At 38.2% G+C, this 72,089-nt stretch overlaps 2 protein-coding genes across 2 annotated transcripts; one reads left to right on the top strand and one right to left on the bottom strand.

Annotated features, from left to right (window-relative positions):
- Positions 1 to 17,212: 17,212 nt before the first annotated feature.
- Positions 17,213 to 50,850, bottom strand: LOC124167532 (general transcription and DNA repair factor IIH helicase subunit XPD). The gene is made up of 15 exons (XM_046545478.1): positions 50,753 to 50,850; positions 50,558 to 50,657; positions 50,220 to 50,483; positions 49,790 to 50,023; positions 49,498 to 49,695; positions 48,292 to 48,448; positions 41,988 to 42,156; positions 38,332 to 38,520; positions 37,350 to 37,521; positions 36,798 to 36,973; positions 33,481 to 33,583; positions 28,587 to 28,763; positions 28,000 to 28,110; positions 22,006 to 22,104; positions 17,213 to 17,696 (listed from the first exon to the last, which is right to left on the bottom strand). The coding sequence occupies exons 1-15, from the start codon at positions 50,755 to 50,757 to the stop codon at positions 17,547 to 17,549; spliced, it is 2,304 nt and encodes a 767-aa protein (XP_046401434.1). The 5' UTR covers positions 50,758 to 50,850; the 3' UTR covers positions 17,213 to 17,546.
- An 89-nt stretch (positions 50,851 to 50,939) lies between these two features.
- LOC124167533 (phosphatidylglycerophosphatase and protein-tyrosine phosphatase 1) lies at positions 50,940 to 61,381 on the top strand. The gene is made up of 4 exons (XM_046545479.1): positions 50,940 to 51,475; positions 51,567 to 51,647; positions 51,748 to 51,939; positions 57,974 to 61,381. The coding sequence occupies exons 1-4, from the start codon at positions 51,338 to 51,340 to the stop codon at positions 58,097 to 58,099; spliced, it is 537 nt and encodes a 178-aa protein (XP_046401435.1). The 5' UTR covers positions 50,940 to 51,337; the 3' UTR covers positions 58,100 to 61,381.
- The last annotated feature ends 10,708 nt before the right edge of the window (positions 61,382 to 72,089 follow it).

Raw genomic sequence — 72,089 nt, 5'->3', positions numbered from 1 at the left:
GACTAACAATTTTCATCGCTTCTGCGATACTGCAATAATCGCCATTTTCAGAAGATTGCACCGCATTGGCCATCTTAACACTCTTATTTACTTCACTTTACACAATGAGGGAATTGGGGGGGGAATTAGAGGACCAAGTGTGGCTTACTCACAATTTTTTTTCTCTTCTGGTGAGTCCGGCTCTTTCTGAAGGTCCCCTCGGCGACACAGGCAACGCTCCCTCCTGGCTGATAGCGGGCGACTCCTGTTGATCCTTCCGTATTCTCCAAAGACGACAGCTCTCAGGGAGTGATGGAGTCCTCGACTGCGACGCCAATTAAGACTGCCAATCAATCCGCGTACCCGAACACCTGACACCAGTTTTATTATGTCGTATCCCGCTCGTCTTCGAACGAGATATTAGCGACAATACGAACGTCTCTCGAATGGAAGGATCTGGTGCCGGAAATAAAAGGAGTCACTCTGAATAAAAAGCAGTGACTTTATTCCCCTTTTCTTATGAACAAATATGTCCCCAGCCTCCTGGCCGGTCCAGCTCAGCCAGTCGCCACGCCACAACTCAGCCCCGAGCCTAGCTAGGCATACCCTTTTAATCTTCCCCACGGGAAGGTCCAAAAAACCCTCTTATCTACCCCTGGACCGACATCCGCCGATCACGAGCGGGTCCTCTCGTAGACTTGCACTTTGGACTTATAGCATGCCTACGTGCCGACTCACGCGTAGCAATGGCTGCTGGATAGTACAATATGGAGTAAGAAATCAGTGTTACTTACAGAGAAATGATTCAGATTTAATCTGCTGGAACTGTGACATATTGTAAATTAAAACTTATTAACAATTTAACCCAAATTATATACATCAGACTCCCGATTATCCGGCTGCGGTTTATCCGGGTTGCGGATTCTCCATGCATGATTTTCACTCTCGCTCAATGTTTTCCGCAATTTTAAATTTTTTTTGCAAAAACAAAAGAAGTTTGCACCGCCGGAGAGAAGAGATAAATGGAATATTAAATAAAACAGTGGAAGAAGAAATAGTAAAATTACTGAGTTTGCAAGACACACATAAATTAAAGGATAAAAAATGCTTGATCCTGTGATATCGTCTTCCCGGAATTGTATCGAGTAAGTCTTCTTTTTTGGCGGAAAAATCATACATGTATTTATTCCACTAATAAATTATTTTATCCATGATCCAGAGATGTATTTCCTGCAGGGAACACTCAGGAGACTTCCAGAAATTTATGAATACTTGATATGATGGATACTCGGGTCACTCCTTATAATATAACAGTAATATATATAATATGACGGCTCAAAGTTTTACCTGCTTATACTACTCCGCAGATAAATTGGATTAAACCGCTGACAAAAAGGATACAAACATTCGTTTAAAAAAGACATTGCAATGTTTCCACTGAATTTATTTTCACTTGACGCGTTTCGTTGTTACAACAACATTTACAAGTTTTACTTCCATCATATCGTGCCACATATCATACAAGATATAGGATACCAATAGTTTGGGAAAATAAAATACTCTTCACCTTTGGCCCATGGCTGACTAATAGCATGCCTGACATTGCTGGCCAATTGGCTAATGGCCCATGGCTGGCCCATTAGCTTGCAAATGTAGAAGGAAACAATTTATAACAGGTGCGGATTGATAAGCAAATCGGAAACATCGTGCTAACAAAACGGGCTTCAGACGGGATTAATATTAATGTATCCCACAGGTTGATGTTTGCAATGGTGAACGGTGAGGTTTTTTCGGTAGTCATTGGAATTCCGTTCTAAAGATGATGCATGTGAGGAGCAACTACCGTTGAGATAGAATAGCTTGGGCGGGAGCGGAGTCGCGAGATGCTTGTCATAAGAAAGATATACCGCTAAGACCTATCGTTAGCGCCATAGACGCCCCACCGTACAAGCTGGCCAAATATTTAGCAAAAATTCTACAACCTAAAGTAGAGGAAGCCAAATCGTACGTAAAGAACTCACAGCATTTCCTGCAAATCATAAAGGACATACGAAGTGAACCTGGAGGACATTCTCGTCAGTTTTGACGTCACGTAACTTTTCACGAATATACCTGGAGAAGAGGCGGTCCAACTAATAGAAGAAATGTTCTACAAAAACATCGCTTCTCTAACAGCTATTTGCCTGCACAGCACTTTCTTCCGATGGCGAAACAATTTCTACGAACAAGTTTCAGGGGCGGCGATGGGATCTCCCATCTCTCCAGCAGTGGCGGATATTTATATGGAACACTTGGAAACAGTGGCAATCGAAAATGCAACGCATAAACCCAAAATTTGGTTACGGTATATAGAGGTATATAGAGGTCCACTTTCATCATTTGAACGCATGGGCGACAGAAGTTAGAAGAATTTTTTGAATATTTAAATACCCTTAACAGCAATATTAAATTCGCTATGGAGATAGAAGAATCTGCCATTTCTCGACGTCTTGGTAAAGAAGAATGACAACGGAAGCCTAGGCCACGCCGTGTATAGAAAACCGACATCAACAAATCGGTATCTCCATGCCAGTTCTCATCACCACCGTGCTCAATTTAACGCTGTGATGACCTCTCTAATTGAACGTTCGATCCGGCTGAGTGACCCGAAGAATCTATCTTCAGAAATTATCAGGTTGAAATCCATCCTACGTCTTAATGGTTACGACAACGGAGCTATATCCCGCAATTCTAAGAAGATTATCAACAAGGACAACAGGAACAATTCCCAAGACGCAGAAGACATCATTAACCAAAAGAAAACCTTCCTCCCCTACGTGAAAGGAATAGAAAGGATAAGATCGGTGACGTCCTCCGGAAATTTGACATTTAAGCTATTTTTAAACCACATGACCAAGTACGACACCTCCTAGGAAATGCCAAGGACAGGACGCCACTTCAAATTGAAGGAGTATACGAAATCCCCTGCCGATCGTATGAGAAGAAATACATCGGGGAAACCGGACGAACAGTCAAAACTCGGGTAGAAGAACGCAAGCGGGCCGTTCGACTGGGTTACCCTTCAAAGTCAGCCGTAGCGGAGCACGAAGCCACCGGACATGCGATCGACTTCGAAAAATCAAGGGTCATCGCGAGGATAAAACATTTTAAAACCAGACTCATCCGCGAGGCCATAGAAATAAAGAAAAACAAGAACAACTACAGTAGAGATACCGGATTAAGAATCAGCAATACTTGGAACCCAGTCATCCGCAATATTTCTTTATCTTCCCCCTCAGTCCTAACTCCCCACACCCTCCGCCCATCCCTCCCCCCTGAAATATAAAAAGGCAGCAAAAACCCAATCCTAACATTATTCCCTTGAAAAAGTGACCAGCAGTCGGTCGCGACACGTCGGGGCTATCTCCTTTACGACACGCGGCATACACCCGTATGTGAGTTATTTTAATCAAAAAATATTATAAATAAAGCAAATCATTAATTGAATTATGTGACAATTAGGACATGGAAAAAGCGTAGACATATGTAAAAACTTTAGCGTGAAATAAATAAAAAGGAATAATAATATCCACACGAATAAAAAATGCTCTTTAAAAATACCTTCCTAAAATTATATAACGACATATATTACTTATTAAAGTTACGATTTGCGGTCATTCACGATAACTACCCCCCTCAACCCTCCCCATAGTTACGCCACTGACCAGGACCATACTTAAAGGCAAAATAAAACTGGAAAAAAACACTACTTATCCTGATGCTCAGCTTAATATATTTAGAGCAGTGATCTCATAAATTTCCATAGGTGTTTCTATATTTTCAGGATTAGGGATGTTGAGATCCTAAGCATAGAAATCACCAGGGCCGCACACTGAGTGGTAGAAGGGGCAGATGGGGCAGACCAAGGCAGACTGCCCCGGACCAGGGGCCTTAGATTAGTAAAATTTCAAACGCTATTTCTCTTCGGGGGAGGTGGCCTCACAGCCAAACTCTACCCCCGGCCACAGGAAGTCTGGGGGCGGCCCTAGAAAACACAAATGTATATAAATATTTGAGTTAATTTTGCAGTGCTAATGTTAATAATGATTAGACTACGCGATTTGGTGGGGCAAACATCGAATTGGTGGCAAGTAGCGAGACTGGTAGGCAGGCAGTTCAATAAATGCGCAAAGCATGCATAGGAATTGACCACGATCTGAAAACCTGAGTGCAAGAACCAGACGATGACCAATTTTTGCAAAAATGAGATTTCCAAAAACACATGAAGCTCCTCCCCCTTGACTAGAGGACATATTTTTGCAACTGTATGCTCCAAATAAGTTCAGCAGAAATTGTCGAAACCTACCTTCTACCGATTCTACCCTCCGAGTGACCATTATTATTTTCTATTTTTCTCAAAAATTCACCTTTAATTATTATCCGGTCCTTGAACTGTCTTTAATTACCTATATATTTAATGCTCTAAATTCAAATATAATGATAATAGAACTTGTAGCACAGCGGAACTTCCCCAGGTCGCACCTCCAGTTTATGCTTCCAAATTTATTTTCTAGCTTTCTCTGTATTCAAAAAGTGAATGGGATAACTTTCGGATAGTGGGTAGGCCCTATATTGAGCAGTGTCCCAAGCCTACAATGATGTCGCTGGGTCAGTGGGGGAAATCCAATATCTATGCGGAAGCAGTTCTACTTGTTCCAATATGAAATAATCAGGTTGGGGAAGGACGTATGGACTACTGCACTTCAATGTCGTAGTAGGTATTACAACTTTTTGTTTTGCGAGGTAAATGCAATTTCCACCTCGCTATATTTAAAAATATAATATGTGAGTAATCAAACCACTTTTTATGGATAATTTCCTCCGCTGATATTGTGATAACTTTATAAAAAGATGATGATAGGATAAAATTAGTTTTACTGAAGTAGAATATGGGAATATGGAGTACAGAATTTAGATACTGAGAAAATTCATTAAAAAAATCATACAACTTATATCATTAATATATTTTTTGCTTAATTTTTTTATTATTATATTTTCCATCACATTATGAAAAATATGCTCAGTATACTACAATTAAAGGACAATTACTGTAAAAACCATTTAGTAAAACGTTTAAAATAAAAGCTTAAAAATGAAAAAAAATAGTACTAAAAAAGAATAGAATTTCAAAGGACTATATCTTAAAGAGCTATTAATCGCTAGGTATTTGTATTTTTATTAAAACGTAAACTTTCCCTAATACTGAATTTTAAGACAATTAATGCATTGAAAATTATTAATGTAAATGTTTTTTAAAACGGCATTTAATTATAATTCATAAAACGGGGAAAGCACTCATACTCGAAATAATTATTCCACAATTTACGCCGAGCAAGTACAGATGAACTTACATCGTTAAGTCCCTAAGGAAGCTTTATTTTAATTTTAATATTCAAGCTCATTCTTGAAAACTTTCTGCACCGAAATTCACTATTTTAACTTTAACTGCAAGAGTGACCCACAAATAAATCAGAAATTGATATTGTTAGGGGTGCGTTCGGGGAGCTCGCAAATAGCGCTGATAGCGCGCTATCGCCGTTCGGGGAGCTCGCAAATAGCGCTGTGAGCGAGGTCATGACGCCATCATTTGGTAGCGCCGACGTCATTACTACGCGCTCTGAATGCTATCGCCCAGGGCTGGCCCTAGCAGGTGCGGGGCCCTCTTACTCGTTCTCTCACTCGTTGTTATCACTCACACGACACAGTACTGTACTGACAAACGCTATTGCACAATAAAAATTACTGCATTATTATTCCTTTTTCATAATATTATTTTTTGTCTAGCACGGACTTAACAATACAGTAATAGTTGAAATTGCGTTTTCAAAACTATCGTATATTTTAATTTTTTTTCACGAACGCGGGGCCCCGCAAAGCGCGGTGCCCGGGGCGGTCGCCCCGCCCTAAGGCCGGCCCTGCATAAGAAGATGTTTCAGAAACCCATCTACCCTCCGTAAATTGAAGTACTAGAGATTTCATTTGTCAAAAAAAGATTATGCCCCTTTCATACAACATTTATCGCTACGTGTTGTCGGTATTCGTGTGAACGCATATCCTCGCAGCGTAACTCGTAGTTCCCGCAGTACAAGCCACATACCAAATACACCCACCGTTCTCCAACCCTACCCATGGCTCGCCGTGTGGCCAACATCTCCCCTCCGCTCCCTTCCTTCCCCACCCACTTTTAACGCGGCGTGACGTCACGGTTGGGAAGCGCATCGTTGTAGTGCATGGCTACGAATGGGGAGTCACTGCATCTCAGCGGTATTTGGACCATTTTATTCGCGATTTTTCAATTAAAAGTACTAATATTTATTGCGTTATGTACGAGAAGTATTCTTTCAACCATGATTGGATTGGTGAACTTGCAATTAATGAAAAGTGGCATTTTTCGGCATTGGCAGCGACGAAAACATATTGTGGCAGTAAAATGAAGACAAAGCCCTTTCTAAACTTCCGCAGATTTTTTTCTTATCTCGTTAGCGATCTAGCATCATTCGGAACATCGTTATAAAAGCATGAAATCTTAAAGAAAATTAGAAACGGGGGGAATTTTAGAGAGGAAAAGGGTCATGGTGTAAAGAATTTGCCGATCGTCCACGAAGTAACGCGGCAACGCCTTTTCATATAGTAATTTTTTAACGGTCACTTACGCAATGCAAATTGAGCTGTGCGGTAGTGCTATTAAAAAAGGGATGTCAACAAATCAGCATTCGGATGATTTAGGTAAGTAATTTAGTTATTTCATAAATGCATATTTTTTTATTTATCAGACAGCTCTCCTGTTATTTATATTTTGTGATGGTGGAAAAAGGTCTAGCGCCGTCCTTGCAAGTGACACCTACGATTTACGTACGCTACGGAAAATTCTGGGAATAAATAATACCTACAGTGAGTCCTCGTTCTACGTCACCCCGTTTAACGTCATTTCGCGATAACGTCACGAAAATTTTGAGACCGTCATTCGTTTATCGCACTTACGCTTCGCGATAACATCACGTATTTTAAAATTTGGCGTGAAAAAAAGGCGAAGCGGCGGGCGTTGCAGGTTGTTCGTTTTGTGGGCGGTAATACAGTCAGTCTAAACAAAGTGTAAAACGGTGTGTTTATTGTCAATTTCGATTAGGTTTATAGCAAATTTTCTGCAAAATGAATAATTAGGTGGGTGCGCAAATGTTAAGTGCGTAAACGTCAAGTTAAGTTTTAGCAAATTTTACTTGATATAACGGTTTTCTGGAACTTGAAAAGTGATTTCTAGGAATTTTTCCGTGTAGAACTTGGTGTATTTGTCGTCACTTTTTCGCCGTGTTCTCAATAATCTTGGTTCCTGTAACTGCGACGATGTTTCAGCGATGATGATGCCCAGGCGACGCTCGACCGGGTGACCACCATAGCGAAGCCGAAAAAACAAATGCGGGAAGATACAAAAATGGAGAAGGATGTACGTCGCTGCTGGTATTGCCGTCAATGAAGACAGGGACTCGTGTTTATGCCATAGTTTGGCATTCCCATCGTAAGAAATGGCCAAAATATGATACGCTAAAATTTTTTCGCATAGGAATTGTGAGGTCTAGGAGCCGATATTCACTTTTTACATTGTTTCTTATGGGATACTGTGCTTCGATTAACGTCATTTCGTTTATCGTCACATTTTTCAGGAACGGTAAGTGACGTTAAACGAGGACTCACTGTATTTACATATTTATAATTAGAAAGAAAGAGATGATTGAATTAAAATAAATTTGCTTTATAACAATCAATTATATTTAATTCATTGAGTAACTTAATAAATATTTTCATGTAATTTTGTACGCATATACTCACAGAGTACATGACATTCTGAATAAATGTATTTAATACGATCGCTTTTCTCTTTATCATGATTTATTTAGCTTTTTGTGCACAGTCAAGGCTACAAGATGCCTTAGTTCATCTGAAAAATATATTTTTTAAGTCTATAATCACTTTGCGTGCCCAATATCTTCACTTTTCAGAGACTTTGCAGCGTATGAGCGTTAAAATATCTCAAGCGCGGATGCGGAATATCGTCTGCATTCCCAACCTTGACGTCACGCTCCCTCATTCCCCTCCGTTCGATGTTGGCACAGAGTTCTTTGTGATGTTGGCCAAAGCGTTCCGCCCGAACGGCAGGTCTACTTACTTATATGGTCTAAAGGTCTGCGCTATGCGCTTACCTCACCTCTGCTCTTGAGGCTATTCCTTGTATTTCCCTCTTCAATTTACAATAAGACCTACTCCCTTTCATTTTACCTAAAAATCGTATTCTATTCCTTACGCTCCCTCGTTTACCCAATAGTCTACCCCCTACATATGGTTTTCAAGTGAGTACTCCTTCTGTCTCCTCCATTTGTCTAGAAAACTGCCTCTTCTCACCATCTGTGTAGTTAAGCATTCGTCATTCCTCCACTTCACTTTCTCTATTCTTATCCACACCCAAATCTCAAATACATGTATTCGAGATTTGGGTGTGCATCCTGTCATCTCTCATCCTCCTTCCTAAGCATACACGTTTTTCCATCTTAAAGTGCTATAGCCCAGATCAGAATCTTCACTAAACTTTTCTTTAAACTCTTACATAACGATCCTCTAATAATCCTTACACAGTTCTCTTCCTGATGTCCTTACATACAAGGGCAGATCCAGGATATTTTACTGGGGGGGAGGGGTCTGACTGGAAAACATCTTCCCATATTTGGCATTAAAAACTACATGCAACAATAACTCCACAAAATATAATCTTAACTTCAATATAAAATTTATTGATACATAAATATATACATTTACATAATTCTTATATTAAAATATAAAATTCATTAATATTTGTATAAAAAATCTTGTCTATTTTTTAAATGCATAGGGGGAGGCACATGCCCCCTTGCCCCCCCCCCCAACCCCCCCTGCATCTGCCTATGCTTACATGCTCAATCACCCAACTGCCACCATCGATCTACATCCAACGTAACATGATTCATGAGCACTGAGAGACTTGTGTCTTGAACGCGATGATTTACGAAACCGCATAATCTTGGTCTTCTTGTGATTAATCCTCATCCCATACTCCTCGCAAAGCTCATCTAACACATCCACTAGAGCCTGAAGCCCCCTTGCTGACTAGCTAATCGATGCCTGATCATCTGTGGCTCACTGATTTGAACATCATTCCTCCTACTTTCACTGTAGCTACCAACTCATTCCACACATCTCTTACCATCTCTCTCAGCGTATACAGTAAAAAGCAGAAGCGATAGAGGGTAGCCTTGCCTCACACCTCGGCCGATGCTTGCCCACCCAGATTCTCCCTCCGCTACCCTCACTTGCACAGTCTGGGCCATATACAGATTACAAATTAGTCACCCGTCCCTCCAATCTACACCTATTCTCTTGAAAATATCCATTAACTTTACCCAGTTCACCCTATAAGATGCTTTTTCAAAATCCACGAAACAGGCATACACGTCCTGCTCATATTCTAGGTTCCTCTCCACGAGGGACCTCATTATTGCTATTGCATCACGAGTTGACTTCCCTCTTCTGAAACCAAACTGATCTTCGCCCAAATAATCGTTTGCCCTCCCCTCCATTCGTCTGTTGAATATCCTCTGTACCACTTTCGCCACATGCGATATAAGAGTGATAGTCCTGTAATCTCCGCATTCCACAGCTTTCTTCTTTTTTGGTAGTGGAATTAAAACTGTCTTCACGAAATCCACCGGCCAACATTACCATAGATCCTGTGTAAGAGTTCAAAAAACCTTCTTAGTCTAAGGTCCCCAAGATTATTTTCCTTCACTACACTTTCCTCCTCTAAATTCAATCTTTCCGGCCTATTCCTGCTGTCATAGAGATCCTCCACATATGGATACCTCCACTGCATAAACGCCCAACGAATCAAATCCGCTCATCTATAGATAGCCCTTGTACTTATGTACTAGATGAGCGGGTTTAATTCGGTGGGCGATTGTTGAGCGTTTATGCAGTGGCGGTATCAACATTCCTTCCATCTATTCTAATCCTTGTCTTGCTCGATAAGCATCCTTTTACATCTTTAGCTTTAATTTTTGACATGGCTTATCCTCTTTTTCCACCTGATAGAGACTTAAATTCTGCAACCAATACACCTTGCTCTCCTTCCTTCTGAAGCTTTTCCATTTCCTTGCACTGCTGTTTCCACCACGCCTCCATTTCACGCCTTAATCGATTATTAATTTGCCCACACATGCATCCTTTTTCCCTGATCTGTGCCCATGTCCTTCTACTTCCTTCTCTCCTCCATTTTCTCTAACATTTCTTCCATTATTCATGGCTTTTTTATCCTTCTACTGTCAACGTAGCCAATCAACTTCTCAGCTTTCACTACTCCTGTTATAATATTATCCCACCCTTCCTCTATATGCTGTGAATTTTCAATCTTCTGGATACTATTTTTCACTAGGTCCTGTTATTCTCTCCTCATACTCCCCTTCAGAGCTGCTACATTCCATTTCCTTGCCTCCCTAACTTTCAGTCTTTTGAATCTTACCTTGAATGTCATAAGCACTAGGTTGTGATTGGAATCCGCATTCGCCGCAAGGAAGCTGCATGACTTTTTAAGACTATTCCTAAATCTGTCTTGCCATGATGTAGTGCATCTGATACTTCCCCATTCCCTCATGACTTTTCCATGTGTACCTTCACCCTTTATGATGATTGAACCAAGTGTTTGTGATATATTACCATATTTATCTGAATATTACTATATTTTTTCCAAAAATGCTAGTTGTAATTATTAAGACTATATTCAAAGACATTTTTTAAATTTTTACCTGAAATGGAAGTCTCAAAATTAGAGGGGGGACTATATTGAGAGAAATATGGTACTTGTTTCTCTTGCAAAATTCTGCTGCTTTCTCTCCCCTGTCATCCCGCATTCCTAGTCCAAAATCTCCTATTTCGTGTCCATCCCTCCCTTCCCTGACTGAGGCGTTCCAGTCCCCCATCACTACTAGATTTTTCTTATCCGAGGTTTCTCTAATTAGGTATATCTTTGAGATGCTCATACACCTCATCTACTTCTTCCTCCCTACGACTGCTAGTGGCATTGGCGGAGCGAGGGAGGTGGTTGGGGGTCCTGACCCCCCCACCAAAACATTAAAACACAATTTCTTTTCTTTATAAAGAAAACAAAATATTGAATTCACAAAAATTTCTCAGACAAATGAAGTTTTTTCGATTACAAGAAATATTAAAATTAGTTTTTAACACTCTACTTTGTACCGTTTTCAAAAATTTTCCACCCTGGTTACGAGCCCCACAAAACAAAATTCCTGGCTACCCCACTGGCTAGTGGGCACGTACCCTTGAACCACAAGGTTGGTGGGTCGCACCTCAATTTCTACCAAAAGAATTCTGACATTTACCAGATCTATCCCTATCACATGCTTACCCATCTTCCCACTTATACTAAAGCTACCCCTCATTGAGTTTCTTCCCCCCCACCAAACACATACCTAATCACTCCAGTGGTCCCCACCATCCTTCCACCTCACTTCACATTATCCTAAGATACCTTCCCTTATCAATTTCCCTATTGATATTTTCTAATTTCCCTGCTATCATTATTGTCCTCACATTTCACGTCCCTACGTTTATTGCTGCCTTCTTCTCCATCTTCTTGGACCTCTTTCTCTCCTTGATTGCAGCCGTTGATGATGATCTCTATAAGGATTTCGCATGCTGACAACCCGAGGGCCTTGCCGACCTTGCCGCTGTGAACGACACCCACCCTTTGCAGACTGGTCCCGTTCAATGAGTTTCCGAGACTCATTTGGTTTTACTCCATTTTCTCAGGGAAGAGATATTTTGTAAGGTTTCCCAATACCATTCCAACAGTGTTGTTTAGGTGATATCCATACCATTCATCTGGCTCCTACCCTTCGACCTATCTGGCATGGGTGGCCCTGCCATGAGTAAAGAATTAATCCCACGAGTGCAACTCAAGGGGTCATTGAAGTGAAGCCTTTCCACTGTGACAAGGTTGTAGCCCAAGGGAAAGGACCCAGTGGCAGGGCAAGGACATAAATATGTACTGGCTTATGAGAAGTATTTATACACATCGGTGGTGAACTGTTGGAAGGGTGATTTAAGTATGTAGTATATCATTATTATCATATGGTAACATACTATGCATTTACACACATCTGTTAGTTCACAAATTATTTTTACCCCATCACTGGGCTACAATGAGTTCATTCACCAACTTCTTATTATTTTTGACTGAGGAAAGTTTGAAAAAAGAAATAGACCTAATTGTGCCATATTTCAATCTGACTCTTAGGTACTTCTCGAGCTACATGCAGCAAAAAATCAATAGGACCCTTCACACATGTGCAGATATGTTAACGATGCCAGGGACTATGTTTAAGAAGCTCACTACTTCTTTGCTGCTCCTTGGCCTTGAGCATCGGTCATCAGGGGTGCCGACTGACAAAAAATATTGGGGGGGCTCAAACCGGGGATCTTGCCCCGGCAAATATTATAAGTAGTGAGTTTTAAGTTTTTTAAGCATTTTAGAAGAACCATATGATCAACATTAGAACCCTGATAACTCGAATCTCGACATCTGGACACTCCAGGGAAAATCAGCAAGTCTGACACATTTTTTCCTCACACCAAATTTTTGAGGGGGCTCGGGCCCCCTCAAGCCCCATGGAGTCGGCGCCACTGACTGTCCTACATAGTTTGTTGTTACGCATTAATACTGTAGAGAGGAATTCTTTGCTTCAAAAAGCATTTTCTCTGTGTACGTTAGGTAATGAACCAAAACTCCAATGACGCCATCAATTCCTGAAAAGTGGGTGACAGCTTTAGCATTTTTCCATTTCAAACTTATTTCATAACTTATCCCTGCATACCATTCACCGAATTCTTTTACTTATGTAATAGGAATTTCTGCTCCATGTGAACGACCCCATACTCACTTGAATTTCTTTCACATCACTGAAACACCAAATAATGGAACTAAGGGAAGGAACAAAAGGGCAATCAGCTACAGTAGACCCCCACTCTGAAATCGGTTTAACACGTTCCGTGCTTATGACGTCACGTCTACGTCATGGCAGCCGCTACCGAGTGGCTGATGACGTAAGGGTTACGTCATGATTTCCTTTTGCCTTATATTCCGCCCTGAGCACCAGCCACCAATGTTAGGGTATGGGAGAGGGTCAGTCACCACTTTTCGCCTGTCTGCCGTGCGGAAAGCTCCGAAAAAATTTTTTCCGATTTTTTCTGTGTTTTTCTATTTCACCCGGTTTTGCTCTGCAAGGACTTTTTTGGGGATTGGTATTTACAATCTATTTCATAATTACTTTCATTTTATAATTCAGAAAATAGTAATATATTCTCACAATTGTTCTCATACCTTTAAAAAAAACTTTTACAAATATTCAAAGCAAAATAAAAAAGATCCTTTTGCAGTTGACGAGGATAGGTAAGATACTTTATTACAAGGTATTTTATCTTTCTTCATGACTTTTCACGCAATGATTAACATGTGTTTATTTAATTGGTTTTACGATAAGGAATGGAAATATTTTTCCCTTGTTGTCATTTTTATTTTTAGTGTCAATAAATGCTATCGTGGTAAATTCCTTGGCTGGTTGCCTAATTTCGTGCATACTCCAGGTATGTGTAATTCAATCCTTATGATAAATAATAAATGCTTCCTTTCTTATACCTTTAAAGTCTCCGAGTGAATTTCATTTGCTATGATTTCATCATGGCAATATTTGTTTTATCACTATGTTTATTTGCTGCTACGCTTGAAATAATAACCATATTTGCATAAATTTTACAATAACTTCAGTGAACCCCTGGTTCCACATTGCATTTACCATTTACATTTCATGCACAATAGCTAGACTTCCCCATCCTTACGTTCACTAACATTTGAATTAGAGACTCATTACTTGATTTTATCCATAATATTCGAAATCCTTACGAGCATTTTATTTGGCATCCTCCCCAACAAAAAAATGCCTAAGAGAACAACTTCCCCTAACCTAGTCTCATGCTACCGAACTCAGAGAAACTGATCCGGCCAGAGGATATATACATCCGAGGATATAAAATGGGCCATGCGTGTCCTGGAGGAAAATTACTAGATGGAAATATTTAACCATAGAAGAATTTCCCCACTTTTTGGCCTTATTTTTCATACAAGAATGATCAAAATTTCCCGTATCTCCGATTATTGAAAAGCTCATCATTTACATGGCTTCAGCAGAGAGAAGTGAAGCAGAGTGATCAATTCATGTCAATTCTCCAAGCCCTTCAAATCAACGAGAACCTATCTACATTTCACCTATCTGCATTCTCCGACTCTAACACTCCTCTGCCCGACTGATTATTCAAAATTAGCCCAGTTATAGAGACATTCAAGGAAACAATGGACAAAGTAGTGACCCCCTCACGTGACCTAAGTTTGGAAGTCTATGGTTCCATGGAGAGCTGCATTGGGATGTATTGAATATATTAGGGGAAAGCACTACAGGTACGCAGTAAATTTGTATATGTTGACGGAAGCCAAGGGTTTGGCGCTGCAGGTCCTCCAACTCAGAAGTGTCTGGAAAAGGGCATTCGGAGAAGATGATAAACAAATGATGGAGGATCATTTTGACTGCGGCCAATCCTTCTATATGGATAACTTTTATAACAGTGTAGCCAAGTCCAGATTCCAACCAAATGGGAAACCTAATTTGACAGGGACACTGAGGAGAGGCAAGAAAGATGCTTGTGGTGCTCTGCCAGGAATTAAAGAAGGGTGGAGGCCTTTTCTGAGGATAAAATCTGTATCCTCAGGTGGAAGGATAAGAGGGAAGTGCAGATGATCAGCACTGAATTCAGTGCAAAAATATGATTGAATCCACAAAAAGACGAGAGTGCACACCAAGAAAGCCTCAGGTGGTGGTTGAATACAGCAATTACAATTGTGGCCTCGATCATTGGGATCAAATGATGTCTTACTTTCCCACTGAAAGGAAATCCATCAAATGGTACTAAAAATTGGGAATCCACCTACTGAAATTACTGTTGCTGAACCGTTATTTCTTATTCAAAGAAAATTTTTGGAAAATTCCTCTCATCGACTTACAAATTAAAATTATATAATCCCTAATGACAATATCTGTGCCTTCGACCCCTTTGAGGAGATAGTAATTCTAGCCCGCCTCATCCAAAACCAAGTACTTGTCCGGACATTTCCCTGATTATATGAAAAACACAAAAGACAGAAAAGATGAAAACAGAAGAGATGTAGGTAGTGCTTCAAGAAGAATGTCCACCAGGACACATCATATTATAGCCCCACCTGCCTGGCTGAGCCTCGATTATGTCTTGACTGTTTCCAGAAGTATCACAAGAATTTGTGATGCCAAAAATTATTTACCCAGTGGGAAAAAATTATTTTTTTAATGCATGCCTTTTATATTTTCTATTTAAATGTTTCTTATTTTAAATGATATTATTTGATGCATAGTAATTGGTAAATGAAAAATTATTCTAATTATGCTAGTCAATTTATGATTTGTAAAACAATGTTTCATTGCAATAATTCTTCGTTTACACAAATTTTCCTTTTCATTTATAAACCAATGTATATCATTATAAAATCTTTTCCAGAGGATATCTTATTGCTCAGTCGCATTTTACATCATAGAGAGCGACACTTTTGCTGGAAATATTGGTAATACTCGCAATATTTACTTCAGTGCAATAAAACATTTAAAATCGTATTTAAATGTATCATTTCCAGATTAAAAAATTAATATTAGCTGCATCACTATTTTCGTTAGTTTTTTCCAGAAAGTGATGAAGTCTAAACAGGTTTTCGCAGCAGTACTCACAAAGAGCAAAGAAATATCGGAAACATGTAGGTGTGTTGCGGGAAGGTATCACAAGTTTGACAGGATACTTAGAAAATTTTAATTTCAAATTTTTAACAAATGCAGGGTTACTTTTGGAAAAAAAGTGTGAAAGCATGTACCAGGCTTCACAAATCATATGATCACGTTGTTAAAATAATAATAAAGAAATACAAATTTTTGCCAAAAAGTCAGCCATGTTCTCCAAAAAGCGGTCAGCACGGAATGTGTTAACTTACTATGCATACAGCACACAATCTGACTGTGAGCTGAACTTGAGGGCAGTTTTCTTATTTTTAAATACATATCCCCAATTGTTTTCCCCTAACAAGGTGTCAAAAAGTGCCATGCCATATCTATGTCATAATTTGTTAATGAAAAACATTACATCTATATGCACTGACACTCTTTCAACTGCTTCCTCATTTGGTAATAGATAATGCCAATTTTACATACGTACAATGTAATTATCTTTACAATCAGTACTCTGGAATGTATGAATATGATATAGGTAGCAATTGGATCAACTGAATTATGATGACAACTCATATAACAAACAGAAATCAACTGATTGTTCCTCACAAATTTCATATTTCCCCAGATTGATTCATGTAATCTGTACAAAAAATTATTCTTCATGGATGATAAAAATATTACTAAGCATGATTCACATTAATTTGACTCGGGACAATAAACACCTCTACCACAAATCAAACCATGCACCTTTGGCTTTCCACGCCACTGCACAAACCACTATGCTATCCAGATTCCTAGAGTCCCATTTCAATAGACCGAGCTTCAAGGAGTAAGGATAGGCCAATTCAATCCATCAGAGAATGCAATGTAAGGGAATATGAGCTTCAAAAAAGCCACTACCAGTTGTGGACCCCATAACCTGCTAAAGCTACTCTCGACAATAAATGTGATGTATGTACGTACATATTTCAGTCCTGCTGTGAGTGCAGTGCCTAGCAATCAGGTTGCATGGGAGTTACCTCTTGGGTTTGGAGGGGCGATGTTATTGAAATAACTCTGATCCAACATTACTTCGTTCAAACCTTTGCTCCTTTTCAAACCATAATGCTAGGTAATTTTTGCAGCTCGATTCATACCCCTAAAGTGCTTCACAATTAAAACGAAAGAGGCTATTTTTTCCAGTTTGACACCAATCAGACTCCTTGTTATTCAAACATACAAGAGCAGTTGCCATGGATAGGTAAATAGAATACAAAAACGATGAAAGAGATCAAATGGCATCATTTCTAAGAAACATGATATGGTATATAAAAATAAATATTTATTGCCAGTTCAAGAGGCACAAGAAGAGTTTTTTTTTACAATATTCTTCATTGAATGATCCTAAAAAAATTCAAATCATTCCAAGTTGTACATTATAAAAAAATCTTAAACACAGCTTTCATCACACGAGTGACCTTACTGTGCATTCCCTATTCTTTCAATGCAATTCTGCATGTTCATTGCTCTTACAAACCATCCAACGAGAGCACTGAACACCACTGCATACTCACAGAGTGAAGCATTTGTAGTTCTACAGGAGGAGCCTTGACAATGCGTAATGGTTACAGTAAAATGTACATAAAAGTGTATCCACTAATTCACCATAACCATTGACTTCTCTTCCATGTCAGCCATTTCTTTGGCAGCCTTCTGCATCAGCTGTTCTGGAGTGAGAAGAGATACTCCTAGTTGGTCATCCCGGGTAAATGGCTGAGCCATTTGCCGTAACCATCGCTTGGCAATCTATAAGATGATAAAAATTCACTAAAATTATGTTTGAAATCGTTGTTGGGTAACTTGCCCATAAGATGAGGGGGATGTTGGAACTTCAAAGGTTGGTGCCTCATTGCATCTTGGGAAACATGATGTCTGTGCTTGCAATTGATACACCAGGGAAATCTACAAGGCTCCATTTTGAAACAAGTAATATACACATGGAGCAAACCCTTAACTGATACATACTCGGATACCTCAAGCCAAAAAACAGCAGATATAAGAAGATATAATTGAATTAATGATTGGTGAGATATCTTCATGAAAGTTAGTAATCATAACTAAATGAAAAACTTGATCACCATAGTATGAACAAGAAATTAATTAGTTTAGGCCCTTTTTTTATCATTTCACTTATATGGACAGCAAAAGCTGGAACTGCTTGATTTATTTTTTAATAAAGGTTTTCTTAATGGTAAAACCTACTACACACATACACTTTTCATTCTATTCAGATAACATAGCATTACATATAAATTTTGCAGAGTGCTAAGGAAAAACACGAAAAGGCCCAATTAACCAGATTTCAAGAGAGACATTTAACAGCACAAATTTATTTAAAACCTGTATGTTCTTAGGGTTTTCCCCGGCATATCAGGTGCAGAACAGTTTCTCAGGTTTTCCACCGGCTAATATTCTCCATGTCTCCCAACATTTTGAGCATATCAGGAGCAGAACAGTTTCTCAGGTTTTCCACCGGCTAATATTCTCCATGTCTCCCAACATTTCGAGCATCAACTTAACTTTTCCCATTTTGGCAGATTGTTCAAGAGCAATTCAAGGCTGTGAAATTTTGTTTCCTGTTGAGGAAATTGGCCTTGGAACCTACTGTAATGCTTAAGACTGCTTATGGGAATGCTGCCTTAGGTAAAACCAGAGTCTATGAGTGGTTATCACTTTTTAAAAATGGAGAAATGGAATATTTGAAGACCAACCCCATTCAGGATGCCCCTTAAAATGCCAACATTGATGAAAATGTCAAAAAAAGCAATGCCCTTGTTAGTGAATACAGTCGCCAAAACATTGACCAACAGTGTGAGATTTCTCTGAATATGTATTTGTAAATGAGAATGGTTGCAGCCAAATTCCTCTCTTGCTTTATCACAGACACGGAAAGGGACCGTCAACTTCAGGCATGTTTTGAGCTTCAAAATCAGTGGAAAGAGAGGCATGATTTGTTTTCCAAGTCGATTATGTACTCGTGAGGAATTGTAATGCAATGCAGACAAACAAAACAAAGCAGCAATCAAGCCAGTGACAGCTGGCTCTCCTCTGAGGTGTGGACTTTGTTTCCTCAGGTCAAACCGTCAACCAGAATGAAAGAACACAAATGGTAATTTCCACACTTTTTATTCCAAAATCCAACAACCGACCACATCAGGTTTCAGCACATTGTGTCTTTTTCAAGGTTCAACACAAGTGTGTTGAAACCAGGGTCAGTTGTTGAGTTTTTGAATTAAAAAGAGTGGAAATTACCATTTGTGTTCTTTCATCATGGATATATCGAACTTCCACCAAATTAAGCCAGAGACAATTTCATACGTCAACCTAGAGTTCTACGTAGAGGTTTTGAGAGGATGGGGAGAAAGAGTAAGCAGACGAAAAGGGCAGATCTTGGGCGTGCACAGGGCGACCGCTCCTTCAAAACATCGCGCCAGCCCGCACTGCCCTGTGCATGAAGCAGTTTTTGACTAAAATGGGCAAAATACTGATCGTCCACCTCCCCAATCACCAGATACTTTCCCCTTGCTCTGCACACTCAAAAGGAACATGAAAGGAAAGCACTTTACCACTGAGGAGGAGGAAAATGAAAATGGCTGGAAGGCATACAGGACATCCTGAGAAGTGAATTTAAACCAGTTTTGAACAATGGAAGAAGCATTTAAAGAAGTGAGTTGTGGTCACTGGAAAGTACTTTGAAGGTGATCAAAAAATGGTGCAAAAATATTTAGAAATAGTTCAGAAGTTATGACTAAAATCCTCTTCCTTTAGGTCCTCCTTCCTAAGTGACTAGGTATTAACAAATTTCATGTCATACTTGAGAATGACTTAAGAAATCTGAGTTTTTACAATGGTGACTTGTAATACGGACTTTTATGAGAAAAATCTCACCAACAACAGAAAAATATTTGTATCTTGAATATTCCGGCTGTTGATCAATACCTCTCAAGAAAACATTTTGATTCCAATTACTTTAATTTCTAACACCACGCCTGATAAATATTAATTTCAAAATTGAAGAAAAATAGCATTAAATATGAGTATGTACCAGTAAAGCACATTGTAGACATAGGTAATTATGTAATTAACTTTGACAATGTAAAATCTGGATACATACTATGGGGGAAAAGAGTATCCTAACAGAGTTTGTGCCGCAACCATCGCTTTGCAGGAGAATGAATTCCCTTTCTAACGGTAAATAATTGGCCATGCCGGCCTCAGTGACATTGGGGTAAAGTCCTAGCCTGCCAAACCGTAGGTCGTGGGTTCGAATCCCATCTGGGTAGGTGGTTCCTATAAAGGGCATGGATGCTTGTGTCATCCTTAGTTAATCCTCCGCAGTAAAGGCCTCTATGTGCTGTTAACGGGGAAGTTGGAAAATAAATAAATAATCCTTGGAACGAGATGAGGGAAACTGAAACACAGTCTTTTTTCAGCCACCACGGTCTAGACGGTGAACTTGCCCACCTTGCACCAAGGCTGGAACGAATTTTATACTGCTCGCCAGAATGTTGGCACATTCGATATCCTCAGCAGGGGTGCCTTCCTTTTTCCGGCTATCTCCCTCTCACCCCCATTTCCTTCTTCGCCCCTACTCTGGCACTTGTTCTAAAATTCACTTAAAGCCCACTTCCACTACCTCATTTTCTCGTCTCTGAAAATTTGTGGCATAAATATTCACCGCACGTAATCTGCAAGACAGCAATGGCAAGGAGTGCTTATGAGCATCAGAAATAACTCTAAATACCTAAATAATTATCACTGTAAAAGGCTTTAGTATGAAAATTGCGATTGAAAATATTTCCTCAACACATAAATGCATGGTTGCTACAAATTTAAATAACGACACACAATTTTTTGAGGTAAATTCCATGATTCGTAAAAAAATTAACATTTTATTTTTTCCAAGCCAGCGGCCAATACCCAAAAAAATTTATTTTCTGCAGTTTTGATGTATCACTTTATTTTCAAGTACTTAGAAAACCAATTTTGTAAAATTAAAACAATTCATGATATTTATTGCTGTCAAATTATTTTTGACAATATTTAAGGGTCAAATTAAACATCTACATTACCTAATGTGGACAAAAAAATCAAGGCACGAAAAACATACTCCAATGAATTCACACTTCACTATGGACAGTATCTCTTCTTTTATTAAATTCGAAAGCTCAACTGCACTTTAATGTATTATATATGTATCAGCATTAACCTCTCCTGATAACTTCAGGCTTGACTTTGTGAAACCTCTCCATATCGGAAATAAAGGAAAAAAACTTTGTAAAGTTATTCCTTTATTTCCAATCATCTTCTCCGATTCTTCAATGCCTCATTACCATCCCTGTTGCATTTCTCTGAGTAGTACACGGTACTTCTATTTTTATTCATCCTCTGCTAAGTTTCCGCTACTGTGAAGCCAGCCCCCAACAAGCCGACTACTTTCCCTCTTGCCTGCAGACAAAGGCATCTCAAATCAAGGATAGGAGCATATCCTTCTCGATCCAAAGAAAAACGTGTTCTGGCCATGTGCTCCTCAGTCCTTCCAGAAAAGCTTTAACTTCTTCAAAGTCAACTGCATTCAAATATGTTGCCCATTGAATCTACTCTACTCGTTGACTCTCTTGTTTACCTCAAGAGAAAGCTTGCTATGGCCCGTAGTGATTTTTGTCGTTTTGTTGAGATATGTGAAGGAAAATTTAGAGGAGCGTTCCCAATGTGCGCACATGATGCCGTCAAATGCGTCTCTATTCTACGAAATTCATCACGAGTCATGCTCTGGGCTGCCAGAGACTCAGTGGTTGGATGCGTATTTGGACGATGAAGAAAGGAAATGATTCGCCTTGTTTGAATTTCCCTCACTGACCAAAGAATAACAACCCAATGGAAAGGAAACCCACTAACCCACGGAGCGATAGTGGCGGCACAAACTTTGTTCGGATACTTTTTCTCCCTATAGTACATAGATTAGGTAAGCAATTATGTATGTGCCATTCACAACTGTATCAATTTGGGTCCTACAATAAGGGGAATCTTATCCATAGATATAAAGCAGACTCACCTGAACACACTCCTCAGTGGATAGGTTACAAAGAGAATCTTTTAAATGCTCTTGTATCCACTTAGGTAATTTTGTACGTTTGTCAGCTCGGGAGAATCGCTGCAAAGATTAAAAAATTTCAGAAGTAACAAAGGCAGGTTTGATTAGCCATGATTACAAATACTAATTTACAGAAAATTCCAAAATAGAGAAAATGCCAAGAGCTTAATAAGTACATACATACGGACAATCATTTATATTTTCACACAATGTATGGAGACTTCTATGAATGTATTGCTCTGAATATATCTCCCCTTTAATAATGATAATAATAATATTTATTAACTTCATTGGGATAATACATTCATGAGTTTCGTCAAGTTAATACAGCATAAAATGCTAACATATAATGAAATATGATACAGACAAGCTATACAAACACACAGCTATCAGTGGGATTGAGGTCATAGGTTATTACACAACACCGGTTAAAAACTCATTTAGATTGTAGTAGCTCTTTTCAATTAGCATATTTTTCAGTTTGGCTTTGAATTGGATTGATGAGGAAATGGAACGGATGGTGATAGGAATCTTATTGTACACAGTGGCAATGGAGTGGTATGGACCTTTTAAACAGACTCTGTAGGAGTATTGGAGGGTTGTGTATGTTGTTTTTGGAGCGTGTGTTGTGATTGTGTAGGTTGGCGTTAACAGGGAAAAGATGAGGATTTTTTCGAACAAACATGGCACAGGTAAGGATATAGATTGAGGGGAGAGTTAAGATGCTGGAACTTACAAAAAGTGGTCTGCCTGGTGTGCGAATGGGGACTCTATAGATAGCTTTAACAGCTTTCTTCTGGAGAGAAAAGGTTCTTGACAACAGAGAGGGTTCTAAAAGAAAAGGTTCTATCCCAAACGTCCAAAGGAAAGCAATTGGGAAGATTATAATGTGAGCACAAGCAAATATTATTTTCTAAAATTAAAGCATCAAAATTTAGGAAGAATTAAAAGAAATATGTGATAAAATTCAACATCTACATAAATGTAATGTATAATCCCTGTACACTGAACCTCTCTACAGCAAACTTTTACAAAAATTTCCATTTAAAGAAATTTTGGCTCCAGTCTTAGGTGCTTCCCATGTATAATGCAGGGAGAAAAATCTCACCAACTAACCCACATTAACCAAAGAGATTTGCTCTTGTGCTCCATGCAATTATATGCACAGTTATGTATTTACAATTTCTGTGTTAACCAAGAAGACTAGTTATTGTGCTCTATAGTAAGGATGGGTTGGTTCTTAAATTTTTTCGATTCCCAGCACCGGTCTGGTTCTCCCCATCAGTTCTCAGTTCTCGATACTCGGTTCCAAGGATGAACTCTTAGTACCTGAATTAATTGCAAATTTAAATAAACAATCACAAGAGGTTACTGAAAATAATTTCACTCAAGATGTAAATTAGTGGGAAAGCTCTGTAGAAAAACTTAAGATCGTCTCCATAATTTTATTGGCCAAGTAAAAAAGTTTAAATAATGCGTTGTAAAAGAATGCATAATCACCCAATATGTCACATTAGATCAGGCAGCCACTGGTTCTTTCTCCAGGTTTTGATTTCTAAATTCAACATTTTACCCTATTTTATCTATGCTATTTTTGGCAGAAATATTGCCTGTACTGAACTGGCATTCACTGAAAACAGTAGCGGTCGATGTTGATTTCAAAGGGCTGTGCAAAATATGCTTGGAACACAGTCTACATACTTCATAGATACTTAGCCTAGCATCAGGATCAATAGTGAAACTCCTCTAACTTCTGACGACATCTTCCATTAATTAGTAGTACCGTATAAGCATGTGTAAGAGGCGCACCCCTATTTTGAGTATCGAAGCTATAAAGAAAAAAATTTTTGCAGCATTTTTTATCCTATCGTGCGGTGTTGCAGATGTATGCCTGGAATTTCGACAGTTATCGAAATTTCCTCTTACAATACTAATTGAAAGAGGAAATTTTTATAACTGCGGCAGTAATAGCGGCATAAGAGGGAGTAGAAAGAGTTCCGATCCTCTCTTCGCACACGCCGTTGCTCTACGATGCTAGTCCTACTCACGAACAATTTTGTTTAAAAGCTCTCGCAGGAGTATTGAAATAGAATTACAGCCGTGGAAAATTTTAAGGCAAATCATGACAGGCACATAGTATGAATCTTCCCAAGAGAATGGACCACAATCGGGGCAATCTCAGCGCCGTAGGATAATAACCACGTTGTAGATTTAACGGAACTACACTCGGCCCTCCATCAGCCAATGCCTCTGCCGTTTTTTTTTCCTTTCCGAGACCCCATAGGAAAATAGGAAAAATATCAAGTTACAGGGGAACAATGAAAACGTGTTTCATCCCTACCCCATCTCACCAACTGACCTTTTCCGGTCTACCAGGTTCAATTCCCCCGGTTTCTGGAGGCCGAATGCTAGGTGAGTCACCTACTGAGCTTGAAGATATCTCGATATCTTTCAGCAATTGTATGGCACGCACGAGGTTCTAAAAAGAATGACACCTAACGCGACGTATATCTGACAGCATTTAAGTTTTTTGAGCTCTAATTGATTGACACAAAGATTCATAGTTAAAACAAGGCTACTAATATTCAACATAGTCCAAACAGCACAATTTTGGAAGAAACAAGCGTAGCATAAGCGCATTCAAACAAGACGAGACGGACTGGAAACTTCAGGTAATGCAAACTGCATATATCACATATTGCTGCACCTTCGCCCCTTCTCTTTGAAGACAACGACGTCACATGCAAAATCGGACGTGTTCTTCCCTTTTTCATTCGCTCATAGCCTCGTAGCCTGAAATACGGAGGGGAGGGAACGCGCTCCTTCCCCTCGGCCTCTCCTCAGCACTCTTCACTTATAAGCAACCATTTAGTCCAACAATGAACACTCTCATTCGAATTTTTTAAACCGCAGGTTTTGACACCAATATCATTTTCAGTTGCAAAAATCCTCATATTGGCGTCTGAAGATGATATTTGAAAAGTCAGGTCCTCGGCGTAATGGAAATTGCTCGGCAAGACAGATGTTGACTATTAACCAGGTGCGTCCTTCAAAACCACGCATTTCCCTACATTCGATAAGCGATTACGATTTGCAGTATAAAGGCCGCAGGATGCCCCTCAAGGCAGTAAATTTAGCGCGCCCTCCAGAGGGAAAAACCCCGTGCGATCTTTTCCATGTTCACCTCTGGGGTGCCGACGTGACGGGGGGGGGGAGGGGGGCGATGCTTACTAGAAAATCAAACAGGAGCACTTTAAAAATACGTCACTAAGGGAGAAACTCCCCTCCCTGCCGCTTGTTTTTCACTGAGGGTTTCAGATGACTGACTCACGCTGAAAACCAAGGCCACTCTGTTCCCCTTGGACTTGTGACAGGTGAAGGGGAGGAGGGAAGATAAGAAGTTAGTGTAAGAGGCGCACCCCCATTTTCGGCTGCAATTTATGGGGAAAAAAGGTGCGCCTCTTATACGCGCTTATACGGTAACTTGTGAGTCTGTTCAAAATATATTCTGTATTCTGAGACTTATTGTTAGCTTCAATTGTTACTTTATTTGACAACTTATTCGTATGCTTCATCGTCACAATTCTTATAACGTCAACAATAAACTGCTCAACACGCCAGCACCGCAACACCAAGGATAAAATGAGCAGCCCTGAGCTAATGCAAAATTGTAATACAGAGTTGCATTCTGCATGATAACCACAATTTTTGATGCCTTGCATAGGTTGATCAACTTACGATCAAGCTCTCAGAACGTATCTTACTTGTACATCGAAGAATTACAGCATACGCACATGATTCAATTATGATACCACTTCCAGACGTAACGATTATCTGCAGGCTGCCATTCACAGCATGGCAGACGGCATTGCAGAGTCGTCTTGCGTGAAAACTGCCTGAATTTCACGTGAACAGCGGCTGGTGAAAAGTTGTTTCATCTGAAAGCGGCCTCATTGTAGCATGTCAGTATTTCATAGATGGCCAGACCGGATTGAAATGGGTGCTATGCCGTCAACATCAAGATTTGACTCGTTTATATACATCCATAGAGGCCTATGGTAAGTTGAAAGGACGGTGCTGTGTCGTGGATGGCAGCAGGCGAATAGTCAGCTCATTTAAAAGCAGCTACGGAAATGATACAATTTTGGCAAGAACGACAAACTGATGAATCCCTAAATGCATGTGTTGGCGAGTAACTCTCAAAAGAAAAATAAAAACGTGAACGCCATGCAATCAGAAAGTAATACATGCATTTTTTAATAATTTTTTTTTCACTTTTTGGCCTTGAATACACTGCAGACTATTTTGGCTTTGGGTGCCAAATCCAAATCCTCGCCACCGTTCCAAGCCAGTTCCAAAGTACCAACTTTATGCAATCGGTTCTCGATACCGGTTCCTCTGCCCAAGAACCAACAGTACCGAGAACTGGGTACCGGAAGCGACCCATCTCTCCTCTATAGCCTTGTTTTCACACATACAATTGGTGCTGTCACAAGCTATGCTATGCTATCAGAAGCAGGAACACCAGCACGGTCTGAATGCTTCTTATATCTTCTTTCAGCTTATCATGGATGAATCCAGCAGGGGGTAAACAGTGGGTAATCAGACATTAATTCATTCTGTATTCCATAAAAAGTTATAGTTTAGGTGCTGAAGGTGCATAATTCAAAGATACTGGCATTTCAGGGGTAAAAATTTTTTGCCCTTCCATGAAGACACCCAAATGCAACAGAATATCCTATCCTATGACCTATCGCTCGCATAATTTTGGCATTTAAGGCCATTGACTCAACTGTACCCACTGAAATATGTGCTGGGATGAATGCATTTTGATAACTTTTGAAAGGAAATAGGCAGAATAAATTGATATTCCATCTTTTAAAAGGAAACTAATCTGGTTGTCACTTTTGATGCAAAATTCGTAATCTGTGGCTGAATCGGGAAAAAATCCCACATTGGGTCATCAGAAAAATTCCTATATATACTATCATCACTCACGTTGCATATACACATGTAATGTTTGTATGTTTGTTGGTTGAAGTTCGCGTTCAAGGAATCTTTCTCCAGATTCCAGGTGTTAATAAGCACCCCAAAGAGAGCACCTATTCTCCCACAAGCCTAATGATTAACCAAAGTTAAGATCCCCAAGTACACTAGAAATTAGAGGCCTAAAAGCAGAGGCATGGAAGGAAAACCAAGAATGCTTCTCATTTTGATTTTATTCGGGGTGTGGAAATTTGGGATTTTACAAATTCATTTTGGAATTATTACCCGTACCTCACCTCTGTGGAAAATGCCAGCCATCCAGCTCTTCTGGAGGACTTTGAATCCATTCGTGGGAGAGTCAATAAGCCATGAAAAGGGGCTTTACATGCTATAGTCTTGCTTTATTAGTTACTGTGGACAGAATTTCACTTCCCTGCATAAATTCCCTGACAGGACCCTACTGCCCCGGCTGTATTTGTGACTCACATCTTCAATGTACATTAACGCTTTAGGTGTGCCCACATGATGCATTTATCCATTTCAGTAGACACATAAACACAGTCACCATCAAAATTGCACTATGTAAACACCCGAAATTGTGCAAACGTAAAAATGCAGGTCTAGGAAATACCCCAATTCAATTTAGTGAATCTATCCAAGCATTTGTCCAACCATATATGTACTTGCAAAGGTATGTATAAGTGCATTGTGCAAACACAACTTTGCATCACCCTGCGACAATTAACAACCTGAAGAGCACACCCATACACCGAGCTTCCACACAACGACGTCACCATCCTCCCAATCCTTCCAAATTCAATACACAAAGGTTTTTCTCTTCCAAACAACTACATATCTGCCTCCATAGCCTCGGAGAGGGAAGTGTAAGGACATCAGCTGCTAACTGAACAACAAAGCTTTTAAATTGCTCAAAACTGAGAGAGAGCAAGATATGGAGTCAATACTGACCTTATCAGCAAATATCATTATCCCATAATCTGTTTTGCCTCTAAGCGCTCTCCCAACACACTGAGCAGCATGCCTCATGGCATCAAATGTCAGGAAATCATTCTCACGGATCTGAAAATTGAAGAAAAACACTAAAGCTTGGAAATTACTAAATCAATTAATAAAAAGAAAAAAATTGAAATATTCTTAAGGATAAAAGGCACTAATATCATAGAATTCAAAACTTATAAGTGCATCTGCACTTGCTTTTTTTAATAGGAAAATAAATGCTTTTAGCCCGTATGCTGGGTTTTCTTCCTACCATCTATTACACTACAATGATGGTTCACAAGACGGCAATGGGCCTGTAATCTGGGGGGTTCTTATTATTTGAAAGATAGTGTAAAGCCACCTTCACACTATGAGAGCCAACCAAAACAAAATTTATTCCGGGAATGAAATAATAATATTGAAATCACTCAACTCATGGAGCAGCAGAAACTATAGAGGACACGAACTTAATTGCATACTTTTATCATAGAATCAGACTTCTGGTTTCAGGGGGAAATATGTGCCCTGTGATGACAGTATTGCAGTAATGCATTTACCTGGAACTGATCTCTCAAGTACTCCAGCCTAGCCTTTAAAATTCGTGACTGAGTGTAGACATAAGGAATGCCAAACATAAGCACTGCACGGCCCAAGTGATGGTCAAAGTCAACTCCTTCAGACACTTTCCCTCGAGCAACTGACAGCAATATAGCGCCTCGTCCACTCTCACAGGCCTGTGCATTATAAATAAAAACAGCAGCTGTAAATATGTACGCACAAGAGAAACACATCCTACAAATTTATGAAAAAATGCAAGGTCCACTCATATGACTGTGTACAAGTACATTCAACACTTCCTTTGTACTTGTACCACAATGAAAATGAGAAGGATATGTTGAAATTATAATCAATTAGATTTTATACATTCAAGTACATGGCCAAGTACTCAAAATACAGAAATACATGTTGCCTTCCCTAACCACTTAAGCTCTTTATTCCACCAAAGTAAATGATTTCTCCATATCCGAGTAATTGTACTATCATGTCCACCAATTTTTAACCTGTGATTGTTTTCTAATATTACAAGAATGATTCACAACAAGTATGCTGATGATTTGTACCACACATGTACAGTCGGATTCAAAAGTATTGCAACAAATGGAGCGGCGCCACTTTCGCCGCAGTTTGGAAATCGAGTTTTGGCATTTTCTATTGTACCAGTGGGAGGGAAATTTGAACAGCATTCCCACCTTAATAATAAAACGTTATTGTACTTTTCCACATGATTTAATTAATACGACCGGTTTCGTCGCAGAGGCGACATCATCAGGTACAGAAACCGTTATAATAACAGTTATTTTGTTCTTGTTTATCTGGCTGCTATTATGTTGGTAGGGGAGGGTTGCATTGGGGTTGGAACGTCACGCAGCTTCAGGGGAATCTCCAAGAGCGGGGAATAGTTTACAAAAATATTTTCATTTGCTAAAATTCCATTTTTTATATGCTTCCTTATCTCCAACTCCTCCAAGCAGTCCATCCTTCTTCCCTTTCCCTCAAGGTGGAGAATTTCCGGAACAAAATTGCTCCTGTGGTCACTCTCCCATAGATGTTTCGCGAAATGCGATTTTTCTAACTCCCCGTTTCTCAAATGCCTTCCGTGTTCCGCTGCTCTTACTCGGAACGAACGTCCAGTCTGGCCTATGTAACAGGTCTCACAGTCACTGCACTTAAGTCTGTAAATTCCACTTCTATCATTTAAGTCAATTTTATCTTTTGTATTGCATAATAACACCCTTAAGTTAGATGTGTTATAATATGCTATTTTAAAGTCTTCTCTGGGAAAAAGGTTTGCGGTTGCCTGTGAAATATTTCCATAATAACTCAGTTTGCACCAGCGTTTCTTACGCTCATTATGAATGGATGAATGGTATATAATTTTCTGTGCCCGGAGGGAGTATTTCTTCCTTAACAATTTATCTATGACACTTTCTTCGTATCTGTTTTTAACTGCAATGTTTTTGATGGTTTTGATTTCCATGGCGAAGTTCTCGGCAGAGAGGGGGATGTTGAGTACTCTGTTTAACATGGCATGAAAGGCGGCTAGCTTATGAGAGGGGTGGTGGCGGGAGTCGGAGGGGATCTATGGGAGAGTGACCACAGGAGCAATTTTGTTCCGGAAATTCTCCACCTTGAGGGAAAGGGAAGAAGGATGGACTGCTTGGAGGAGTTGGAGATAAGGAAGCATATAAAAAATGGAATTTTAGCAAATGAAAATATTTTTGTAAACTATTCCCCGCTCTTAGAGATTCCCCTGAAGCTGAGTGACGTTCCAACCCCAACGCAACCCTCCCCTACCAACGTAATAGCAACCAGATAAACAAGAACAAAATAACTGTTATTATAACGGTTTCTGTACCTGATGATGTCACCTCTGCGACGAAACCGGTCGTATTAATTAAATCGTGTGGAAAAGTACAATAACGTTTTATTATTAAGAATGGATTTTCACAAAGTAAAGCCAGAAACAATCAAGCATTCCCACCTCCCGTAATGTTTTTATAACAACATCGTTAAAGGGAAATGTATGCGGGATGTGTGCAATGTTTAATACCAAATAATTTATGCAGCTTCCGCTAGATAATACATCTACGTCCAGAACATCAATTTACCTTCTCTCGTAAGTTGGCCGATCCGTCGAAGTAGGTATATTGTCTTACAATTAACGCTGAAGCTTTTCGATCAGCGACAGCAAACATGACATACAATAAAATATCCGCCGCAATATCACAGTAAATATTGCCAGTGAGTGTTTAAAATCAGCTTGATATAGTGGCACTAGAAGACTGGTTCATTCCTTGCTTGACAAAGCTCGCAATTAATCCACAATGGAGTTAACGTGTGAGATGGACCAGTGGTTAAGGAGAAGACTTACCACGGCAGCAATCCCAAGTCAGCAGTTCGAACCTCTGCGGATCAATATTTTTCAGTTACATAGTATAGCAGTAACATTTTTTTCCACTTTAACTCATATTGACTTAATTAAAAACTGCTGCCGTACTAAAATTTTGAATAGAGAAAATTCTCTTTTTGCTTTCTGCAGATATCATTTTACGTTTTTACCGAAATATCAGTGCACCAATAATATGGAAAATATTTCAATCAGGTAATCTGCTCCATCAAATCCTTTTTCGTATTACCCGAATATTCTATCGTTTTCAATAATGTGGAGATACTTACGAGACCCGCTTAATTGATGGGGCCGGGTCGGAGTAAACTTGGAAGGTTGGCACATGAAGCAACCTGCATCCGTTGCCTTGGCGGCGAGCCGACGAGGACGGACACGGACGCAACTGAGCAAGTGAACCTGGAGTCAAACTCCAGGAGCAAGTGCCCAATCGAAATTAAGATTAGCGGATGGAATGTATTGAGGTAATTCGCGTCCCCACAGACATTGGGCTGTCTGTGTGTTTTTCTTTCTGCTTCCGTGGCGAGGTTTTTCCTATCTTTGGATTCATATTTGGACTCACCGTTTACCTCTTATCACTACGTGGCTCCGTGGCCGATTGGGTCTGTACTATGTTCTGTAATTTCGTGAGAGTCCTGCGAAGGATCGAGTTCGACATGATCATACTTTTTTTCATTCCTCTCCGGACGATGCTGAAACATCAAATAGTAGTAAGACTAACAAAGACAGACGCACTTGGTGTGAATTTTGTTGCATCGGGGGCGTTCGAGAGGCGAGCGGGGAGGGGACGCCGGCGGCCTTCACCCAAAATCCATTTCGTCAAAGCTGTCGAACAATACCGGAATAGAAGTGCATATCCTAAGTTCCCACACCTTCATAGCCCCTCGAGAGGCATCTTCATAGACCGTAGGCTTCTTTCCTGCGTTCGCAGATCTAAAAATATTTCATCACTTCCATAAAGGCCGTTTTACACGGGACACGTACTTGCACAATCTGACGTGTGTACGAAGGCGCAGGCAAAATTGCGTCGTGTAAAGCGGTGATTTGCTAGAACACATGTGAGAATTCGTGGTCGTGAGATGGCAAAATAGCCCCTGCTCTAATTTTGTTCTTGCATTTGCGCATTTACACGTCATTTTAGAAATTAATGCAGCTCTAACGTGCGCCATTCCGTGCCCTGTGTAAAACAGCCTTAAAACTTGGTAACATCGATTTTTTTAACGCCGACGAGGCGCCAAATAAGGGACAAGTCGTCTCACTTCGCATTGTTTTTTACCTTCTACCATCTTCTAATTTATATTATCAAAGATGAACGCCCTCCTAGCAGCACACGCGGGATGAATTTTGCTGTATTGGAGGCGTGGGAGGGGTAGAAGCGAGCGGGGAGGGGACGGGATCGGCTTGCTGCTCATGTATCCGCGACGCTGCGTGGGCGTTGGAATATTTTCTTTGTGGATGCGGACTCAAATTAGGTATTCTGTGGGTAAACGGTGGCAGATACGTCAAAATGCACGAAATTTTTGCCCTTTATGATAAGTAACTCTGCGAAATCTATAGGGAATGACCATGAAATATTATATTTTTCGAATTTTGACCCTCCCCCCCTAAATTGCATCTGAGCGAGGGTCAGGGGTTCACGTAGAGGTCTCAAATTTTTCAGGCCTTATTTTTGATCGGTCCCACACCTTTTTTTCATTGCGCCAGATCAATTTGAAAAAAATCGATTTTTGCGATCTGCCCTAATGTACATGTATGATTTTAAGACAGTCTAATTTAGTTTGCAATTGTATAGATATACAAATGTCACATTTACACAGGATATAAAACTGTTGGAAGCCAATGAAACAGAAAGGTTAGCATGAGTTAGGGGGAGCATGGGTAAAGCACTTGGCCAACTGAGCTCAAACCAAAGGTTAAGGATATCTCTTATTAAATTAAGAAAGAAGAACTTTGTACTTTCACATTAATATTTATTCACGACCATGGTTTCAACGTTAGACGTCATCCTCAGGTGAACTCTACAGAGGTCCATCACATCCTTTTATACCAGGCAAGGAGTGGTATAAAAGGATGTGATGGACCTCTGTAGAGTTCACCTGAGGATGACGTCTAACGTTGAAACCATGGTCGTGAATAAATATTAATGTGAAAGTACAAAGTTCTTCTTTCTTAATTTAATAATGAATCGCTTTCACCAAGTTACGCCTCAAACAATTAATGATATCTCTTATATTGAAGTCCCAGCACACCCCCAAGCAAAAATCCTCTACACATGTGAAAGTTGGGTCAAGGAAAGGAATTTGCCCCCCAACACTGAAAGTGAGGTACATATGTATTTGGATGCCAGAGTCTGGGGTGACGTCTATTCTCTCCCATGTAAACCATTCCCAAGGTTGAATCACTGACATGTGTGAGTATGAATGAACAATATTATGCAATACATAATCAGTTGTTTTAAATAGTTAATTAAATGGAAAAATACTTACTTTTATATAATTTAGCAGAGCAAGAGAGGTTTCAGCAGCATCTTGGGTTTCAATGAAAAGGAGTTTATGCCTCTGGAGAGAGTCAATAACACCTTGGTCATACCTGTGAGCCAGAGCAATGAGAGAAAGCAATTAACTTATAATAACACCCAGATGACTACACATTGTACATAGATTGCTCAAATTACACCACTGTGTACCCTGAAATGCATCCAAAAGGACTAGAAAATGGACACTGGATAAGGCCTTATGACCCATGCACCATGAAATACATTTATGTACTTCACAGCAAAAGAAGAGAGAAGCCAGCAGGATGGTGTAATTGGGCGTAACGTCACAGCTTTGACATTTATTATAACATGATTGGAGCTTGAAGATCATTTGCAAAAATTCTCCAAAGTCTCCAAATCATAACAGAAGAAAGAAACACATAGCCCAGATACTTGATGCACATAGAATTTGAAAATTTTCATGCCTTTAAACCCTCATGCTACAACAGAAAAATGAAGTACATACATCATATCAAAACAAAATCACATATTTGTGCTAAAAATTGTGGTGGAAAATGGCACGGAGCAAACTCTTTAAATGTTCCATTTTTGTTTCAGTTCTACTTGCTCCCAACAGTAAAATTCTTCAGACTACAAATTTATTTTTTGATGGGGTTCCTAGATATTGATATCAGCATTGCCATTGAAGAAAGACTAAAAAAAATATGTAATTCAAGCAGCATATGGCAGCATAGGGACAGGAGAAAGTTCTCTTGGGTTTCAAGCCAGCTGAGAGAATCCATCTTGACCAAGGCTTTGATGTACGTATGTTCCCATGTTCCTCTACCTCCTGGAAATGACCAAGTATCATCACATCCTGATGATCACTGCCTGAGGATGAGGCATGAGTTGGACCTTAAAGCGTCTGTCAACATGGATTTTCTTCACAAGGGAGACACCCAAGAGACCTTCCAGCTACATAAATTCACCAGTGAAGCAAAAGATTGTTCTTCAACATCAGAATACACTTGGAGATGCCACCCAAAGTGCCATGACCATTACCTCAAAACATGAGAAAAATCAACCCTCGGAGCTATGGTGGGAAGCCCGAGAACTCTCTCAACTATCTACTTCATAGCAACTCACTTTTAGCCAAAGTCACCCACTACTGTATATGTCTGAATATAGTCCCCCCTTTTTTTTACAAAAATGCCCGTGGTAAAAGTAAAGGGGGGGACTATATTCAAACGCATTTTTTTAAACTTTTCTCAAAAATGAAGCCTCAAAATTAAGGGGGGGGGGACTATATTTGGAGAAATACAGTATATTATGTGAGCTTACCGTATAAGCGCGTTTAAGAGGCACACCTTTTTTCCCAGACATTGCTGCCGAAAATGGGGGTGCGCCTCTTACACAAACTTCTTATCTTCCCCCCCTCCCCTACCCGGTCGCAAGTTCAAGGGGAACTGAGTGGCCTTGGTTTTCAGCGTGAGTCAGTCATCTGAAACACTGGGTCAAAATCAAGCGGCAGGCAGGGGAGTTTCTCCCTTAGTGACGTATTTTTAAAATGCTCCTGTTTGAATTTCTTGAAAGCATCGCGCCAACACTTCGGTACCCCAGAGGTAAGCATTGAAAAGATTGCGCGGGGTGATTTGCTCCGGAGTGCATGCTAAATTTACTGCCATGAGTGGGCATCCCGCGCCATATATACTGCATATAGTAACCGCTTATCAAACGTATAGAAACGCGTAGTTTTGAAGGACATACCTGGTTAATAGTCAACATCTGTCTTGCCGAGCAATTTCCATTATGCTGAGCACCGGATTTTTCAAAAATTATCTTCAGACGCTAATATGAGGATTTTTGCAACTGAAAATTATATTGGTGTCAAAACCTGCGGTTTAAAAAATTCGAATGAGTGTGTTCATTGTTGGACTAGTGCTGAAGGCCAGGACGAGGGGAAGGAGCGCGCTCCCTCCCCTCCATATTTCAAGCTACAAGGCTATGAACGAAGGAGCAAGGGAAGAACAAGTCCAATCTTGCATGTGACGTCGTTGCCTTTAAAGCGAAGAGGCGAAGGTGCAGCAATGTGATATATGCAGTTTGCTTTGCCTGAAGTTTCCAGTCCGTCTCGTCTTGTTTGAATGCGCTTATGCTACGCTTGTTTCTTCCGAAATTGTGCTGTTAGGACTAAGTTGAACATTAGTAGCCTTGTTTTAGCTATAAATCTTTGTGTCAATCAATTAGAGCTCAAAAAACTTAAATGCTGTCAGATACACGTCGCGTCAGGTCTAATTCTTTTTAGAACCTCGTGCGTGTCATACAATTGCTGACAGATATCGAGATATATTTTCAAGCTCAGAAGGTGACTCACCTAGCATTTGACCTCCAGAAACTCGGAGAATTGAACCTGGTAGACCGAAAAAGGTCAGTTGGTGAGATGGGGTAGAGATGAAACGCGTTTCCATTGATCCCCTGTAACTTGATAATCTATTTTCCTGTGGAGTCCCGGAAAGGAAAAAAATGGCTCCTTGCTCACACACCGATTTTGGACGGCCGGTAAAATATCGGCCAATATTTTACCAGCGAAGCGATGCTAGCACACACGCCGGATTTTTACCGGTCAAACGATAAGTTGCTATGTTTTTGAGCCGGCGACGGCAATCCACAGTGACAATGGCCGGCTGCTAACCGGCATTTAGCCGGAGCCGGCGCATGTTCAGTATGTGTGCAAGCTCCAATGCTCTCCCATTGTTCACTATTGGAATGTGGACGGCCGATATTTTACCGGCTGTCCAAAATCGGTGTGTGTGCATGGGGCCTTAAATCTACGACGTGGTTATTATCCTACGGCGCTGAGATTGCCCCGATTGTTGTCCAATCTCTTGGCAAGGTTCATGCTATGTGCCTGTCGTGTTTTGCCTTAAAAATTTCCACGGCTGCAATTCTATTGCAATACTCCTGCGAGAGCTTTTAAACAAAATAGTTCGTGAGTAGGACAAGCAACGTAGAGCGATGGCGTATGTGAAGAGACGATCGGAACTCTTTCCACTCCCTCTTATGCTGCTATTACTGCCGCAGTTATCAAAATTTCCTCTTTTAAATAGTACTGAAAGAGGAAATTTCGATAACTGTCGAAATTCCAGGCATACATCTGCAACACCGCACGATAGGATAAAAATTTTTTTTTTCTTTATAGCTTCCTTCCTCAAAATAGGGGTGTGCCTCTTACACACGCTTATACGGTAATAAAACAGGTCTTTTTGGAATATGCTTAAAATACTACACCGCTATAATTAGGGCTGAACTGCATGTTTCCACACTTACCAGCTGGCAACTACACTTTCTAAGTACAGGTAGGATGTAAAAAAACAGACGACCCCATCTGGAACAATGGAAGCAACTTCCACCAGCAGTTGACCATAATTTCTCACCACGGCCACATCATCCCGAGTTTCAAACTTGGATGAAATGGCAACTTGGTCATTGCCTTTGGCAACAATCTGCAACAATAATATATTATTTAAACATGGGGTGTTTCAGAAAAATTCATCACGGGCCTTCAATTTATGCAATCAAATATTATCTTTTCGGCAATGACAGCAGATGGAAAAGCACAGCTTGCTTCTAAGGCATGTGGACACTTTTTTGAGTGTTTAAGACAGCAGAAGGGTAGCGCACACAGGACACTACGGGCTTATGCAAGAATGAGGATTTTTTTCCTTCTTTCTCCCTGGGCTGGTGCCTGATTCCTTCACATTCAAGTGTTCCTTCCACCTGCCCAGACTAACCTTGGGCTTCAACTCTGACTGACTATGAATCAAAGGAACGATGGCTAATAGGTAGGCTAACGGCTTCATTGATGAGGTTTACACTTACCATTGGTAGCAAGCATTGCCTGGCAAGTGTCATAGTGAATGATGACATAATAACAGGGTGAAAGTCTAGGATCTTTGGATACATATCCAGTGGTGATAAGGTCCCAGAAGTGATAACCACTGTCTGAAAACGGCCAAAAACAGGCTTGATTGCAATGGATGAATCAAGGCAACTACAATAAAGAAAAGTCAATTATAACACATTAAACATACACAGAAAAATCATGTTTTAGTTATATGAATATCAACATAGCTTCATTAGTCTACATATTGCTGCTAAGTACCATACATAGAATAGCATTGGTCTTAGTGGTGTAACAAATGAAAAAATTACTCCGAAAGTAGAAAAAAGATTTAAAAAATATAAATTGATTCAAACATCCAAAGAGTGTCATTGATTTCAAATAGATTGACCCAAAGACAGTATTATCTGAAATTTCATAAATTTGTCACCGTAGTTTGCTATTCATAAGTTAATTCTCAAAGCAAATGGTAATAATTGACACAATCTAAAAATTTGAATCCAATCAAAAGATTAAATTATAGAGACCCCACTGAAAACAACAGGTAAAATGAGATGATAGATTCTAAAAGCCTGAGTAGAGATTATATAAGATAGCAAATTTCAACAAGAAAACCTTAACCAACACAAGTAAACTAAAATGGGGTAAAAATAATCCCAATACATAATTGTTTTCTTGAAATAATCATTTCTTTTAATAACCCACACATTGCAATGGAGTTATCCACATATATCCCAGAAATTTTTCTGCTATACCACAAGCAGCTTGGGATGTGCATTCATTAGTAAGTGATTCAGTAAGTTTCATCTCATAAGGATATCATGCTCCAAAAAACAGAATGTTATGGGCCTCTAAACTTCAAACTTGAATTGAACCACCAGATAATGATCACAGAATACATGAAGTTAAAAATAAAGCAGGAGAAATAATTTTTGTGCATATAAAGTCACATAGACTTACCTGAAATACAATATAGGATTGGGAACAGAAGGTGTTTTGTCATCAAAAGGTTCAACTATAATTGTGAACCCTTTTGTGTATGTTGAGACAAGAGTCGCGAGGTGAGTGATCAGGACAATTGGTGAGAAATCAGTCAGATCTGCAATTTCTAAAGTACGAAGGAGAGATGCCAGTCTTTCTGCACAAAACCTGAAAATAAGAGAATATCAAAACTAAATTCTCACATATTTACTCTTGATGATCAATATGATACACTGCATTGAGAAGGAAATTAAAACCAAGTGATATGAAGTTTAAATATACATATGATAAAAGGTCTTTTCAGCGCTCTGAGAGGGAGAAGACACAAGAGAATAAAAGAAAATGTGATTACTAATTTGCAGATAACATCAAACTACAGTACACTCCCGATTATCCCAATGGCTAATGATGGGGAGAGACGGCACGAATAATCGGAAAACACGGATAATCCAAACTTTCACTTTAATGTCTTGTAATGTTCATCATTTACGTACAATAAACAATAAATTATTATTTATGGAGTTATTCTGTTATTTAAGAGTGCTTTCCGGACTCAATGAGATCTTTCTTCGCCAGTTCGCGATCTTTTTAGCGACGCACAACATGGTTGTACTCGTGTTATTAATGCTCCATGTAAGGCCTGGTTTCGAAAACCACACATCCGTGGTTGTGTAATCACGGATACAGTAAAGTGGTTTGCACGAATGCTTCAAAACCACTGCTCGACGTCGGTAACTACACTATCAGTCACCATGCCACGTAGTCGCGTCTCGCTCATGTTTCCCGGGTTGCAACTGCTACGGGACATGTATCCGTGATCACGGAGCGCAGTCGCACACGGCGAAGCTTGGAAAACAGAAACACGGCACTCCCGTTAATGCAGCTAACGCGCGATCGCTTCAATTTTACGAAGGGGAATATAACGGAAATAATAAGTCTGATGTATCCTAGCATTAATTCAGTAATTCCGATGATTATGCGTCCGATTTTATTTTTAAAAATAAAGATAGCGGAAAAAATTGAGCGAGAGTGAAAATCATGCACGGATAATCCGCAACCCGGATAAACCGCAGCCGGATAATCGGGAGTCTGCTGTATATACATTAAGTCTGATATGATCAATTTTTCTTCAAATAATGATGGTATACAATAATTACACAATTAAACGACAGTTCTGATTTCATTCTCTTCTCGAGAGGAAAAAACAACCTACAAAAGGAAAAATTATTTTGCTATTTTTTACACTTACTCTAACCTCATAGCATTAAAATTCACCCAATAAAGATGTTTTATTATCATTATTATTATTATTATAGCATTAATATGTGTTGGAAAACAAAGGCTCCCAAGATCAAATTAAAAATTATGGTCTTTCTCTCAGACCCAAAACTGGAATATACAAAAAGAATCTGAAAGAATATAATGAAAGATAAGTAATTTAAATGTTTGATTCGTAATTTCAATGCCAAAAACAAGTTTTCCTCATTTGGTCACTCTTTCATAATTATAAAATGAAATATTACCCAACCATAAAAACCACAGGCACTATACACAGCAACATAACAATAGTAAAGAATTAGGTATCACTCTCAAACAAGAGTACTTGCCATAGCATTGCACAAATCTATTGTAAGCCACCCAATCATCATAAAACAATAGAGATAGTGAGTTCATTTAGAAAAAAGTCAGACGACATCTCATTTACAACCTGTACTACTGCCTTAAGTTAAAAAAAATCATATATCACAAAAACAGCTGATAACTACAGACCAATATCTATTTTGTCAGTTTTCTCCAAGCTATTTGAAAAATTATTTTATACACGACTGCTGGGCTATTTACTATCTTGCAACTCACTCTGTGACAACCAGCATGGTTTTAGACCTGGCAAATCCACTATCTCTGCCTCTTTTGAGCTAGTTGATAACATCTTACTTGGCCTAAATGACAAACTCCTAACTGTAGGAATTTTCTTTGACTTAACTAAGGCCTTTGACCTAATTGATCATAGTATCCTAAAAAACAAGCTCATCACTCTTGGCATCACTGGTCCTGCCCTAAAATGGATTATGTCCTACTTAAGTGACAGACAACAAGTTGTTTGTTATCCATATGGATCCTCAACTATAAAATCTGGTCCCTTGAAACTAACCAGAGGAGTACCTCAAGGATCTCTCCTTGGTCCACTGCTTTTTTTTACTTTTTATTAATGACCTTCCGAATCACTTGTCACATGGTAGAACCATTCTTTATGCAGATGACACCTCCACCATTGTCACAGCCAAAAGTGCTCAATATTTGGTGGACATCACTACTTTGACCATTAAGGAAATGCATTAGTGGTGTAAAAACAACAACCTCATTATTAATGAAGATAAAACTCTCTTCATACAATTTCTCATTAAAAGCTCTGACAAGAGAGTTCTTCTCCCTCATATTAATAATATTAATCACTCCACAAATGTAACTTCAACAAAGTTCCTGGGGTTCCTAATCTCAGATGGCCTCGATTGGTATCCTCATATTCAGGCCATAATCAATAAAATTTCTGTGGGAACTTATATGATCAGGAAATTATCTCCTATTGTGTCATTTGAAACCCTGAAAATGGTTTAATATGCCAAAGTACATGCTCATATTTCCTATGGAATATTGCTTTGGGGAAATTCAACTGCTGCCAAAAAAGCCTTTTCTGCTCAGAAAAAGGCAATTAAGACTATGCATCAAGTTCCTATCCGCACCCCTGGCAAGTCCCTCTTTGCTGCATCAAAATCCTAACACTCCCTTCTCTCTATATCCTGACATGTGCCAACTTTATTAAAGCAAACCTTGATAAATTTCCTTCTAATGCCACCTTCCACCATCACCACACAAAGATCAAGTAATAATATACACCACAAGCAGTACTCCAGCTCCCTCTGTTTAAAGGGTCCCAGGCATTCAGCCACTGCTATATTTAACAAAATCCCTGACGAAATAAAAGATTGCACCTCAATTTATGTATTTAAGAACAAGCTGAAACTTCTTCTCTCTAAAAAGTGCTATTACAGCATTTCCGAATATATGGAAGATAATTTGTAAACATGATGATCTCCATGATGCTAGTTGTGACATCTTATTTTGTCCATACTATTGTACTGTACTTATTTATTTCATCAATTCTTATGTATTTAGAAAAATTATTTTTATTGCTTCTATATAAATTGTAAATCTTGATGACACATCATTGTATTTTTATTTGATATTATTATTAGCTTTTTTATGACGTAGCCATGCAATTGTACTCTTGCCAATCGGTGAAATAAATTATTATTATTATTATCATTTAAAACTATTAAGTGATATCTCATTGCATATTGTACAGAAATATTTAAATGTTCTTTTATTTTGACAACCTTATGAATATTTGGCGGTTGTTGACCAAACTAATGTCCAATTATGCAATTTAATATGTATATTACGTTGGTCATCATCATCAATACTCCACATTCAAGTTGTTTATGCTTATATGCTTTGTAATTTATCCGCCTACTTTCATTAATCTCTAGACCTTCCTTTTGTCAAAATGTGGATCCAGGGGGCCAAGAAGTTTCAGATACTATTTAACAGATACAGATGATTTTAAATCAATTTACCGTAAGGGTTTCCTCTCAATGCAGACCTTCTGATTGCAGTCACGCAAAAAACTGGCAGGACTCTCTTGAACCACATGTTGCACTCTCAACCGTGTCTTCAGGTACTCAACAAAACGCTTCAAGAATCCCAGAAAATGTTCTGCCATGCGTATGTTCCCTGGAACTACCTCTGTAAAAATGAATTTTAATGCATATGTGAATAAAAACTTGTACTCATTCACCACTTTAAGTTTATACCAACTTCTCATTTCCAATTTCCCTTACTTTTAGGTTTGAACCTTTAAAATTTCCCTGGCTTTCCGTTAACAGCAAAATAGTGATATATAAAGGGATTTTTTCAGAAAAATTCAGGAAGATATATTAAGAAAAAAAAATCCAAGCCAGCTTTGAGTTGCCTTCGCTGCCCGGCCAGGATGGCAGCAAAATTCAATATGTATTGCTGCACGTGTTCCACAATGATTTTTCATCTTTTGCAATGCCTTTGGAGTTTATTCCAGACCATTACCTAATTTGAATGTTTGAAAACAGGAAATCCAGATGCCAATTAAAGTTGGAAGGATAAATAGCTCCAAAACTAGATTTTCAGTTGCCTCAGGCAATCAACAAACAGGAGGAGAACAGATGTCAACACAGTTTAGATTATTAGGTAATGAGTCTTCCTTCACTCACGCTTGTCCTAGCCCTCACTGGGTTAGCCCCGGCTCTCATCTCCATTGATGATCGACAGGGACATTCAAGTTTCAAAAATATAGCATTTCCTTCCAACTTTAATTGTCATTTTGATTTCCTTTCTTTGGACCCATTCCCTTTAATAGCCAATTTGAAGCTCAACTTAATCATTCCATAACCTTTTTCCCAAAAGATTTCCAAGACTTCCCTCGCTGAAATGAACTCTGATTGAGTGTGTGTCATAAATACTGAGAGACACACAAAATCACCTCCTAAGTTTCCATCAAAAGCCATTGCCATGTAACTAAATATATAACTGTAAAACTAATATGGTTAATTTATAAATTAAGACTCAATGTACATACACATTATTGCTAATTTTCAACTAAAAAATCAGGATCATGCAAATTTAAATAATCTAAAGTTGGAATGCATTTATCCTGACATGGTTGATAACATTATCTGGAGAAGGAAATGAAAAATTAACACTGACTAAAATGGGATGCTAGTACTTTGCAACAGCTTAGAAAGCCATAAGGACACGTAAATAAAGTTAAAAAAACTCTGGAGAAACATTCAAATGAAATGAATCAGTAAAATTAGTAGCCCTAATAGAGTATCCCATCTAACCATTTGACCAGAACTTATTGTCTTTTTTTGTGTCACCAGATATTTCCTACACAGTGTCTGACACACATATAAATTCCACGGAGAAGGTTGAGAAGCCACAAAAGAATTCATAAACAGCAGTTTCACGCTGATTCATACGCTATTTTGGCATTACAAATGGGGGAAATTCGAGCTCTACAGCCACAAAAAAGTAATACACACCCATGCCTCGTATAGCGCAAATTCATTCCTTGGGAAAACATCGCAACTCAGTGTAGCCTAATCAAAAAACTTAAACGCTCTCATGATAAGACGTGAACTTGCGCTAAGTACAGACAAAATTGCTATCATTTTACACATGTTAATAGTATTGCTTGCCTCAAATCTTCTTTTTTGTTTATGTATTAATCAAAATTTATTGCAAAAGTATTACTCGTCATTGGGTCCAGATAGCCGGCCTACCGAAGTAATTTATCTCGTCTCCTTAACAGAATGACAATAGATAATTTAGATCAGTGATGAAGCGTGGAGCTAGTGGAAATGCCTTTTTTTTTAAGCAATAGCGTTTGAGATGTAATTTTTGCCGGCATAGGTTATCGGGCGATTGACTTCCAGGTAGAGGGTCTATGCTAAAGCCTTCAAGGTCTTAAGTATTCACGGGGGAGAAATGTAGCGGTGGCTGAGTTGCGTATGAATAGCATCAACACTTAAAAGGGTCTGCAACAGAGTCTCAAACACAATGGCTCCATTCCCTCCCAGCAGTCGTAGGCCCCCTGCATCTCAGAAATACAGTTCAGCAGTAGAAGGGGACTTCGATAGAGCCATATAGAGTAAAAAACCAAGAGGAAAATGGCAAAAATAGGAATGCGGGTAGAAAAATCAAGAAAAACCATAAACCTAGAAGAGAAATTGAAAGAGGTCAATTGCTTTGAAATTGGAGAGCTTCAAATCTATAATGCGCGGAAGTTTGAACTCACGATGCCTTATTCTGAATAAAGATGTAGTTAAAACATCAGTGACCTCAACCGCACCAACTTCAACCAAGCGGTCAACACATACAGAAAGTTCATTGTGAATCTGTACAAAAAGATGAGGGTGGTAATCGCTCCGAGACATTTAGTGAAAGGTTTGGTTGGCTCCAGAATTTCAAACGGCTAGCAGGCATTTTAAGTACGGCGATATCAGGTGAATCTGCAAGTGTTGATAGCGTAGTCACCCCATAATTTTCTGATGAACACCAAGCTGTGATTTAAAGTGGCTCCTTTCCACCTCAACTAGTTTTTAGTGTTGACGAGACGATATTTTTTTGGAAAAGAATGCATTCTCGTTCATTCATTTTCAGGGAAGGAAAACCTGGGTCAGGTTTCAAGGCACTTAAAGACTGTTTCACGTAGCTGCTAATGCCACGGAGGACTTCAAATTAAAATGATTTATCATTCATAAACTCTGCTAGCTATAAAATGGCATTCAAAGCAGCATTTGCCTGTCATTTTGATGAGCAACAAAAGGGCCTGTGTGACACAATTGCTGTTTTTAGACTGGTTTGAAAAATCGTCAACTGCCGACAATGCATTACGAGCCCCTGAAATAGCAGATGTTAGACCACCCACATGACAGGAGGGAATTTCAAAAGCGCGTACGAATTTTTTTTAACGTGAATAAAAGTCTTTGAATGTGTGCCTACTATCTTTAACACCTCAAGCGTGGCGGGCATTTAATTAAATCCCATCTCAGCGGCCGGATGATATTTAAATGACTTCGCCTTTTTGGCATACTATCATTCAATAATTTATATCTCTCATGATATACGATCAGTATTGTTGAAAATTTTTGTAAACTTGTGTAATATAATGCGCTACTGTATAATAATTTTTCGAGCGATTTGAAAAAATATTTATTGTATTATGTATCTCCTATTATGAACTAATGAATAAATTTTCAGTTTTGAATAAGCTACGAGATTAATTAATAATTACTAACATTCCATGCATTTTAAAGATACAATTACATGATGTAATTTAGTTATTTGGGGTTGAAAATTTCATAACAGATTGGATGCTTTCTATAGCATTACCCATCTCGCCTACTTGAAAATTCATCACTTCGCCCATTTCTCTGACTTTGTTCTATTATTACCGTATTATTTCATATAGTTAATCATGTGCTAATGTTTCAAATGTCAATATGTGAGCATTCAAATGGTTTACTTTAGAAAATCTGCTTTGTGTGACATGATTTGAAGCAATGCAAACATAATCCCACTGCACATTTTTCACACCAGTACACGCAGTCTCTTCATTTCCCATTTTAGGCACAACCTGCACACCTCCTTTGAGACTTTGATTTCTTCCCAGCTGCAGGAATTGTCTTTAGGAAATGTATTTCTGTGAGTCTTGGTACTAAATTGTGTAATGAGTGACGGCCATGTCCAAACAGTTCTTATGAAGTTGGATATTTAAAAAATATTACCTCGACCAATGGCACGCGAAATGATAAGTCAAATTTTTATACCTGTTTTTCCTATGAACAACATATGAATTTAGGACTGCCGCATTTAATAGTCTCCTAAATAACTTCATACACCACTTGTAATGGCGTTTTCTTTCCATTAGATACAAATGCAATAACAGGTCCTTGAAAATCACCCCACCAATGAATTTACTAAAACCTAACTCACAAACAGACTTCTGAGTCTCTTTTTTGCCTTTCAATACAATTCTCATTTCGTAGGATATTTTAACTGATTATCATTTTCATATGCTTTCAAGTTATTTGACAGTATTCAAATTTTCCTCACGTATGTTTACCCCAAATTTTGTCACTTTCTCATCGCATGCTGACTTGTGTTTCACCTTCAAATGCTTCCGTACTGGTGAGGTGGATTTTGCACTTCCTCGTGATAGTTTCACGCCACAGCATATGTTGAGATCTCAATGAAAATGTTTCCACACAATAAAATACACTTTTATCAATATATCATTGAATTAAAATGCAATCTGCAACATAATTGAAAATGTTTAGATAAACATTGACTTCACATGCGACAAGGACATGCGGGGACAGACCAATACGACTGTTCAGTGTTCTTAAGAGGAAGAGGTGGGTAGCAGAAGTGAGTAACGGAGAGGAGAAGGGGAATCAGCGTGATCCTTCCGTCTTTCAAGCAATGAGACTACGAATGAGGGAGTCAAGGATGAACATGTCAGACCTTGCCACTACGAGCTTGTTGTCTAGCCTCCCATTGTAGCCTTGAAAGCGAACCCGGGCGAGCCACGTGATATATCCAATTTGCATTTCTAGCCCGTCTCCACTTCTTTGCGGGGGACAATTCTACACTTGTTTCTTTGAAAATTGTGCTGTTTGGACTACGGAGAATATTAGTATGTATAGTCTAACTGTAACTAGAAAACTGAGTGGTAATGAATTAGAGCTGAAAAAACTATAACATCGTCAGAATTGAGTCGTGTTTGGTCTCATTCTATTTTAAATCTTGTGCATGTCATCCAATGGCCAAAGCTATCGAGACATCTTCAGGCCCAGAAAGTCACTCACCAAGCATTTTTCTTCCAGAAACGGAGAATTGAATTGAAAAATATCAGATGGTGAGACGGGGTAGGAATGAAACACACTTTGATTGTTCTCATGGAATTTGATATTTTCCTAGGAAGGTAATGATTTAAGGTCTGTGTGATCTTGGAAACGAAAAGTAAACATCAGAGGCATGATCTGAAGGAGGGCCGAGGGCGGTTTTCTGAAATCCGCAACGTAGTTACTTTTGACGTAGTTATTATCCTACAACGCTCAGATTCCCCCGATGATTGTTCAATCTCTTGGGAAGAATCACACTCTGCACCTATCGTATTTTGCCTTAAACTTTTCCACAGTTGAAACTCAGTTGTATAACCCCTACGAGAGATTTTAAACAAAATGGTTCATGATTAGGACAAGTGTCATTGTGGGACGGCTCATACAAAGAGAGGATCGGAACTCTTTGCACTCTCTCTTATCCGATCCCACCACCCCTGATAACTAGGCAAAATTCATTGTTTCTTCGATCTCCTGTACTTATAGTTGTGCTAAAGAATAGCTTCAGACTCGAGTACATGATATAAAAAATTAAATTATGAAAAAATACAGTAAATCATCAATACAGGTACAAGATGTGTTCCGAGACCTTGTTCATAAGCTGATAAATCTATACAAGGCATCAAAAAGTGTGGTTATCCTGCAGAATGCAACACTGCATTAAACATTTGCGTTACCTCATGATTATGACGAACTGATCTAGCTGCATGCATGACACGGCTGGAACTGATAAATAATCTCTGTCCACAGGAAGGAAGAACGTGCAAAACGCTGAACAGTTCCTGACTTCACATTGGATTTATTGACACTTTATTCCGACTGTGGCCAGAGTGCAATATCCTCACTTCTAGCCTCTCAACACATTTGCCCCTTCCTCTTCACTTTCGACCTTGTGTTGGAAATGCCTTTTATATTTCATCTCACCGAGGATGGCCACTTTGTCAGCTGAATTATGTATTCAACCTGTTTCTCATCCCCTTCTGACCATCAGCTATGATCTTCTTAGAGCTAATTTCAACTTGAGTGTTGAAACCATGTGTGTGCGACTGAATCTGAGCGGCTGTTTTTCGAGTGCTTGTGTACGTGCATCTATCAATAACTAGGCCTCGCAAAAATCCTGGGTTGTCAACCAGGAAGCCTTAGTTTGGGTCACTTCAGCCCACACAAAGGATGGTTCTTTTGGTTGCGTGTATGTATGAGCAAGTACCTATGTGAGTTGACCGTCCATTCCATTTAAGAGGCTGAGATTTGGTCTCCGAGGTGAAACCCTTCCCTTTTCACACAGAGCTTCAAGGTGGACGAGCGTTGGGAGATACAATAAGGCAATTGGAGTTATTCATTCCATACTGTCATTTATGGGAGGGAAATAATTGTTTCATGCCCTAGGTCAAGAAGCCTAATTCCAAATAATGCTGGAGAAAGAAAAGCACTAAACACAAACCTTGAAGAATTGCATCAGGAAGGACAGGATTGGCAAGGACTACATCAGTCTCCCTGGCAGCATGTGCATCTCTCAATCCTTGAACCATTCTTTCATATTCAGCACGAAGGTTTTGAGTGTCAGCTTCTTTCATGTCTGCCACAGCCTTTTCCAAGACCTTTTCAAAAAATGGGTATTCAAGGTTCATCAAGTCACAGCAAGTTGAACGGTAAATTTAAGTAAAAAATCATTCATTCATGGCTTAGGGCTGAAAAATTTAGCCATCAAAAGTGATATTAAATAGAAAAAATGTATAAAGAGAATGACCAATAAAGCTTCTTTAACGTTTCATTGTTTAACGTTTTAGTAAATTTTTCTTCTTTAGTGAAAATCATACCCGCTTTAAAAAAAATGCATTTTTTGTACTTGTAATTGATATATTAATGCCAAGAATATTTGTTTAGACATAGAAAACTCTTTTCTCACAAAAACTTCACCATATTTGTGGGAAGGACCAACAGTGACTACCAGAGTTGTGAACAGGAATTTTTTCTCTATATCAACATTATTTTTAACAACAAAGAAAACATAAAGCCATAAATTTTATTTTTACAGGTGGTGGGTGATACCTTAAGGAATATCAGAAATAAAAAGCTTAGCTTTACTGAAAAAAAATTAGCTTGACTGACATACTGCCTCTGTCAAAATTTGATGCTTTATAGAACCATGTTTTTGATACTCAATTTTCATTTTTAAAACTCCAATAAAACAAATGAGTTTAAGAGAATTTTCAATATCTCTGAGAACGTTTTTTACTTAATATTTGGGATCTTCATGCCTTCTATGATATACTTGCAAACTGTCATAAGAATTGGTTGAAAAATGAGACTAAAAAAATCTATTTACCTCTGGAGATTCGAAGTTCCCTTGGAAACCCCATTAAGAGAAAAACTAGTTTTAACCACACTTCAAATGGCCATGAAGAAAACTAGTAAAGAGAGCTAAGAAAACTTTTACATGGCTTCATTCCTACATGGAAGGATGAAAATCCCCAAGTATTATCCAAATCCGTGTCGGTGGGTGTCATGCCTGGATGAGCTGACCATATTCCATTTGGAATGACCCAGTTGGTATGAGTATTCAGCAATATCAATACTTTGAAGGCTACGACTATTGTCACACTTAAAATGAATTTTGTAAACCAAAGAGGACTATGCATAGATTTACCTGGAGGTTGGCACAGCTCCTATCAATCACCCGCTTATTTATTTTAACACTCATTGAATCTGTACACACGTTATCAATATTATGAGCCTCATCAAACACAACAACTGAGGATTTGGAAAGTTCCTTAGAAACAACATCAGCAATCTTGGGGTCAAGGAGGTAATGGTAACTGTACACAACGATATTGGCATGAGTGATCTGAAAGAAAAATCCATTTATCACAGAAAGTTCTACAATATACTCTAAATTGGTCAATGCAGCCAGCGAAATTGAAACTTAAAAAGCCACTTACCGTGTATCTAGCCAAGTAATATGGACACCAACCTCTCTCTCTGGCGTATTGCTTCAGGTCATCTAAGGCATAGACCCCTGAGGGCATGAGCTCATCCCTACCACAAGCATCAAACGCTTCGTAAAAAGTGCAAACTGGAACCTCCGGATGGGCACGATGTCGCTCGCGTACATGAGAAGCAGTGAGACTATGACACCTTCCGTCTACTATACGTCCATCTCTTTCTTTGCTGACCTTTAAAGAGCAAGATTACATAAATGAATATAAAATAATTCAACAAAGGTAATGCACTAAATTCAGCAAATTCACATGGTACCTCAATACATTTTTACAATCAATATACATATTTACTAAAAAATGCCTTTTCTGTATCTTATCGAGATTTTGAAAATTTACAGTGCATGCTTGAAAACTTTAACCATTTGATTACCTCCGGGTGGATACATAGATTCTTTCTAGAGCTAAGAACTAATCCTACTACAGGTCGAAAATCTCTCTCATGGGCCGTTTGCTTTTCTATGTAAGCAACTAGTCTCTTTAGTTCCTCAACTGCTTTCTCGATTTCAGGAACTGTACGAGAACAATAAATAAGCTTGGTAACGTCAAGTGGCCTAGCTCTCATGTATGCCAATATCAATGAAAGTAAAGATATGGTCTTCCCCGTTCCAGAGGGCATTTCCAGCAGGCAATGACCCTGTCAACATAGAAGAGCCTATTAGGTTATGTCCATTAAATACAGCAATACGGGGAATAAAATAAATAAATTACCTTAGCATCGAGGGTTTTTTTAAGTTCAGACATGTAAGCATATTGCTCTGGGTATATGTAATCATAAGGAAAATACACATCCAAATCGTCAACTTTGAGCCTGTAAGAAATAAGGAATTATGCACAGCAACAATTAACAAATAAACTTTCCCTCGAAATAAAGAAAAAAAACGCAACAAGTAAAACACTCCTTACTTCATTTTTTGGCACAAGAGCAATTATCAATAAAGAAAACACATTCTTCCACAACAGTATTCAAACTCGAAACCGCTCGAGATTACCTACGCGATTCGTTATTCAATCGTTGCATGTATTGCATTTAGTTTTTCACTTTTTTCATAAACAAATGAAAAACAATTATAGCAGACGTAACTTTTTGTAAACCTCAAGGGTAATATCATCTTTTCTTCTCTGCAGTTTGCTGATAGAGTTTAGTAATATTCTTTGCAAAAGTACTAGTTAATATAACTCCTCTTGAAATCAAATTTTCTATGTAGGTCATCCTGGTTGGTACAATAGGAAGTACCGTAATCAATATGTCTGCTATTCTTTAAGTTTGGGGCGTCTGCAAAAGGTCGGTAGTGGGGTGGCGGTACCGCTAGCTCCTCTGCTCCAGCTGGTCTGTAGGTCCATGTAGGTCAACGCCTGGCTAGAAACTTCATACACGTTGCTGTTATGTGATTCCCTGAGCATCCTATGCGGCTGATACGAATAGTTTTCGAAGTGACTGTTTTACCACTATCATTTGGTACTTGATTTTGGCTCTTGAATAAAAGAATCATGTTCGCAAGAATCACGTTTTACCCTACATTATTTTATAACGTTTTGATGGAGAGAGTTACCAGCCGACGTTGGTACGATCGGATTGACGAAACCGTGGTTTTAGGAGCTCTTCCATTTTCTGGAATGACGACTAGTGTGAGTTTTCCAATGGTTATTTTGTATTTGCTCGGAGAAATCCTCACAAATGAGTGAAATATATCTTGTTATGTTAATTTTAATGTTTCAGCTTGTCAAAGAAGAGAACGTTAAAGGAGTTGTCTCGATGAACGAAGACTATGAATTATGGCTGTTTTCGAATAACGGTGAGGTACGTCGCAATAGTGGTGCAGAATGCCATAGTTTTCAAATTGTCAGTGTCTATATTTAGTTTCCTCTAAGAAATCGAATGATGTTCCTTTTTACTTCAGGACTGGAAGAAACATGGAGTAGAATTTCTTCAGCTAAGCACGACAGATATCTTTGAAACTCCTTGCCAAGAGAAACTCGTCAAAGGGGTGACTTTCATTAACAAATTCAGGAAGCTTGGTGGAAGTGTTTACGTGCATTGCAAAGCGGGCCGGACGAGAAGTGCGACCCTGGTGGGATGCTATCTTATGATGGTGAGTCATTGGATTTCGTGGTTGTTATTATCATCAACACTCCGGAAAGAGGCGGGAAGTAGAATTGTTCCCGTAACCTCTCGGATGTGATGATCGTGCACGCAGGTGATAAGCCTTAAACTCACACCACATTCCTTTTTGGAAATTTTCAATTGACAAATTACGTACAGTTGAACGGTTCAATTGAAAATACATATTCATCCAATATGGTCAATTTCTGGATATATATTTAAATTATTATATATATTTAATTATTTATTTAGGTTAGATATCCATAAAATCAAGATTTCATGAATGCCAACTTCGAAATAAATAATTTATGTGAACGGTAATTATACAGTTGAAATCTCTTTTGGATCAATGTCATAAAAACTTTGATTGTGCTTTTCCACATCTTCCACCAGTTCCAAAAATCTTTAATAGATATCAAAAAGCTACATAGTTATTTTTTAAGGTGAATCCTCAATGAAAGTTTTTATTTCACCAGATTTATGAATGAAGTTTAAAAGTAATTGAACAATTTCTAAAAGCCACTTGCCTATGCATATCAAACCTCAGACACATTGTTGCTGAGAGACATTGATTTCCAATTTGACACTGAGGAAAGTACTTAATGAATCCCCCCCTCCTTGAAACAAAGACCTTAATCTATTGCTGATTTCAAGAGTGTCCATGTGCCATCATGTGAATTTACTTTCTTCTATGAATAATTGTGAATCAGGCGTTCAAAGGGTCCTAGTAATAATAAAATAATTAAAAAATTAAAATTAATCTTACCCATTATTTTACTGCAATTGTAAGAGTCTAACAAGATAAGGAATAGAGATCATAGATTTTTCTTGTTTCTCATTTGGGATGTTAGGGCTATAGTTAATACTGTATGCTGGATTGTTTGGGTTTTCAAGGGTACCTATGTACCCCTTGTGTGTAGGTGCCACAGCTCTCATTGTAGACATGCCTATGACTGACTGTGAAAATTCTCCTGCACTGCTGGACTTCAAACCTGGGCCTTCTGGTTCGGAGGCCAACGCTCAAGTCTCCAAAGTAACCTGATCCCCTTTACAAGAGTGATTCTCACTTAATAGATAATGAAATTTATATCAGTACATATGTATTACTGAATGATGTGAGCTTGTTGATGTGTTACGCTCTGAAGGCTGATGAGCAAAACTGTATCATTTACGAATTAACGGGAATTAATGGCTGAGAAAATTAGTTAAGACTTAAAAGATTTGCATGATTAATCGAATAACCTCAAAATAAGAGGAAACTAGGTGCGTCTTGAGTCAGGAAGATCATTTTTTGACGTAGAAAAATCATCATCATGCCCTAACAAAGATTTCTATGCCAAAATATTTGCTATTTTCAGTAATGGTTGAAACACCTACTGCCCTAAATGAAATCCTTTGATGCTATATGCCGGAAATGCCTCAGATCAGATAGGCTGATTTCTTGTCTCCTGACTTACCTCATTTCCTTTTAGTCATATGCTTACCATCTCAACTCTAATGCATTATTCATGTGTCACGAACTTCCCCATTCTCTACCTAGTGCGTCATCCTATCAACCCTTTGTCAGGTTCCTGTCTCTTTCACCAGTCGAAACGCCTTACAAAAATAATACTAGCAGGTTGTAAGCGTATGTAAATTGATTCTTTTGTCATACTAAGTTGGGATGCTTACTGAAAAGTTTGAAGGCTGCTCTTATCACATTTTGCGTTTTGGTCTGAAAAGACTTGAAATTGCCTAAGCACCCCTGGGATAATTTTTTAAGGTTGTTCAAACCATTGTGAAAGAGAAGTTTCACATTTGAATTGTGTTTGAAACTCACATGCTATGTGGCTAGTGGCTTTGCTTCAAGAGTTTCACCAATGCCTTTATGGTTACATTTAGATTTTGCTTTGTAATAATGAATAAATGATGTCACGGGTCTTGACCTAAATTTGCAATTTTATCCTTTTTTTTGGGTGAATGGGAAGTACGTACATTTTTGATGAAATAATTGTCTTCGTCACTTTGGTAACATGTGCAATGTGAAAAGTGGAAAAATCATTTCTGCATTTGAATCTCTCATCTTTCTTCCTGGGTGTATAGTATATTTGGTAATATGTACATTTTACATTCTAACTGAAACTAATCCCTGTTAAGAGTTCTTGGGCCCATCCATTATTTTGCTCTTTCATTCCCTTGTCTGGTCAATGCATTTTGGCTGTCTTTACTGTAGTGCACTTGCATTAACTAATTGACTCTTGATTTCCTCTAAATATTAAATAAAATCAGGAAAATGTATAGATGTGCGTAACACTGTTTGTTTAAAACAGTGTTACGCACAACACAGTTTTCCTCTTAAAACACTCACCTCCTCAAGGAGGAACTCCGAGAGAAAGTCTCGTGATCCTCCTCCAAGGAGGGAGAATAGGAGAAGGGAGAAAGAAATAAAATCTCACGCATTTCTGAAGCCACACTACTTCCTCCGGATAGAGGAAGAGTAAATTTTTTGTGGAGGAAGAGATCTTTTGAGGATTACTTTATGTAACCAAATGTAATCCTCTCCTCTTGTTGGAGCTATGCTGTGTGGACTCTGGTAGGATATTAGAAACTATTTATTGAAATTAAGTTTTGACATTTTTACCCCTTCTACAGTTTAAGAAAAACAAATGATAGATATATTGAAGTTTTGTATTGTTTATAACAATTAATTAGTTTAAACAAAGTTAGCAACAATGTTAATAACATTTACGAGTGTTAACAATTTCTACATGCCTTACGGTTTAAATAACTACAAATGAACGAACTTATGACTCTACATTATTTTATTACAATTTTTAAAGTTTAAACAAATTTAGTTACAAATTTAGCAACTTTTAAAAAATTTAACAATTTCTGTATGTTATACGGTCGAGAAGCGTTGGCTGGACAACATAACCGTACTCTTTGTTGATCATAACAATTACTAAAATTTAAACAAATTAAGCAACTTTTACAACAATTAATAATTCCCACGAAAATAACTAAAATTATAAATAATATTAAATAATATGATAAATTTTATATGGTTGAGTAACGTGGAATGAACAATATACTCTACTCTATTATGTTTATAACAATTACTAATGTTTATACAAATTTAGCAACAATTTTAGAAAAATTTTCTAAATCTTAAAATTTATTTAATTTACTCAGGTTAATCAACAACAAAAGAATGGTTTAGTGGAGCTCTGTATTGTTTATAATAATTTCTTAAGTTTCAAAATAATTAATAACAATTTTAATAACATTTTTAAAAGTAACAATGTGTTACGATGTAAAGAATAGAAAATGAGCACTGTGTCCAAACAATTTAGCAACAATTATAATGTTTATAACTTTAATAACAACCATTAGGTATGGTTTTACTAAGTTTACAGCATATATATGACATGTATCCTGTAAAGTAGACATACCAGCTGAAATAATGGCTTAATTGAATTGTTTTATTATGACCTGCAATTTTTTTCAACTTTTTTCATCCTCTTGATGACATGCCTCACTCTGCCCAGAGCTCTCTCATGTGTGCTGCAGATACTTTTTTGTATTGCTCTAGCTCTTTTGGGAGGAAACGATCTTTTCGGAGGAACGCCTTTTGATTCACCCCTTGCCCCTACATGTTGGAGGGGAACAAAAACTGAGAGTTTTTTATTTTCTCTGAACAGAGTTCTCCTCCCAAGAGTTTCAGAGGTAAGGAGTTGGGAGGAATCCCTTCCTCCTGACTTTCCTCCAAGGAGGACTCCCAAACCCTGCTTAAAATGATGGCGTCATTTGTAACTCCATACTATCCTATGTATCTCTGAAAATAACCCTCATACTATGGATTCTGAAAGACATATATGTCTACATATATGTCTTACATCAAAAGAATGAACCAATTCTAAGGTATGAATATACCACAATAAATATGAGGTAAATATGTACATCACAGTAGGATACATAAATATACCATGAACTACTGTCATTAGACCCTTGCTGTGTGATATTATGTCCATTCTGGAGGGCTGATCATAAAGCAAATTCCATCGTTTGTTGATTCGGCATTACATAGCTATTCCCAGACGATAAATCGGTGTAAACAAGGGATGCATGTGAAATGAAACAAAAGTCGAAACCAAAAACTGGGTGGGTCAAAACTTAACTAAATCTCTGGAATGAAACGAAACGTAGATAATGTTTCGCAGCAGAGGGCCCATGTGCTTCTCCTTCGAATAGTTTACTTTCGACCCATTCACCAAGTATGAAGTATGGTTGAATGAAGTAGGGGTTCGGCCTACCGCCATTAGATGCATGGGGCACTCATATTTTCACCACTCACAGAAGGGTGAACGCAAGCTGGCCATTCGATTTTCCAGCTCAAATGTTTTTAACCTCTCTGCACGCATGTGAAGGGTAATGGGTCAAAACTATTCCCTCTTATCCCCCTCCTCTCAACTTCTGAGATCGAAACATAACTATGAGCTGCAAAGTTTTGATTAATTTCATTTCATTCCTGGGAATAAAATTTCGTCGCGGGTCGAAACTAATCTCCTTGGTGATTGTAATTTCGTGCGGGAGTGAAACTAATCCCAGGCCTCATATTTTCGTTTACCTTCGAATTGAAACGAAACATTTTTGTTCCATTTCACTTGCCATCCCTGGTTCAAACAGCATCGATGCAGATATATGTTGCTATCTTAAAAAGGTGTGTTTCAAAAGCAAATAATGTGTAGAAGTTCATAAGTAGTGACATATTTTGTGAGTGGGAACAAAATCTGTGAAATTTGAAATTTTCAAAATCACTCATCAAATTGGCTCCTATGTGTACACTGAAAGTCAAACTCATCTGAAAGCAGGGGTCTACTGTACTTAAAAGTTAAGATGTGGATTTCATGAATAAAAAGTGCATGTCCTGTAGTTTTTCAACAATTTTTGATGGTCAAGCCCTATTATTTCCAAGTATTTCACAAAATATTTCTCTCCTCTTTGGTCAATAATGATGAACTTTCCTCTCTGAAATGTTGGTATATTTAATCTTAGGAATGTGAAGGTCGTGTGAAATTTTCTACCCAAATCAATATTCTTAGTGTTGAAGAGGCTAAGGCACCTTTTTATGTGGGTTCCATTTCTAGTTCCGTTAGGAAGTATCAATTTTTGGACCCAGTTCTCTCCTCCAGTTCTTAATAATGTGTTTCGTATCGTATTGTTTAATTTTTGTGAGCCATTAAAGGTATTAGCTGTAGTTTTATGAAAACTATCTAAATTAATTTATCAGCTTAGCTGACAAAGTCTGGTTATAACATCATTCTTTTTGATAAAATCTTCTTGAGTTTGGCACGAGGAAAAAGTAAAAGTAAAGCAATAGTATTTGCTGGGAAAGCCTATGATCTTTTATCATTCTCTTTGTAAGAAGTGTAAATGTTGGGGAGCATGCTAGTCTAGTGGGTAGGGAAATTGGCTTCTGATGGGGCAGACTCAAGTTCAAATCCTGGGTGTTGCCTTTGGGCTCCTCAAACATGAAATCCTTAAAGATGAGGTTGGCCCATGGAAATGAAGTGGCCCCCTTGACCTAAATGATTGATAATCACAAGTCTGGGGTGAGCTCTATCCTAACCTAACCAAACAAACCTTAGGGGAGAATCATTGAGTGAGTGAATGTAAATTAAATGAGAAAAGTTCACTAATTGGGTATTGCACATGTTCATTGTATATTCATGCATATATGTATTCTTCCACTATACATTCACTTACATATATTGCGGAAGCATGTACATATAAGTATCAAAGTGTCTGTCATTGCTAATATGGAGTCGTTTCACTACTTACAAGCTTCAAGTTATGATTTAATTGCATCTGTATGATGTATATTAAGGATACATGTATGTTAAAAGAAAGTGTGCGCATGGTTATGTCTTTGTGGAATCAGTTTGGATTCTAGCTCTGAAGCGTTGGTGGAACTGAGAGCTGAAGAATCATACTGACACATTTCTGCAATTGGTGAAAGTACTCGTATGCTGTTAACTTTTCAGAAAAATGGCTGGAGTCCCGAGGAGGCAGTGGGGTTCATGGAGGGGAGGAGGCCCCACATTCTGCTGCGCTCGGCTCAGTGGGAAGCGTTGAAGATCTACTATGAGAGAGAAGTGACGGCTAGGTGACGCCCGCAGACTGGTTTGGAGGGAGGGGAGGGCGAGCAAGAAGCCGCCCTCCCGGCACCAGCGTGAAGTCTTACCATTTCTTTTCCGGCCCTCTTCCTTGTGTAACCTCTATTTGAAATTGTACTGAATGTCAATGGACCAGGTTTACAGAGTGAAATTACGACCGAGGCGAATTTGGACTTTAAAAGCTGTTAGTGTATCATGGGTGGATGAGACTTACCTGAAATCTTTTTCGTATATATTTTGGCATTCATCAGAGAGTCACAATAAAGGAATGATATGTTGCCTTATGGTCGCTCGATAATTCTGCCTGAAAGTCATTGTACATGAGTAAAAAAAGTGGTGTTGGTGAAGATCAAAAATTAATATTTGAGTTGTATTCAGGGAGCTTAAAACAATCATTCACTTGAAACCATTAGCGATACAGTTAGAGGTCGACGAAGTTATCTCTTAGGTTTCTCATGATAAAAATTGATAATATTCACTCCAATATATTTACTTAGTGTACTTTTTCACTGCTTTAAATAACAATAGAATATTTAGCTGTGCATAGGCTGAAAGAACCTTATTTGTAGGGGAGCATTCTGTTCAGCTGAAATGCAAATGATTGACTCACTTAGCTGTAGTTTATTTTAAATTTTAAGTCTTCTTTGGATATAATGAGGGTATGAGCTCAAAAACTTTCAGACTATGAATGGATTTTTGGAGTGACATTAGCTATTTATTTGTGAATAGACTACATCTTGTGAAGCTCTTCAGTTGTTGAAGTTGCTCGTTAGATTGCAAACTTCTGGAGTGGATGATCATGTTATAAACTGCACAAAATTGATGTGGCTGTTGAATTTTCTATTGTAAGCTATCTAATGCTTAAGAGAGAAATTTTGAAAAGTCAATAGGTTTTCATGACCAAGTAAAGCTCTACATTTTAATTAGGAGGTGAGGTATTTTATGAGTAAGTGAAATTTCTAGAAACTTATGGGGAAATCATTAATCATTCCAACGTTTTGACTGATTCCTTTTGATCACAGTAAATGCGAGCTGTTAGCACAGAATGTATCTTGTTGTGAGGACTCCAAATGAAATTCCTTGGAAGTAGAATTTGGTGACTTGGGAAAAAATTGCTTGCTGCTAACCAAAATTTGATTGAGTTATGCATTTGTATTTGGATAAATATTTCAGAAATAGTACTTAGGAAATCTGAAAGCCCATCGATGTACCTGCTGAAGAAAGGACATTAAAACCATTTTTCTCGAGCTCAAAGAAAAACTCTTTTGTATGCTTATGTGCGTACTGTGCAAAGTGATATTATGGAACACCACTTTTATACATATTTAACATGAAATTTGGAAAATATTTACATTTTCCTTGGTCTATAACGAAGTATTTCTTGTGATGATGGGAAAATGTGTAAAATAATTGTGGACAAGGGTTGTAGGAGAAAACCCATGCTGCGATGCAAATGAACACAAGTTATCTCCCACCGGCTTGGATACCTATTACTTATTTATTGTTAGCATTTTCCTGCTAGTACAGGTACTCATGAAATAAATTATTTTAACTTCATAGTGATGATATTGCCATGGAAATTAAGTTTTCCTGACCTCAAATCATTTTGTCTCTTTTTACCTTTGCAGATATTTCTCTGATTCGGGGAGGCTTTACCTTGATCATGTACTGTTCAAGCAATTATAAAATTAATCAAATAAAATGCAGATCATGCAAAATAATTATTCCATGATAAATATTGTCAATTACTTATGTGCTTTTGCATCTGTTTCACAACTTGAGTCTATTTGTATAGTGTATAGGCCTCTACTACCTTTGTGAGAATTATTATGTACCTTTTTTGTACATACCTGAATTACTGGTGTTTGTATGGAATTTTATCTACGCTTTGACTTCATGGCTAATGTCTTTTCTTTGGTCTTCATTTTTTTAATCTCCCGTAATTTTTTGTAAAATTTTGGTCACAGCATAATTATCATTGATGTTCCTAATTTTCATTCCTATGGATGGCTTTTTGTGACTTAGTTTTCGGGATTTTACCCTTATATCTATTTCTCTTGTCTTCAGAAGCTATAGATGTGATAATATGTTTCAATTCTTGACATTGACAATAAATGAAATCAAGAGATGTAGCAATAGCATTTATATGTGAGGAAATCTTTGGCATGGGAAAGTTATGTTGCCTCTATGTATGTATATATTCTGGAGATACATTTATGAACTCCATATGCTGAATCAAATGGGATTATTTTCTCAATAAGGTTGTTGCATACTGTAATTAGTTAGTGTGTTTGGAATGGTTGATTTGCTAGATGATATTTATTCAAATCAAGGTCCCCTGTGTGCAATTGACCATATAGATGGTAGACAATTATTGCTCAGGAATAACTTCAAGTGGTAAGTTATAATTGTGAACGTCACAAGTGTTGATGTTTGATTAGGTATGTCTATAGAGTTTTTAATGCATATTTTTTAGTCTGTACCAATTTTACTGGCAGGTGCTTTGAGTATAGCAATAGGTAGTTATTTTTACATGTATGTTGATAATTCTATCTAAAAGTTGTTATGTAGGTTCAGTATTAATTATTTTTGTGTTAAATTGTGGAATTTGAGTGGCTGTTTTGTATCCAGACTGTAATTTACTTATTAAGCCATTAAAAAATTGAGGTGCTCACTCAACACTTCCTTAAATCAGGGATTTACCTTATTTTAATCATTAGTTAAACATTATTTTTTCAATGATAGGCATTAACAATTTCTAAGCTACATAATTATGTACTTAAGGATTTGACGTTTATCCAGTGAGCTAACTATATGAATCTTTCTCAGGCCTCTGACCAGGACAGGCTCTCAATTTATGTTGAGATATCAACAGAATACTTTTCCATTGTGCTCAGCCCAGGGAAGGATGGAAAAGTAGGTATTCTATCAATATGTCAATGGAAATAGAGAGCCTGACCCAGTCAGAAACCCGAGAAAGATTCATCCAATTAATGTACCTATTTTGAATCAAGTTCTATCAGAAATGATAACTTTTTAGAGAGTTAAAAGTTGGATGTAGTGATTGAGAAGTTAATTTTTAGAAGATCTTTTTCATAAGTTATTAGTGTTTGTTGCTTCATAAAAATTGTTATACAAAGCATTTTACATGTTTGAAACCTAATGATATGCATTTCATGTTGATTTGAATCATAGCTTCATGCACTTGTTATACCCATGTTTTGATAGGATCATGTACAGTAAATGAGTATATTGAAATAAAAGTTGTGAAAGATATAGAATTTAAGTCTTTATTTACCAAATTGCTCATTCTATGTAGATATGTAAGGGCTAAATAGTGGCACTTAATTAATTACTTGTTACTGATGATATAGTATGCACGTCTTATGAGTGCTTGAAGATACTATTTGTTTCATATTTTTGGGATAATTATTTGCTTTAAAAGCAATCATAGTTCAATTAAAAATATAGGAAGCTTGGGAGCATGTACATATTGAATTAATGTGCCACTTTTGTAATTCTTGAAAACCTGCAATATCAAAGCACAACACAGGAGTGGTTAAATGTAATTAAAGTTATTGCCCAAGAAAGTATTTAAACATGCATAGATTCATCTTCATTCATCATCAAAATGTGTCAGGCTTGTCGATTTTCCCCGGAGTGTCCAGATATCGAGATTCAAGTTATCAGGGTTCTCATGTTGGTAATATGACTCTTCTAAAATACTTAAAACTCACTACTTATAAAATTTCCCGGGGCAAGATCCCCAGTTTGGCCCCACCAATATTTTTTGTAAGTCTGCATCCTTGGTTGACGAGGAACTAAGTTTCTGATTGGAATCTTCATCAAGGCCACGTAATGAGAGCAGTGTAAGTAAAATGCAAGGAAAGCACTTCTACATCTACATAATACCCCGCCAGCCACATAAAAGGCTTGTGGCAGAGGGTGTTAGGACACCAGCCGTTTGCACATAAGAAGGAAGTATGTACTCTTTGGAAATTGTGACTAGCATTTATTGAAATCCTTCATGGTTTGGGGGAAAAACAAATTCCCATATCTATCTGTTCGGCAAAACATGTCTTATTTTATCGAATCTATCGGACCTGGAAATGTAGTGTGGCTCTAATATTATGTTCTCTGTGTCGCTCTTAAAGATATCCATTCTGAATTGTTCAAGCAATCTAAGCATAGCGCGTAGCCTCCGAGTCTCCAACGGCTCCCAGCCTAACTCGCTTAACATCTGGGTAACACTTTCTGTACGCCCGTAGCAGTTTTTGACGAACCGCGCAGCCTTCCTTTGAATTTTATTCAGTTCGTGGATTAAGTCTTTCTGCACCGGATCCCATATGCTCGCTGCATATTCAAGGTGCGGTCGGATGAGTGTGAAATGGCACCTTTCTTTTACTTTCTCATCCGACAAACACTTGTTTGGACATGGGACTATTATATTCATCAAAGTTGATGAATCGTTGATATTGTGTAGTTATCACCAAAAAATTATTAATGCTAAATAAATTCTGCTTTTAATGACCAAAACAGAAATGGCGAATGAAAAATAATGGAGCGTATTTGTGATACCTAGAATCCTGCAAAATAGCATTACATACTTGTGAATCCATGTGAGCATTATTAACATTCAATGCGGATGATATTTTCGCCGTAACCTCCAGTGATGGATGGGCGATTTCCCGTCATAAGGGTGTTGTTGGAAGTTATACAACAGAATTTGCGTTATATTAGTGTCGTTCGATGTAGTTAATCTATTCCCGAGCATCCCCAGGAAGGAAGCTTTGGAATTAGCATAACTAACCCTCATCAAGGCAGGAACACCGTACCCAGTGACTAGTGAATTGTGTGACCTTCTGAATTTGTGCACTAATCAAAACAGTTTTTTCTTCAACGGCAAACACTATAAACAATTAGATGGCCTCGCCATGGGGTCACCTTTGTCCCCCATTCTAGCAGAAATTTATATGGACAATTTTGAGAGAGCCCTGTTCTGTAGTGAAAATCCCCTACTCAAAAACATAGTAAAATGGTACCGATATGTAGATGATGTGTTTTGTGTGTGGCAAGGTACGTTAAGACAGTTATCACAATTTCTGACAGTGCTCAATTCTCAGGATAAACACATCAAATTCACCATGGAAACTGAGAAGGAAGGCGTATTGAATTATTTGGATCTCTCCATAAGAATCATTAACCATAAGTTCGACCTTTCCATCTACAGGAAAGAATGCTTTTCCGACACCATCATCCACGAGAGCTCCAGACACCATATTCAACAGAAGACTGCAGCCCTCAAGACGCTGATACATAGGTTATTCCTATGTCGGACAGTAACATAGCGAATGAACTCCGTACCATAAAGGACATTGCTGTCAACAATGGCTACAAAGAAAAATTAGTGGATACCATCTTACGACGAAAAAGAACTCAGATGGCAAGACGACTATTATATAAAACGCATAATCCCCCGGAGGGATCTCCTAAATGGTGCCGGATTCCCTTCCTTGGGAATTTGTCATTGAGAGTACAAAGATTACTTCCCAAAGAAAAAATAAGGCCAGCCTTTTACAACCACAGCACATTAAGGAGCATGCTGGGGTCACCAAAGGACAGGGATATCCCGGAGGAACGGAGCGGAGTATATCGCCTAAATTGCGCCGACTGTGACGCAATTTACATCGGCCAAACAGGGAGGAGTTTTTCCATCCGGGCGGCCGAGCATCAGATGTGTCATAGACAGGGGAAGGACCACTCCCAATTTGCAAAACACCTTAATGACATGGGGCACATTAGTGACTTCATCCCTACCATTCTGCATTTTGAGAAGAAAGGACGGAGGTTAGACGCTTTAGAAGAATTGGAAATTTTAAGCCACAGGGACTCATGCCTGGTAAACGACCACCTTTACCCTTCTCGCTCCCCCCTCCTCCACTTTCCCCCTTACTCATCCAACCCTCCACCCACCCCACCTACAGTGACGCCAAACCCAGCTCCAACCCCAACCCTTACCTCCCCCTAACCTACGGCTCCTGCTATATATATACGGTCAATTTACCTGAATCTTCACCTTGATAATGTTACCCTGTAACGAAACCATGGTCGGTGCTAATAAAATATTATGTGGAAATAGCAAAGTTCTTGATCCTTGTAGAATTTGCGTTATTTTTGGTTTCCATTTTACGTAATTTGTAAAAAACGTTAAAGACATACATGTTTGCCATCCGTCACAATCCATGTAATTGACAATTCACGCAACCCGCATTATGCACATGTAATTTTACTCGTATGAAGTAGTATAAACCATTCATATTTCCGTTTATAATACTCCTTCTACCATTGGTGGCTTACATTAATGACGAAAATATCTTGTAATTAGTCTTTTCATGTAATTCTTTATTCTAAAGTCCGTAGATTTAATATTTACAAGTCACAAAAGTAGAACACAAATGAACAGCAAGAAAATATATAAACTCATAGAATAAACATTTTTTTAATCAAAGAAAATCTGTTACCTTAGAGTTATTGAAAAATTTCTATAAACATTCTTACAAATTTTATTATATATTTGACAAAGCAAGGCCTTCGACAGAGCCCTCATTGACCTTCGAATTCTGGGCTAATCGTTGTCACTGCCTTACGGATGCCTTCACTAAGCCACTCACTGCAACTTTTCTGCTTCTCATGTTTCTCTCCTGCAGGGAATTGGGAGGTAGCTATGGGCTTAGGAGGGACCGGCCGTGACCCTATTTGAGTAGGAATTCAATTACTCTAATCTAAAATCACGTTGGCTTTTCTTAGCCCCTCTAAATTTGATATACAAAATAAAACTATTTACCACCATCATTTGAATTAGATGAATTGCCAGCTTCTTATAGCCCCTAAGGGATATTTGCTCGCAAGGGTAATAAGACAAGAGTTGGTCACAAAGATCAACTCTTCTCATGTTCATGTTGTATTTGGCAATCGCCTCAGGCTTTTGCTTGGGTCCTCGTGAGCTAGGCACATCCACAAATTTGCATCCAAATTCAGAGGAGAACATTGTGACATCCCCACTGTCTTTCCACTTGAAAACACAAATCACATCATTGGTGTAGCAAACAATGATCTCCCCTTTCTTCAATTTTGTGCTGCTGAAATCAAGCGGGCTATTTTTTCTACCTGCCCGCAGAGTGCCAGAGCAAAATGTTCGTTCTTCAAGTAGGCCATGGGTCAGCTTCACCCTATTATGAAAATTGTCCATATGTAAACTGTGTCCCATTTCCTTGAAGTTGCGTGTCGATTTATGGACGACATTTTATGCGTGGCTCCGACCGCTGACTTCAATATCACTAGCCCCAGCATACACTTAGAGCCTCAACACAAGGCCAGAGGGTCTATTGGCTAAATATCAGCCAACCCCTCTAAAGCTTTATTGACTTGTCAACGCACAATTCCCTACCCAGAGAAACAATGTCTTTCATGGACTGCTGGAAACAGTCGAGCAGGGGTCTAATTTTATACAGCCTATCGCTAGGTTATGGTTCATTTTCTGGAGGGTTTGCGGAGAAATGGAGAGCTTGCATCATTCCTAAAAACCTATCACGGCTCATTTTCTCCACGAATATCTGCACTCGCACTATCTCTGGCCTTCTTCAATCGTTAGAAATTGCTTTAACCCTAATTGTGCCCATGAGGAGAAGAAGGCCCAACCAAGTTTCCAGTCCTTCCCTGCCCAACGGCTTCCAACCTATTATGCCTTTAGTGAAGGTCCTTGGTGAAGGATTTCCGAGGAAATGCTTTCTGCATTTTTCTCCGTCTACGAGAGGATCATTACAAAGAAAATATCATTTGCAAGTTGAAATAATCCCTCGGAGTGCCGCCGGTAGGGAGGGCCTCCAACCATAAGCCTTAATAATTATCCAGCAAAATATTACAATTTGTGTAATGGAGTGTTGCAAAAGTGATTAATATGTTTGTTTTTATGAAAAGTAAGACTGTATCTGTACCTAACACTAGAACATATTAATGACCTACAAAATGGAAACACCATAAATAACAGAGGACAAGTAATCGATATGGAGGAACGTAGGTGAAAATATGCCGTGAAATAAGGAAAAAACCCAAAATATGCAAAAAAACGTAATTTGCAATAATGATGTAAAATATTATTGTTTAAGTATAAAATATGAACTTATGGACCTCACTGGAAACATTTTGGAATAAAATGGTGAGTATTGAGAAGGGGATACACGTACTTATTGACAAAAACTAAGTCTGATCATAATATTCGTGGCTGCACATAAGATATAAATAATTTAAAAAATGTGATAAAAACACTAATTCAAGGGAATAAGTAATGGTTAAATGCCATGATGCTTGAAATTCCTCTGAGTTTATCTATTCATTTCCGCAATTTCGTTTACAAGGAAAGAGATACATAAGTAAAAAGTATAGCCCAATACTGTACATTAAGTAATGCAGTGTTGCATATGCGATTAATGTTATTTGCAATGAAAAGGGAGAAAATCTGCAACTAACCCCAAGACGTATGAATAACTCAGAAAATGAAATAAAATGGTATTGAATAGAGGATTGGCAATTGACCCAGAGAAACAAATGAGAAAATATGACGTAAAAGTAGGAAAAGACCCAAAAAAATCACCGAGAATAAACATAGTTTAGAATAATAATTTTAAAAAGTTCCTAGATATAGAAATTGAAATATAGCATAATTAACTTAATCACCGCACTAGGATCACTTTTTATGATGTAGTGAGGATTGATACGGGAATAAATATTTTTAACTAAAGAGTTAACACATTTCGTGCTGACCGTTTTTTGAAGAAAATGCCCTGTGGCTGACTTTTTGGCAAAAATTTGCATTTTTTGTTATTATTTCAACGACGTGATCTTATGATTTGTGATGCCTGGTACATGTTTTTACGCTTTTTTTCCAAAAATACCCCTTCATTTGTTAAAAATTTGAAATTAAATTTTTTAAGTATCCTGTCAAACTTGTGATACCTTCCCGCAACACACCTACATGTTTCCGATATTTCTTTGCTCTTTGTGAGTACTGCTGCGAAAACCTGTTTAGACTTCATCACTTTCTGGAAAAAACTAACGAAAATAGTGATGCAGCTAATATTAATTTTTTAATCTGGAAATGATACATTTAAATACGATTTTAAATGTTTTATTGCACTGAAGTAAATATTGCGAGTATTACCAATATTTCCAGCAAAAGTGTTGCTCTCTATGATGTAAAATGCGACTGAGCAATAAGATATCCTCTGGAAAAGATTTTATAATGATATACATTGGTTTATAAATGAAAAGGAAAATTTGTGTAAACGAAGAATTATTGCAATGAAACATTGTTTTACAAATCATAAATTGACTAGCATAATTAGAATAATTTTTCATTTACCAATTACTATGCATCAAATAATATCATTTAAAATAAGAAACATTTAAATAGAAAATATAAAAGGCATGCATTAAAAAAATAATTTTTTCCCACTGGGTAAATAATTTTTGGCATCACAAATTCTTGTGATACTTCTGGAAACAGTCAAGACATAATCGAGGCTCAGCCAGGCAGGTGGGGCTATAATATGATGTGTCCTGGTGGACATTTTTCTTGAAGCACTACCTACATCTCTTCTGTTTTCATCTTTTCTGTCTTTTGTGTTTTTCATATAATCAGGGAAATGTCCGGACAAGCCCTTGGTTTTGGATGAGGTGGGCTAGAATTACTATCTCCTCAAAGGGGTCGAAGGCACAGATATTGTCATTAGGGATTATATAATTTTAATATGTAAGTCGATGAGAGGAATTTTCCAAAAATTTTCTTTGAATAAGAAATAACGGTTCAGCAACAGTAATTTCAGTAGGTGGATTCCAAATTTTTAGTACCATTTGATGGATTTCCTTTCAGTGGGAAAGTAAGACATCATTTGATCCCAATGATCGAGGCCACAATTGTAATTGCTGTATTCAACCACCACCTGAGGCTTTCTTGGTGTGCACTCTCGTCTTTTTGTGGATTCAATCATATTTTTGCACTGAATTCAGTGCTGATCATCTGCACTTCCCTCTTATCCTTCCACCTGAGGATACAGATTTTATCCTCAGAAAAGGCCTCCACCCTTCTTTAATTCCTGGCAGAGCACCACAAGCATCTTTCTTGCCTCTCCTCAGTGTCCCTGTCAAATTAGGTTTCCCATTTGGTTGGAATCTGGACTTGGCTACACTGTTATAAAAGTTATCCATATAGAAGGATTGGCCACAGTCAAAATGATCCTCCATCATTTGTTTATCATCTTCTCCGAATGCCCTTTTCCAGACACTTCTGAGTTGGAGGACCTGCAGCGCCAAACCCTTGGCTTCCGTCAACATATACAAATTTACTGCGTACCTGTAGTGCTTTCCCCTAATATATTCAATACATCCCAATGCAGCTCTCCATGGAACCATAGACTTCCAAACTTAGGTCACGTGAGGGGGTCACTACTTTGTCCATTGTTTCCTTGAATGTCTCTATAACTGGGCTAATTTTGAATAATCAGTCGGGCAGAGGAGTGTTAGAGTCGGAGAATGCAGATAGGTGAAATGTAGATAGGTTCTCGTTGATTTGAAGGGCTTGGAGAATTGACATGAATTGATCACTCTGCTTCACTTCTCTCTGCTGAAGCCATGTAAATGATGAGCTTTTCAATAATCGGAGATACGGGAAATTTTGATCATTCTTGTATGAAAAATAAGGCCAAAAAGTGGGGAAATTCTTCTATGGTTAAATATTTCCATCTAGTAATTTTCCTCCAGGACATGCATGGCCCATTTTATATCCTCGGATGTATATATCCTCTGGCCGGATCAGTTTCTCTGAGTTCGGTAGCATGAGACTAGGTTAGGGGAAGTTGTTCTCTTAGGCATTTTTTTGTTGGGGAGGATGCCAAATAAAATGCTCGTAAGGATTTCGAATATTATGGATAAAATCAAGTAATGGGTCTCTAATTCAAATGTTAGTGAACGTAAGGATGGGGAAGTCTAGCTATTGTGCATGAAATGCAAATGGTAAAAATAAATTGCAATGTGGAACCAGGGGTTCACTGAAGTTATTGTAAAATTTATGCAAATATGGTTATTATTTCAAGCGTAGTAGCAAATAAACATAGTGATAACAAGGAATTTTGCCATGATGAAATCATAGCGAATAAAATTCACTCGGAAACTTTAGAGGCATAAGAACGGAAACATTTATTTTTTATCGTAAGGATTAAAATACACATACCTGGAGTATGCCCGAAATTAGGCAATCAGCTAATCAATTTCCCACAATAGGGTTAAGTGATGTTAAAAATAAAAATAACAACAAAGGAAAAGTATTTGTATTCCTTCTTGTAAAAACCAATGAAATAAACTCAATTTAATCATTGCAAGAAAAGTCATAAAGGAATATAAAATACCTTGTAATAAAGCATCTTAACTATCCTTGTCAACTGAAAAAAGAACTTTTTTTTTATTTCGCTTTGAATATTAGTAAAAGTTTTTTTTTAAGGTATAAGAACAATTGTAAGAATATATTACTGTTTCCTGCATTATAAAATGAAATTAATAATGAAATATAGATTGTAGAAACCTACCCCCAAAGACATCCTTGCAGAGTAAAACCGGGTCAAACACAAAAACACAGAAAAAATCTAAAAAAAAAATTTTTCGGAGCTTTCCGCACGGCAATCAGGTGAAGAGTGGTAACTGACCCTCTCTCATACCCTAACAGCAATGACTGGCGCTCAGGGCGGAATATAACGCAAAAGGGAATCATGACGTAGCATCTATGTCATCAGCCACTGGGTAGTGGCTGCCATGACGTAGACGTTACGTCATGAGTATGGAACGTGTTAATCTAAACATAATTTTTTTGATAGCACAAAAAATAAGAAAATTAAAAAAGGAGGTAAAACAAATAATTTAAAAAAATAATCCATTTGTAAGACATTACAGGATATTTACGAAAAGAATAATTAAAAGGAGGTGAAGGAAATGAAAAGAAAAATCTCAACCTGCTAATTTGTTTCAAAAACAGCACTAAAGTAAACAAAAAAAACACAGTAAATGAAGGAACACATGGAACACGAAATGGAAACTTCCGCAATGGTGCAAGGTCACTTCCGAACTGCGGGAAGGTGTAAAAGAGACACCAGGCACGCTCGGAGCACCCCAGTGACCAGCAGAAAAACAAACTCCCATACGTTTATGTCTTCCGCCTGAGTGGAAAAGCCTTCATGGCACCGCATATGTCATCCGCACTGAAAGTGTTAACCCTTTCGTGTCGGGTGGAGCCAACAGGCATTTTCATACATAGAACACCTGACTTTGGGTGTTGCTGTCGCAGATTTTTTACTGCAAACGACCGGACAATGGCTCTGGCTGGTGCAAGGGAAGCAAAGTGACTGCTGAGGTAGCAATTGTCGGATGCATTCAGGCCCTGCTCAAGACTCAGCTGAGCGAGTCCATTCCTCGGCAATCAAGCCCGACCCACCCACTCATTTACGATCATTCTTTCCTCAGAAATCTGTTGCAAATTGCTTACATTGTCAATGGTTTTTGAAATGATATATTTGGTTGCATGCTACTTTTTTTATACTTTGAAATGAATAATTCATTTTGATCTGTGCGTAAGCAATTTTTAAACGAAATTTTAGTGTTAAAAATAATGGACTTCTGGACTCATAGTCTAATTACCTTATATTTACTAAATTTGTTGTAATTAATGCTAAAAACCAGTTTAAATTCCACAATGCTAAAAAATGTTGGTAATTCTTTTAGAAGAGTAAATTATTGATAATCAAATGCAATGTTTGGTTGAAAAAAACACTGATAACGCAATAAGCTGACTGTGGATTTGTGCTGAGATATGGTTAGAGGGTAAAGTCCAGTGGTCGGGGTAAGGGACGGGCCTATTGAGCTGGGTCCAAATCAGAGAGACAAAAATATCAGGGCAAATCCACCCCAAAAAAAGAGCTCCATACCGAACAGTTAAAAATATTCTCAAGCTACTCGTAGCACGGAAAACGCGTTTTCCAAATGTAGGCTCCGGCAGGCAAACACGGTGCTCCCGTGAATGCAGCGAGCCCACGATCGCTTCCATTTTATGGTTTCTAACGGAAATAATAAGCCCGGTTTATCCTAGCATTAATGCAGTAATTCCGATGATTTTGCGTCCGATTTTATTTTTATTTATAAAGTTCGTGGAAAAAATTGAGCGGATAATCCGCAACCCAGATAATCGGGAGTCTGTTGTATGTACATCTAATCATGACTGTACCTATACTCTCTTCATGAGAGTAAAAATCATATAAGTATTCATTGTTATAATATATTCAGAAATAATTTGGTCATCATTTTTCACATGCTTTTTTAGTAATTAGTTGTGTAATTCTCATTTATTTTTATATACATGAGTATCTCTAAATGATGTTGATATTAATACAGCAGACCTCCACTTGTCTATATGGGCTTACCTTTCTGAGCTGCTTTTGTTAATACTAACAAACTTTGCTTGTCATCAACAATGTAATTTTATGCCTCAATTGTAAATGGAACACACTGTTTAACATGCCTACATGTACATGACCTGATGCTTTTTAAACAGATTCCTTGTCTTGAAACCTTGACGATTCACTGTGGGATAGATTTGGTTGTACCATATTAGTCCTCTGCAATGGATTAATTTTGTAAAGCGAGAGACTACTGTACTATGTATGAGATATTTGAAATAATATACTGAATCATCTACTCCTTAAAATACTGGAGTAGAGTATAATTAGGTTTTCCTTTATACTAAATGATTCATTTCATTGAAGTCATCCTAATTTAACAGTTTATTGTTTAATCCTCTTATAACCCTATCATTATGTATAATTTAATTACCAGCTATTATAACTTATACTTTCATCTTATGAATATGCTTGGGCTTTTTAATCCAATT

Source organism: Ischnura elegans, chromosome 11 (genome assembly GCF_921293095.1).
Source record: "Ischnura elegans chromosome 11, ioIscEleg1.1, whole genome shotgun sequence".
NCBI lineage: Eukaryota > Metazoa > Arthropoda > Insecta > Odonata > Coenagrionidae > Ischnura > Ischnura elegans.
Note: the sequence above shows the minus strand (reverse complement) of the source record. Positions and strands in the feature narration are given on the sequence as shown.

What these genes read in the sequence shown, in the direction of transcription:
- LOC124167533 (XM_046545479.1), top strand. Translation starts at nt 51,338, where the DNA reads ATGTTCGCAAGAATCACGTTTTACCCTACATTATTTTATAACGTTTTG. An exon ending in TGTTTTCGAATAACGGTGAG is followed by an intron (nt 51,648 to 51,747) that starts GTACGTCGCAAT and finishes TTTTTACTTCAG; the next exon opens with GACTGGAAGAAACATGGAGT. An exon ending in TGGGATGCTATCTTATGATG is followed by an intron (nt 51,940 to 57,973) that starts GTGAGTCATTGG and finishes TTAACTTTTCAG; the next exon opens with AAAAATGGCTGGAGTCCCGA.
- LOC124167532 (XM_046545478.1), bottom strand. An exon ending in TCCTGATGCAATTCTTCAAG is followed by an intron (nt 42,157 to 48,291) that starts GTTTGTGTTTAG and finishes TCATTTTTACAG; the next exon opens with AGGTAGTTCCAGGGAACATA. An exon ending in ACTTGAGAGATCAGTTCCAG is followed by an intron (nt 28,111 to 28,586) that starts GTAAATGCATTA and finishes TTCAATTTTCAG; the next exon opens with ATCCGTGAGAATGATTTCCT.